The sequence below is a fragment of the Sarcophilus harrisii genome, chromosome 6 (genome assembly GCF_902635505.1).
Source record: "Sarcophilus harrisii chromosome 6, mSarHar1.11, whole genome shotgun sequence".
In the NCBI taxonomy this organism is placed as follows: Eukaryota; Metazoa; Chordata; class Mammalia; order Dasyuromorphia; family Dasyuridae; genus Sarcophilus; species Sarcophilus harrisii.
The window spans coordinates 236,191,749-236,261,522 of NC_045431.1; the positions used below are offsets into that span (position 1 = coordinate 236,191,749).

Sequence of the window (69,774 nt, forward strand, 5' to 3'; positions counted from 1 at the left end):
TGGAGCAGCCTCCCAGAGACTTATGGGAGTCCCTGAGACCCTTTCAGGGGGTGTGCAAAGTCAAAACCCATTTCCAAAAGAATACTAAAAGTTTTCATTCCTAACATGTTAAATAGCAATAGAATCTCTACAAACAAAAGCTCTCAATAATTTAGAGATAAAGATTTCCTGAGGCCCCCAAGTGTGAGAAGTGCTCATGGAGGAGAGAAAACACCGGTGGGAGAGAAATCTAAAAAGCTAAAAGCTCCACTCAGATGCTCAGATAGAGAGAGAATTGGGGCAAGTGCTGATCCTTGCGCATGCAAACCTCTTTTTTACACACCATACTTCCTCATATGCATTTGGATAAAGAAAATAAAAGGTTACCGGAATCTGTGACGGCTTGAATCCACCGGCACAAATAATTCCAGTCCTCTACAAGCCCACCCTACCAAGCTTTTCAGTGGCTGAGGTGACAGGCCTCCTGGGAGTTCCTTGCCCAGTCCGCTTCCTCCCTCCAAGCTGTGTCTCATGCCTGGAATTCTCTCCCTCCTCCCTCTCACCTCCTAAAACATCTAGTTTCCTTCCAAACTTGGCTTATGTCACTTGTTACATAAAACTTTTCGTGATTCTCACCTCTGTCATTTTGTATCGTCTGAGATATCCTACATATATTTTATACAAATGTCTACACATTGTCTCCCCCACAGAACTTAAAGCTCCTTGAGGACAAGAAGAACCCAGTGCTAGTAAATGGGGAAGCAGTTCAGACTTGTTAACCGATTGTGGGGTCCCCTCTATAAACATCCCTGACAAGTGGGCATCAATTTTTGTCTTAAAACCTCCAGAGAGTCTGAGCAGCCATCTCTTAAAGCAACTAAAAAGCGCTAATTGTCAGGGAATTTTCTCCTATCAAGTTTAAAAGTACATCATATCTGCATTGTTCTTGTTTCTGCCTGCTTGGGACCAACAGGAAAACTCTGATCCGCTTCCATGGGCCAGCCTTTCAAATACTTGGACACAGCTATTATGTCCCCAGGTCTTCTCTGTTCTTTCTAATGATCCTCATATGATATAGACACAGGATCTTTCTCCATTCTGACTGCTCCCTCTGAATCTCCTCCAGTTAATCATCGCCTCTCCTGACACGTGGCGATTTGAACTCCTGTGAAGAGGAGTCATTATAACAGTGAATGCAAATTCTAAGATGTCAGGAAGTCAGGAAGCCCAAGTACAGGCCTGCACACAAGGGGCCTGTGGTTGTAGTTGGAGGGCCGGCCTAACCAGGGGAGAAAAGCACAGGATTTAGATATTAGGAAGTCAGAAAGTCAGGATCCTGAGCACGGGCCTGCACACAAAGGACCTAGCCGGTTGTAGTTGGAGGGCCGGCCTAATTGTGAGAGAAAAGCACAGGATCCGGAGTTCTCACGGAACTTGGAGTAGAACCCTGACTCAGCCACTTACTAAATGGCTGACTTCTGCTCTCGGGGCTCCCGGGACTTTGCTATCACAGAGTATGGGACAGTAGAGGCTCATCACCAGAAGCCTGGCACCTACTGGGGACGGAGGAGCAATGGTGAGAATGACCCTTTCAAAGCACCAAAGGAGAAAAGGGAAGCGGCAGGATCCAGAGAATCTTTGAGGACTTGCTTCTGCCTTCTAGGGACCAACCAAAAAAGTCCCCTTCCACAGGACAGCCTTTTAAATACTTGGATGCAGCTTTTCTGTTCCCAAGTCTTCCCTAGGCTAAATCTCCCCTTCTTTCTAATGAGCCTCATGACCCAGACTCACGCCCAAAGGGACGTGTTGGATTTCTGACGAATAAACACAGCCCTTGCCTTTAAGGCCTCCTGGCTTTTGACCGGCGGCCTGGGCACGGACGCCCCCACCCCCACCGTGCTGAGCTATCATTTCCCTCGCTGCCCGCTCTGAAGTGTAATCGTCAACTGGAAACACAACGGAACTGCTGAAGGATTTATTCATTATGCCTGAAAAGGCAAACCTTTGTTTAGGGTCTCTCGGTGGGTCCTGCTATACAATTGTTGGCCGTTTTATTCCCATCCTAACATCTCTCAGGTCGATGACCTCAGACCACAGCCAGATTAGCCGGATAACAATCAGCATGGGAGACAGTTTTCTCAGTCGGCTGAAGCCGGCACACCGAGGGGCCCCTCGTCTGGGAGCTGCTGACCGAGCATCATGGTCTGGGAGCGCCGCCCAGGCGACGTGGGAGAGGAGAGCTGGCTCAGCTTCAGGGTCCTTGGGGCCATCAAATTTCCAGAATTCTGTGGTGGACAATGCCCGCTGGCTATCCGCACCATCTGCGCCTCCAGTCTGGGCCACCAGAGAAACGTTCAACACAACAAAAGCTTCAGGAAGTCGTCTGGATGGTGTTAGCAGGCCCAGAGGAACGGCTCCTTCACCTCGGATTACTTCAGGAAAAGCCATCGGCCTTCTCTTCCAATTTGAAGCTGCCGTTCTGGACCAGCTGCAGATACTCTTTATATAGTTTTTCCTGACTTTCAAAAAGTTTCTTCAGCTTCTTCGTCTGTCCTTTGCTGAGTTCTTTGCCTTCGACGTCATGGGTGGGAAATCCCTGCAACGTTAAGAGCATACCGCTTTCAGAACCACAATCCACAATTGGCTACCTTAATACACACTAGCCCTCTTTCTGCCCAGGTGCCTGACAAGGGGCCCATGTAAAAGGCAACGCCGTGCAGGGAGGGGAGGCCTTGGGCCAGGTCAGCTCTGACATTGGCCAACGGTCAATAAAGCCCCGCCTGGCTGTGTGTCTGTGGACCGACTTGTAATTTTATCAGTTAGGGAACTCCGGGAAGCCCCTCCTCCCCATGTGAGTCAACACTCTGTCTGCGATTTAAGAGAGTTAGCGTCGCCGACGTTACAAGCAATTCGATGGCTTGCCCGGGGTCACATGGCTCAGAGACGGGAAATGAATCCCAGCTTCTTGACTCGAGCTCTCCATCCACTGTTGCCTCATTCCTGACCTGCCTGAGCCTTTCTCCCTTCACTTATCAAAGAAAAAGGGATCATCCCACAGAGCGGCCTTTCATCTACAAAGAAAGGCGCCGGGGAGGGGGAAGGAGTTGAACACCAGTCGACTGGCTAGAAAGTTATAACCAGGGTAAGACAGCAACACGGCAGCATCTGAAGGCTGGATGTTCTTGGAAAAGAAGGCCTATTGCTAGAATCGAGATTTTGTTTGGGGAACATGGGAAATGCAGGTATCTGGGCTCCCATTGGTCGGCCCGCCATGGTCTCTAAGAAGCTTGAGAAGGAAGGGTCAGAAATTCAGGGCCAGAGGGTGGGCTTGCTACTTGTGGGAGAGGCCCTGCTGCTATGGGGACCAGGAAGTTTTCTGAGCACCGCAGCAGGGAATCGGGGACCAGGAGAAAGGTAAAATACCAATGGCCCGAGTGGCGCGTGAGCGGCCCCTCTTTGGCCCGACCAAAGCTCGGCTGGTTCTCCGAGCCTTCCCAGACTTAATGACTCTAGGCCCGGCTGTTTGGGAGAGGAAAGATTGCTTACATTCTCATCGAACTTGGAGTATTTATCACTTTCCGACAGAAACATCTTGCTGGGAGGAATCTTCATCTTGGTGAGTTTGGCCACCTGGAATGCAAGGACCCGAGTCACCGCCGAGAATAGAATCCCAGGGTTTCCATGGAGATTATGCCAACAGAACAGGCACCAGCAGCTACTCGGGTCAAAGGACCTGCAGAGCGACCCCTGGGCTGCTCCCTGGAAATGGGCCGAGCCTGGCAGTGGGAGGAGCCCGAAGGGACCACGGCAGGTGGCCTGTGCCCACCCCGGGCAGCCCTTCAGTTCCCTCGCCCCAAGGGGTCACTCCACTTGAACAACTTACTTCCTGCTCCTGCTTCTTGCGAGCAGCTTCTTCTTTCTTCCTCCTCTTCTCTTCTTCAGCCTGGGGGGGGCACAGGGAAGAGTCACGTCACTCGTCACAGTTGTCCCCGGAGCCCCTCCCTGGGAGCAGGGCAGCCCCTGCCTGTCTGGCCCGGCCCGGGCATCCTGCCGGCCCAGGCACCTCCCGACTGCCCCCCAGGGAGCAGGAAGGCGGACGCAGGGACGCGGCTGGGAGCGCTGGCACGGCTCCTGACAGTGGGCTCTGTTGTCATGAAATTCCATCTGTTGCCAACACTCGATGCTCCCTGAGCAGAAGCTTCATGAAGGGACTTAAAAGAGCATCAAAGTGACTCAAGAACAGGCCCCACTGCCAATTCCCAGCCCCGCCTGGAGCACAAGAGGAGGGAGAGAGGCCCCCTGGGAATTTCCTGCTTTGAACGCCAGGGACCCTCGGACAAGGAAGAGGAGGCTGCCCTGGGCCTCCCGGAGGCCCTACCTACCACTCGGATACAGGTCCAGGGGGAAGGGGAAGAAGGGGGCCTTCCCCAAGCCGGTCAGTCTCTGTAGGACAGGAGACTTCCAGCTGGCGCTCAGTAAGACAAGGCCAGAGCAGGCTGGGAGCTTTCCTAGCACTCCTACCCCCCAAGGAAAGGGTACCTATGAGGAGCTGGCGGCTCCCGGGAGTGAGGGGAGCCTCTTGTGCTGGGGGGAGAAAACAGCTTTGTTTAACCTTCTCTGGGCAGGGAGGAGGTGAGGAGGAAGGAAGGGACCTTCCCCTTTGATCTCAGTGAAGGAAAAGGCAGGGGGTGGGGAGGGAGGAGGGGAGGAGAGAAGCGAGGAGGGAGGAAGGGACAGGAGAATGAGAAGGGGGGAGGGGGAGGAGGGAAAGGAGAGGAGAATGAGAAGGGGAGGCAGGCCAGGAAGCGGCAGTCAGTCACATGACCTTTACGCTACAGTTAAAAGGGAACCAGGGGCCAGCCTCTGGCAGTCGGGGTCACGGGCAGGATCTGAACTCAGGCCCTTGGTCTTGGCGCTCTCTACGACCAACCCGGGGCCCCCAAGCACAGGCAGCCTGGCCAGGGATGAGGCGCCTGCGCTGGGGCGGCCATGGCAACAGGAGGAGACGGGAAGGGCTCTCAGGCCGCTCTAGAGGACGGGGAGCTGCCCAGGTCAGTGCGGCCAGGGAGCTCAGGGCCGCTCGGCAGCAGCCTCCCTTTTGGGGGGAGCCCCCTCAGAAGCTGCCTGTGGGTCCCTCCCTCCACTGAGACAATGTCCCAGGCCCCGCCCGGGCCTAGTCAAGCTGCGCCCTGTCCCCAGCCTGGGGCCGCAGCCTCGGAGAATGGGAGCATGCTGGGAGACGCTACCATGCACTGGAGTGATGCACCTGCTCGGGGGACGACGACTAAAAAGGCCAAAGACCGGCCTTCAAGGCCTCATTCTGTCCATAAAACGGCCTCCACCGCGTGACTCCCCCATTTTATGAACAAATGCAATGACCACATTCAAACTGCCCCAAAAGGGGTGGGGGTCCTGCACCTGTGCCTCAGGGCCAGAGACCCTTACCCCGCAAGCTTCCTTAGCTGGGAGGCGGCTGAGATGGAGCAGCCACGGGCCGGCCCGGGCAAGGGCGTTTCCAGCCCAAGTTACGCTCCCCAGGAATGACACGCTACCCACTGACACCTTCACTATTTGCCCTTCATTTGACCTTGGAGCCAAAGGGGGCTCGTTTTGGACAGCCCCCTCTACCCCCCCATGTCACTTTGCCCCAAAGACCGCTTCCAGGCCTCTTCTTTCCGCGGCCCCTGCTTCCTGCCCATGTCTTCCGACGGAAATCCTGCCCAGAGCCCCTCCCCTCTTCCAGGTGTCACAAACCAACCTTTTTCTTCTCTTCTCTCTCCTTTAGGAGGGTGTCTCTGTCCACCAGCTTGACCACGGTCGGGAGGCCTGCAAAGGTCACAGGTCACCGCAGCAGCCTCAGTGTTCTCCTCCCCCCTCCCAAAGGGGCTCCGAGTGAGCTGTCTGAGCGAGGAAACACCCCCCCCCCGGGGGGGAGGGGAACCCCAGAACCGCCCAAGGTAGCGGCGGGGCCGCTGTCATCTGGGGAATCTGCTACAGAGAATTCCCAGCAGCCCTTCTGCCCCAGCCTGTGTTGCTTGGATTGGCCCCAGAAGCCCCGCTCACCTTCGTGGTCTTCCAGGCGCACCCCGAGCTCGGGAAGGACATCATCACGGAGGGCGTCGCTGAGCTGCAGCACCTCGGAGACTGGGCGACAGAAAGCACAGGGTTGGGGTTGGTGCCGGGGGGGACCGAGCGACCGCCTTCGCCCTCCCGCCCTCCATCCTTCCGTGGCTGCTCAGCCACTTTCTTTGGCCCCGTGGGGCTGGCGCCAATCTCCACCCTCTGAGGAGGGACTGGAGGCTGGGGGAGACTCAGAGTCTGAAAGAGCCAGGCCTAAGGAGGGGAGACTCGTCTTGTCGCAGAGAAAACGCCCGTCACCCCTGGACGGGAACCTGAGCCAGTGCCACCGCAATCCGCCTCCTGGGCACTATCCTAGGGCTCCCCAAAGGCCGGGACAAAGGACGAGCTACCCCTCCTCTGCGGCCTAGGCCTGGCTGAGGGGATCGCGCCTCCGGAGACCTGCTGTCTCCCACCAGCCCAAAGGGCCTCCAGACCCATCTCCTGCCTGCAGAGATGTGGGCACCCCTGATGCCCCAGGCCACACCAGGCCCGGAGAAGCTCCACTGGGAGTCTGGGCTCTGCGCCTCCCATCCCGAACTGCTCTGTCCCACCAGCGCTCAGAGAGGCCTTTCTGCCCCTGCCAGCTCTGATGCCCACTCTGTGCCCCCACTGGCTCTGACCTTCCATGCCCCTGCCCAGAGGGAGCCTTCCCAGACCCCTCAGGTGCACGCACTAAGCCCCCCGACCCTTCTCTGACAGAGGCCGAGCATGGGGGCCCTCGGCCACTCGCCAGGATTCTCCATAGCAGGAAGGCGGGCACTTTGGCCAGGCTAACCTGTGGTTCTCTACCAGCCTTCCTGCCAGGAGCCTGCCCACAGAAATGAGTGCTGCCAAAGGGCCCCAGGTCCCCCAAGAGGAGCCGGGTTAGGCTCGGTGACACCACCGAGTCTAAGCCCCATTTAGGAGACAAGCAAATGGAGGCCTAGAGGAATAAAGCAGCTTGTCGTCACCCAGAAGCGTCTGATGTGGGGACTCTGGGGCCCTGGGATGTTGCAGTATCTCCAGGCACGCCAGGTAAACAGCAGGTGCTCAGTAAATGCTCAGGAACTGCCCAGCTTGGCAGACCAGCTCTGCTCCTCCCAACCCTCCAAGCTATGACTAGGAACAGGCCGAGGTTTAATCAGAACAGTTCACTCAGAAATGTCCAGGACGCACCAAGGAGAAATCCCAGCAGAGCCTCCCCCGGGCGCCCCCGGCTCTCCTCCAGCCCTCCCCGGAGCCCCCACCTTTCTTCTCGCGGGCAATCTTGCGCACTCCCTCTCTGAAGTCCGAGAGCACCTGCAGGTAGGGCATCACGGTCGCCTCAAGCTGCAGGAAACATCGTCCAAAGATGAAGGGGGAGAGTGTTTTTGAGCATCTACTATATGCCAAGCTCTGTGAGCACTTTACAAATAATCCTTATTTGACCCTCGCAACAGCCCAAGAGGTGCTATGAACCCACTTTACAGTCAGGGAAACTGAGGCAGAAGTTCAATGATTTGTTCAGGGTCATCCGGCTGGTCAGTCCGACACCAGATTTGCACTCAGGACTCCAGGCCCACCCTGACTCTACCAGTGACTCCCGGCCGCCTCATTCACACCGACTATGGGGTCCAGGCCCCTCAGTCCCGGGAGCCCCCCTGCAGTGGGCAGGACCTCAGACAGCGGCCGCTGACCTTCCTCAGTGGCCGGGCCAGCTTCAGTCACTGAGTGGTCAGCAGCCTTTGGGGGTTAGGCCTGAGAGACGCCTCTGGCCCTTCCCTGACACATGGTTCCTGCGGGTGCCCAGGCTGGGGCCAAGCCTACGGTGGGCCCCCGAGCCCCAGCCCAGCTCCCAAGGCAGCACTTGTGGTTGTAAAGACCAAGGCCGGTCCTTCTGGAGGCCCCGGGCCCCTCAGTGCTGTTCAGGAGAGGTCTCGGGAGCCCCCAGCACTGAAATGGGCATGGAATGATTCCTGCCAACAGGCCACAGACAAGGTCACCACCACAGAGACCACAGACACCCCCCAGCTCCTACTTACGTTCATGCTGGATCCACTCCCCCCGACTGGAAAGCCGAGCGTCTCCTCGCTCTCGATGACGCCGAAGACCTAGGATGGGGACGAAGGCATCGTGAGTGGCCGCGTGGAGCCTCCTATGCCCCCGGCCCCCCCCCATCCTTCGCCTCCACCCCTGGGCACAGGCCCCCTTGTCCAGTCCGGACCCTGGTGCTGCGCCCAGCCCAGAGCAGATGCAGACGGGAGGGGCGGGGCCGCTTCCTGGAGGCGGCCATGAGCGGAGCTCTTCTGCAGCCCCTCCCAGCCGTGGCCCGCCCTGCCCCCTGGAGGAGGCGGCCGGTGGGGAAGGAAGCCCACCTTCAGCATGTGGGTGAGGTAGGCGCTGATGCTGGCCAGCAGGCCGTGGTTGGGCAGCTTGCGGGCGGACTTCCGAGCCGCGATGTAGAGATTGCTCTGGCCCACCAGGGAGCGCATCTCCTCCAGGACCGTGCGCGTGTCCACATTGTCGCAGAGGGCTTCGTGAACCGCCGCCCTCTTGTTGTAAAACCTGGTGAGGAGGGAGAAGAGGCGATGGCTGCTCGGGGCCCTCAGGGACGAGGGGGCCGCCAGGGGACCCAGCCAAGAGGGCCCGAAGTGCCACCGAGATGCTCTGGCTCTGCCCCGGGCACCCTGGGACAAGCAGGGCAGGGCCCTGGCAGCTGTTTATCCCTAGGCCATCAGCCCTGTCAAAGGCTCCGGGCCCACACGGCCCCTGCACGTCCACTCTGTGACCTGGCACAAGCTGCCGCGGACGGAAAGAGGGGGTGTGGAAAAACAGGGTTGTTTGGCCCATGATGCAAAGTTGCCACAAGGGATCCAGCGAGCTGGCGAGAGAGAGCGGTGGCAGAGAGACCACCTTTGGGAGGCGGCAGAGCTGCGCCGAGGGAACCCCCCCAGAGAGCCAGAGCCCCCACAACCCCCCCTCCCCCGCAGGCTTCTCACATTCTGTTCAGCTCGAGCTCCGGCCCTTCCCACTTCTCAAACTGGCCGGCAGCATCGGTGGGGGCACGCAGGATGTCCTTCACATTCAAGAAAAACTCCTGGGGAAACAGCAGCCACGCGCCTTATAGCTCTGGCCTCCCTGCGGTCCCTGGAGGCCTCTGGATCCTGGGACCCCCGAGCCCACCGGGGACCCCAGGAGCAGCGCTCACGCGGTGACCGCTCCCTGCCTTCTCAGACCCCCTGCAGGGGCGCGGGGGCTCACTCACGTTCATGAACCGCTCGTACTGGATGGCCGACTCCATGGTGTTGCTGGAGTAATCGAGCGTGTCCTTCCAGGAGTGCATCAGGAAGGCCAGGCGCAGCTGCCGTGCTGTCACAGACACGGGCCACGGGCGGCGTTAGAGCGGGGGCGCGGAGAAAAGGGGGAAAAGCCCGGGACTGGGAGCGCTGGACAGGGGGAGGGGCCCTCTGGGCGGGGGGCTCTGGGAGCCTCTGAGCTGGGAGAGGCGACCGAGCACAAGCCAATGGACAAACACTTCGTACAGGACAGACACGAGGTCATCAGACTGCACGGGAGGGGCAGGACTGGCAGGCATTGGGCCCCGATGGGGGACAGGCAGCCCCCGGGGCGGGAAGGGTTCAGAGTTCAGAGCCTTCACTAGGGCTCCCAGCGGGTGCCGGGGATCCCAGAGTTGGGGGGGAGGCAGCCTGGTCAGACCCGTTCCTCTGATGGCTGGGCACAACTGTGTGGTCTGGGGGGGAGGGGCCATGTGGTGGGGGAGCTGTGGGACAAGGGTCAGCGGCAGGGGGGGAGGAGAGAGTGGAGCTGGGGGGTCTGTGCAGTCTGTGCACCGTCTGGTCTATGCCGCGCAATGGCGGTTGGGGGTTCATGCATGAGGAGGACAGACAGGCGCTTGTGCACGAGAGGAAGGCTCCACCCGAGGGGCCCCTACAGCAGTGCAGGGAAGGAGGGGACTGGGGGCTGTGCCAGGGCCAGAGTACCAGTGGGGGAGGAGGGCCGCCGAGGGGAGGGGGGATCAGTGAGGGGAGAGAGGTCAGCGAGGGGGGAGTCGGCGGCCCTACCTGAATGCTGCTTCAGGGCGTCCTTGATGGTGATGAAGTTCTTCAGGGACTTGGACATTTTACAGCCCGCGATGGTCAGGTGACCCGTGTGAAGGAAGTAGCGGACCCAGCAGTCGTTGTCAAAGTAGGCCTGGCCAGGAGGCAGAGGCTCAGAGGGAGGGCCCGGCTCCCGGCCTGACCGGAAACGGCAGGAGCCACGGGCCCCAGGACCCCCCCACCCCCTCCCCCCGCCCGGGCCGCTCACCTCTGACTGAGCCAACTCGTTGTCGTGGTGTGGGAACCTGAGGTCGAACCCTCCCCCGTGGATGTCCATTGAAGGCCCCAGGACGGTCCCGGCCATGGCGGAACACTCGATGTGCCAGCCCGGACGGCCCTGGGGGACCAGCACCGTGACCGGTTAAAAGGCCCCGGCCATGCCCGGCCATGCCCGCCCAAGCCCACCCCTTCTCACAGAACCTCCACGAGCCCGGCTCTCCGGGGCCAGCCCAAACCCGAGGGGGCCGACGTCAGCGTTGTGGGGGAGGCTTTCTCGGCCTGCGGTCACCCTGCTGGGAAGTGCCTGAGGCCGGACCCGGGAGCCCACCCCCTGTGGCCCCTAGAGTACTGCCCGGGCATGCACGTGCACGTGCGGGGGAGGGGGACAACTTGGAAGTCAGAATTTTTAAAAATGGATGTTAAAATCTAACGTAATTAATACGTTATTTCCAATTACGCGCTCAAAACCTTCACCTTCGTTTTCTTAAGCACGTGCCCCAGAGCACATCGGCCCTCCCCGGGGACGCAGTCTCTGAGGGTCACCCCCCCACAGGGTCCCGGGGCTGCGGCTTACCTTCCCCCAGGGACACTCCCAGGACGGCTCCCCGGGCTTGGAGGCCTTCCAGAGGGCAAAGTCATTGGGCGAGCGCTTCTCGCTTAAGCGCTCCGCGGATATGCTCAGGTCTCCTGCGAATGCAGAGGGCCACGGCTGCTTAGGGGGCCAGGCCCCGAGCTCGGGGACCCAGGGGTCCTGGGGCTGCTCCAGCGCACGGCAGGAAGGTGGCCCGAGCAGCCGCAAGCAGGCTCCGGGTAACCGAGCGGCTCCCCTGCCTTGTGAGGGGGCCAGCCCCGGACGCTCCCCTGACGGGCCTTGTTCGGGGCTGGGGAATGGCCGCGGGGACCCAAGGACTGGGGCTGGGGGGTGGGGCGGGCCCAGATCAAGGTCAGGTCGCCATAGCGATGTGATTCTTGGAGTAAATGAGGTGTGGAGGGAGGAGTGAGGGGATGAAGGGGACAGTCAGAGGGAGGGAGGACACAAGGCCCATTCAATGTCGTCCAAGGCCACAAGCAGCATCGGGCCTGCAAATAACGGCCCAGCCTCGACCCAGTCGCTCCGGGACATTTCCCAAAGGACCGAACTGAGAGCTGGACCTCAGAGCTGGGCCCGACCCCCAGGGCAGAGGCGGCCACAAGGACCAGGAGCAGCCCCCGAGAGCCCTCCTAGTGACGCCCACCCGGGCCTCCAAAGTGACAGACAAGGGGACCCTCCGAGGGCTGCGGGAAGGCCTGGTGAGCCCGGCCCAGGATCAGTGAGGAGTTCCACAGACGCCTGTGAGGAGCCCAGTGTGGCCCGAGCGCCCCAGAGGGGCCCAGGGGGAAAGGTCCCCAGCAGGCAAAAACGCCGGCCCAACGGTGCCCTCGTGTGGTGCTAAGCGGCAGCACAGCGGGTCGGGCCCAGGCTGGACGTCCTGCTGGAGGGGGGGAGGGGCCTGGCCAGGCTGAGAGTGAGTCAGGGAGGAGACTCCCCAGGCCTGGCCACGGAGGTCAAAGCCTCCCTCAGAAGGGGAGGCTGGGGAGCCGCTGCCTTAGGAAGAAATGACCCATATAAAGAACCCAAAAATAGGGGGGCTTGTGCGAGCCGAGGCAAAGGGAAGGAAGCAAGGAGAGCGGAGTCACTGACAACATGGAGGACCCCGGCCCTCGGGGGCAGCCGGGCCTGGCTCAGATGCTGAGAACAACCTGACGGGTCGGGGAGGCGGGGGGGAGAGAAGGGGGGCGGACTTTGGCCTGCTGCTGACTGCCCTGAGCACCGTGGGCCAGACCCACGTGGAGCCACTGTCCCACCCAATGCTGACTCTCCCCTCTGGTCACCCTGGAGGCCTCTGCACCACTCAGGCCAGCTGAGGCTGAAATGCCAGGCACCGAGTCTAGGCCTGAGGGGTCTTTCCCGCCATCTGCCTGTTGCAGAAGGTGTGCAACCACCCGGGGTGTCCAGGGACACCCCTCCCACCCCCGGCACACCCCACGGTCTCCCAGCACAGGGACGCCCCCCTCCCAGCACACCCCGTGGTCTCCAGGTGCAGCGACGCCCCCCCGGGAGGATGGCCTTCCCACCTTCTCCCTCCTGCAGGGCCTTCTGATCCCCGACGGCTTCCGGCACCAGCTTGGCGTAGGAGTGTCTCTCGCTCGAGTCAAACTTCACCGTATCAAAATAGACGGAGCCGTTGGACACGTACCTGGGAACCAGGGAACAAAGCACGGGTTGAGCAGTCCCACCAAAGCAGCGTGTCCCAAATGACCGTGGCCAGGCTCAGTTCCTGCTCTGTCCCTCTATGATCCTATATGTCCTGCAGCTACGGATCACCAGCATGACGCTGCTTGGGATGCAGGGAGTCCTCCCTAACCTGAACCTCGGGGCCCACATGGGGTCTGGTCTGGGGCAGGGGTGAGCACCAACTTCAGCCTCTCACCCTCTCCTCAACCATCCTCCCTGGAGGAGTCAACCAACTCCTAAAGTTATTGTCTCACAGGATAAGGTTATTTTTGCCTAGAAAAACAGGAGTCAAATCCCTCTATGTTTGTCCGCCTGCATTTTGGATTTCCTTCACAGGTTAATTGGACACTATTTCAAAGTCCATTTCTTTCTGTACAGCAAAATAACTGTTTGGACGTGTATACATATATTGTATTTAATTTATACCTCAACATATTTAACATGTATTGGTCAACCTGCCATTGGGGGGAGAGAGTGGGGGGAAGGAAGGGAAAAATTGGAACGGAAGGTTTGGCAATTGTCACTGCCGTAAAATTACCCATGCATGTTACTTGTAAATAAAAAGCTATGTTAAAAAAAAAAAAAGAAAGAAAGAAAGAAAAAAAAAAACAACGGTCAGTGACAAAATTACAAAAGAACAATTTCTTATAGAAATAGGTGGTCCTAATTCCACCTTTGTTAGGCGTGTATTCAGATCTTCACAAATAGTTTGTATGACCAAGAGTGACAAAGGACGCCAACGTCGAAGACTTTCTACATTTAGAAACGTTCATAACCAGCAGTTACGAGATAACCGAGTATTCCCGCCAAACTGCACATATAACCTAGATACACAAGTTGCAGAAATCAATGTTTTTCAATCTGATCGGAATCAGTTCTTGGAGCTTTTAAGATTTTGCCAGTTTGAGTATCTTCTGAAATGGTCGGTGAGATTTTGTGACCCAAGTGCATAAATTTTGCTGAAACCGAGAAGCAAGGTTTTCAAATAAGTCAAGGAAATTTTTGAGAGGTCCAAGTACGTGCATCTTCTCCAAGAAGGGCGCACTGTGGGCGACCTCCAGGACAGCATTGCCACACCAAGAGAGGGCAGGGGACTATTCACAACACATCATAGAACAAAAGGTGTTCTGGACTTAAAGATCTGTTTCTTTCTCTGCTTCCTTTCTGCCTTAAAATCTGGACTACATATTCTTTCTCTTCTCCTTTCTGAATTCTACCAGGCACCCCTGAGATGGTGCCAAGTCAAGCTGTTTGTTTCTTTGGGAGTTCATTTGTGGCTTGTTCATTTAAGATTATTTAAATCCCCTACATCTTGTTCTGTTAATTTTTCTGTAAATATTTGCCTATTTCATTTGATTGCCAGTTTTACCGGCATATAAGTGGGCAAAATGGTTCCTAAATAACTTCTTTTATTTATTAGTTGTAAATGCATTTTTTTTTTTTTGGCTGAGTCAATTGGGATTAAGTGACTGACTTGCCCAGAGTCACCCAGCCAGAAATAAGTGTTTATTTGAACGAGTCCTCCTGACTTCAGAGCTGATGTTCTCTCCTCCACGCCACCTAGCTGCCCACATTTCATTTTTGAAGTTGGAAATGTTTTGCGTTTTATAAAAAACAAGTTAATGGTTCATCTAAAGTTAGTGACGTTAAAAAAGGCAGCTTAGTTTTATTTCATTCCAAAAAAATGTAGCTTCCAATTTTTTGACTCTCTCCTTTGAAGTTCACACTTTCCGGTCTAGCTTGTTGGGAATCTTCAATTTGTTTTTCTGGTTTTTATTTTTCATTGATCATTTTGATTTGGTTTTTTAACTGAAGATCCCCTCCTCAGTTCTCATGGGATCTGTGACCGGGCTCCTCCCTCCGGCACAGAGGTGGAGGCTCCCCCCACCCTTGTTCTGGGGTTTCTATTTCTGGTGCAGCCTCAGTCCTTGTGCAGTTTCTGTGTGCTGGGATGCTCCAGCCCCCACCTCCGGTACCTCCCGAGCTCTCTGCCCCCCTCTCCTGAGCTATGTCTTGCGTTTTCTTGGATTTCTGGTGCCCAGGTGCGGGTGAGCTCCGTCGCACTTCCCACTAACCCAGCGTCTTGGGCCCGTGACAACTCCCTTCTCCCTGCCAAGGGTACAGCCATGAGGGCGTCATCCTTGATGCTCTCAGTCACCCACAGTCTGGCTCCGCCCTCTTTCCCTGGCTGCTAGAAAAGCCTCAGGTCGTGCTTATCCCTCCTCCCCACCACTAGAGAGCGCACACGTCCCATCAATCCTGTGGCTCCAAACCACTGAAGGTATGAGCCAGGAGCTGCTGGGCCTCAGGGCTCTTGCCCATGTGGTCCCGGGCACTCTCCACCTGTGACCTACTGGGCCCCATCTGCATTTCGAGGCCCTCCCAGCCTCCTGGGTGAGGCTCCTCCAGACTCATCTAAATCCCACCCTCTGGGGGAGGACTGCCCAGCTCCAAGGGCCTGGGAGCTTCTTGGGGTGTACCTTGTAGGTGCTGATGTACGGGGGTGCTGCACCCCCCCACCCCCGAGTGCTTCACTTCTGCCTCTGTCCCCAGAGCCTGGGATACAGCAGGAGCTTAATAAAGTACAAGGAGTGGGCCTGGGGAAGTTCTGGCCCAGAGCCTAGGATACGGCAGGAGCTTAATAAAGTACAAGGAGCGGGCCTGGGGAAGTTCTGGCCCAGAGCCTGGGATACGGCAGGAGCTTAATAAAGTACAAGGAGTGGGCCTGGGGAAGCTATGGCCCAGAGCCTGGGATACAGCAGGAGCTTAATAAAGTACAAGGAGCGGGCCTGGGGAAGTTCTGGCCCAGAGCTTAGGATACAGCAGGAGCTTAATAAAGTACAAGGAGTGGGCCTGGGGAAGTTCTGGCCCAGAGCCTGGGATACAGCAGGAGCTTAATAAAAGTTGAGGGGACAAACCCAGGGAGGAGTGGTTCTGGCCCAGCCCGTCGGCCAAGGCACCAAAGCCACGGTGTCAGTGTCCCAGGGCCCAGAGGATGCAGGGAGGACCTGGGGGTGCAAGAACGCAGTGCCCCACAAGGGGGCACCCAAGCACTGCCTGAAAAGGCCCCGCTGCTGGCCACCCCCTTCCAGGCAGTTGTTCGGGAGAGTCTGGGAGCTCCCGCAAGCCCCTCACTTAAGGCCAGGGCCCCCACCTTCACCCCCACTTTATCCCCAGAGCCAGTGAACACCCCGGAGCCCAAGGGGGGGCTGGGGCCCAAGGCTGGCCCCCCGCTGCTCACCCGTAGCCGTTGTCCACAATCTTCTGAACAAAGTGCACGATCTCGGGCACGTACTCGCTGACCCGCGTTAGGACGTCTGGGGGCAGCACCTGCAGGGGACACAGGACGGGGTTGGGGGGGCCGGAGCGCCAGAGCCAGAGCCCTTTAAGGCCAGGCCTTACATGTGTCCCCATGGCCCCACTGGCCCCGGCTGGAGCCACACAATCAAGATCCTTCTCCAGAATGTCACCCCCATACTCCCGCCATGGGCTGGTCCGGATCCAGTTTCCTCTCCCCACTGCCCCCTCCCCGGGCCGGACTTTCTCCCTTGCCCCCAGCTCTCAGCAGCCCCCTGGGGCGCAGCCCTCATCGCAGCGACCTAGAAGCAGGAGGCACCTGGAAGGTGAGGGGCTCGTGCCCTCACCCCCCCCACCCCCGCCCCACCCGGACTCACATTCAAGGCCTCCATGTCCCTGTGGAACTCGGCTTCCCAGAACTGGGGCAGCTTGGAGAAGATGGAGTTGTCGGTCACCTGGGAGCCCAGGCGGGCGTCGAGCCAGTCGGAGAGCAGGTCCTTGGCCTTGTCCAACAGGAGCTGGGGGAGCAGAGATGCCGTCACTCCGGGGTCTCCCCGGGGTCATGGTGTGGTTAGGGGGAAGGGGAGGCTGAGCCTGAATGGCCGAGGGAGCCCTGGGGCCAAGGATGGGGGATGAGAGAAGGGAGCAGTAAAGCCGGCAGGTGCCCGGCGCATAGTAGGTGCTTAATCAGTGGATGCGGGTGGACTAGGGGGAGGCGACAAAGGAGGGGGCGGAGGGCTCGGCCCACCTCGGCACAGGCGTTGATCTCGTCTCCCGGGGCGTGGCTTTGCACCGTGCGCGCCAGCGGCTCCACCGCCAGCTGCACGGCGTCCCGAATGCGTTCCAGCATCTGCTTTTTGTCGGGGTCGGTGGTCGCACTCAACTTGAGAGAGAAGGGCTGAGGGAGATGGAGGAGCAGCCAGATGCAGACACTCTGCCCCCAGAGCATAGAGACCCCCACTCCCTTTCTTGAGAAACACGAGGTGGCCCTCCGCGGGTGACTGGCCCGGACCCCAGGACGACGACGCTCCCCGCAAAAGGGGGCTACGAGGGAGTGGGGTATGGGCGTCCGGCCCCGCCCGGCAGGGAGGAAGCCTCCCCACCACCGCGCCGCACACACACCTCCAGGGCCGCCGCCACGTCCTCGAGGAGCTGGGTGGCCCGCGGCTTCTTTTCCCGGTACTGCTCGAAGAGATGGTTCTGCCGAGCTCTCTTGATGATCTGTGGGCAGGGAAGGTGAGCTGGTGACCCACAGAACCCAAAGAGCCAGTGACCCGAGGACCCGGTGACCCGAAGAGCCAACTAAGGATACTCTCCCCCCTCCCCAAGCCTTGATGCAGGTTCGTCTCTGCATACACCTGGCATACAGCAGGCATTTAAAAAAGGACCGTGGGCTCTGATGTTGGGCAAGGGCTGAGACAGGCCCCGAGCCCCCTGGAAGCAGCGAGGTGGGAGCCTGCCATTGGGACGGGGTGAAGGGCTTGGCCTCCAAGGCCCCAAGGCCTGGGGCCCCTTCCCTGCTCTGCGCCCCTTCCCAAGGCTGATGAAGCCCTCCCCCCCCACCCCACCCCCAGCCAGGTCAACCTTTCCCCCCCTCACCTTGTCATCGATATCCGTGATGTTCATGCAGTAGAAGACGTCGTATTTAAAGTAATCCCGCAGCACGCGCCTCAGGATGTCGAAGGAGATGTATGACCTGCGGGCGCCCGAGGGCCAAAGTCTGCCTCGAGCCGGGCGCTGACCGCGGCCCAGGGGCCCCAGCCCCCCTTCCCTCGCACCTCCAGGTCTGACCCCTCACTGAGGCTTAGGGTCCCATGGGGAAAGGGCTCAGGCCACAATGACCAGCCGGGGGTGACTCCTCCACCCCGGGGAGGGGCCGCTCCTCCTGCCCCGGCTGACCGGAAGCACCCTCCACTCCCTGGCTCCGGGTCACTGTTACCTCCCCCTCCCCCCACAGCCAGTGCAAGGGCCTACCGGGCATGGCCCATGTGGGAGGCATCATAAACGGTGGGGCCGCAGCAGTACCAGGTCACTCTCCTTCCTTGCTGGGGCACAAACTCGTCCTTTGTTGGGAAGGACAGCCCAGTCAGAAGGGGCTGAGCCCCCAGGGCCGGGCACAGGGGCCCACTCAGCCACCGGCCCTCCCCGCTGACCTTCCCCCCCTCCTGCCCTGTGGGGCAGGGGCCGCGTTCGCCTTTGCTGTCATCTCAGTTCCTAGGGGAGCCTCGTGGCGCAGTTTCGGATTTCAGGGATTCTCCCTGAGCCCCCAGAGAAAAGGCAGGGGAGGGGATGCCCAGGGGGGCACGGCCGGGGGCTCCTGCCATTCTCCTGCCAGGCTGCGGGGGACACAGTGGGACGGGCCCTCTGGCGGCTCACCTTGGTGCGGGTCAGGCTGTTGTAGAGGCGGAGTTTACAGGGCTCGGTTCCTGCCGGAGGTGACCACTGAGGCTGGGCGCGTCGGCCCTTACCTGGAAAGGGAACCAGAACGGTGTCAGCCCCGTCGCTCCCTCCCCGGGCACCCTCGACATTCGGGGCCCGCCTCCTTTTGGGAAGGAAATCGAATTTTCTGCGGCGGAGGATGAGGAGGCTCGTTCTGGGCAGCGGGCCGGCTCCTGGCGGGTGCCCACCTTGGGTTCTCGTCCCAGAGGAGCTGGGCCCGGCCTCGGTTCTGCAGCTCTGCTTTCAGTCCTTCCACAAGCACCATGGGAGAAAACTCATGGAAATGCGAGCCCTCTCCCACCAATTGGGAAGGAGTCTCCATCGATGGCACACCATTAAACAGGGAGTTCCTGGGCTGCCATTGGTCGCTCCCTCCAGGTAGCAACGGCTCATGTGGCCAAACTCAAATAAATTAGCATTTAACGGAATTGTCTGTTTTCATAAAGACACTTTAACCTCTTGCTTTGAGGGGTGGGGGGGACTCCTGACTGTAGAGAGCCCCCCTCAGAGCTCTGTCGGTGGCCAGGGTTCAAGGCCTTCCTCTCCAAGACCGGCCGGGACCCAAGAAACTAAGGGAAAAACCAAAGTCTAAGCTCCTCCAAGGCCAAGCTTGGAGATGGAAGTCGGGCCGGAGTCACTCAGCCGGGGCCTCACCTCCCTCCCTGCTCATAGCAGCAGAGACTGGCCTCCTGACCCAGGGTGAGGCCCGCGGCCTCTAACTTCACGGGGCGCAGGCATAGAAGGAAGCCATTTTTTAAATTGTATCTCATTTTTATCAATTTGAAGAATCACAAAATGGAACCAGAAAGAGTGAGCAGAAGGGGGGAGGGGAGCAAGCTGCTTTCATTGCTAATTCCACCAGCCTCAACCACAGCCAGCTTTGGGAACCCACTCCCTTAAAGGACCCGCCTGCTGTCCTCCTCTGGCCGGGATGGAGCACTTGCCAGGGAGGGGGGGGAGCCCTTCATTTTCATGGCGGCTGCTTCTCCTCATGCAAACTACCCCAAACGGCCACCCCGGAGAATCCCTCAGGTGGACAGCAGAGCTGATGCAGCCAAGAGAAGGCAGGACGTCGCCTGAGCTACTCCTAGTGTCCTTTGGAAGCATTAAATCAAGCTTCGATGTGGACGCAGGACCTGCAAAAAGATGGAGGGAAACAACTTCCCATCTTGAGGAAAGGTCAGTCTCACTTGGGTAAAAGGGACATGGACTGGGAAACTCATGGCACAGAAGTGAAGCTCCATAGTTCTGGCTCAGGAGGCCAGGGGTCAAGCCCCCAGACACAGTGCAAAAGGCAAATCACCAGCCTCCAAACCAGGCAACATCAGGCACAATTAGGCCACCCCTGGCCCCCAGCACAAGCTCAGGGGCAAAGCCCAACTTTAAAAGCTACAGAAACCCCAAAACAGGAGCAAAAAAGTGGGAAACTACCATGATGACAGGGAAGATCAAAACACTAGCTGAGAAGAGAAGAAAATACCCTCAAGCAAAAACTCAAAAGAAATATGGTCTGAAGCTCAAAAAGTCTCCTCCGAAGAGCTCCAAAGGGAGCTCAGATAAGAGGTACACAAAAGAGAGTCAACAGCCTGGAAAAGGAAGGACAAAAACTGACTTAAAAAAAGTGAAATTAACCAAATTGGAAAAAAAAAAATCACTGCCGAAAACAACTCCCTAAAAGGTAGAATTGGCCAAATGGAAAAGGAGGCATAAAAGCTAACTGAAGAAAAAGTATTCCTTAAAAATTACCAATGTATATGGAAATTAATGGTTTTATTCAATCAAATGAAATAAAAAAAAAATAAATATAAGTAGGGAAAAACAACTGACCTAGAAAGTAGATCCAAGAGATGTAATTTAACTATTATTGGACTAACCTGCCAACCAAGATCAAAAAAAGAGAATTATGTATATAGCATCTTTCAAGAAATCAAGAAGTGTCCTGACTTCCAAGAACCAGAGGGTAAAATAGTCATTGAAAGAATCACCTCTTGAAAGAGACCCCAAAATGAAAACTCCAAGGAATATTGTAGCCAAATTCCAGAATTATCAGGCCAAGGAGGAAATGCTGCAGGTTATCAGAAAGAAACAAGTCAAACATGGAAGAGCCAGTTAGGGATTACACTGGACTTAGCAGCTTCTACATTAAAGGACTGGAGAGCCTGGAACACGATATTCCAGAAGTCCAAGGGAGCTTGGACTATAACCAAGAATCAAATCTTGGTTGAAAAGAAAATCAATCTTCAAATACAAGACTCGAGAGAAACATAAAAAGGTTCTAATGTTATTGAAAAATTAAACTGTTTACATTTCCTCATGGGAAGATGATAGTTGTAACTCTTGATATCACGGGCCAGAAATATATTTGAGGCAAGGCTTCTTACAACAAGGTGTTAACTCAGTGGAATTGGGGGGAAAGAAAGGAATATACTTTTTTCTCCGCAGTAGAGGGCACCTACACAAAAACTGACCAAGGATTAGGGCATAAAAACCTCATGATCCAATGCAGAAAGGCAGAAATATTAAATGCATCCTTTTCAGATCATGATGCAATAAAAATTACAATATTAAAGCGACTAAAAATTGGAAATAATCTAATCCTAAAGAATGAGTGAGTCAAACAAATCATGAAAAAAACTTTTCTCTCTCTAAATGCTTAGATGAATAAAACAAAGAGAAGATCAATAAGTTGAATATATAACTAAAAAAGCTAAAAAAAAATTTTTTTTTAATCCCCAATTAAATAACAAATTAGAACTGGACACGGTGAACCTGTATCAGATGGCTTCCTATTCTGGGGGTTGGAGGAGAGGGAAAAGAATTTAGTTAGAACACAGAGATTTACAGGAATGAATGTTAAGAACTATCTTTGTATGTATTTGGAAAAATAAAATACTATTTTAAAAATTAAAGGTAAAAAATATTTATACACATATATATGTACATAATATTGTAGATATAATATGTAATAATAACATAATATGTATTATACACATATGTTATATACATACATAAAATGCATGTATATACATGTTCTATTTCTACTAATTTAGATAATTTTTGTTTTTGTAAATATGCTTCCATTTTACTTAAATTGCTAAATATATTGACGTATAATTGGATAAAATAACTCTCATAATGAATTTCATTTCATCTTCATTAGTGGTAGTTAACACTTCATTTTTAGCATTAGTGATCTGATTTCCTTTATTTTTTAGAATTAAGCTCTACATGGGTCACAAGTGGATACAGAATGACTTTGGGTGGTCTAACAGATGATCAATGAAGTTCTCAATAAGATGAATAATTGGCTAATTTGACGGGGATTGTCAGTTTGTTCTTTTTCCATCTTTAACTGCATACCTAATTCATTCGTTGTTCTTTATTTTATTGTTGCAAGTATTTAAGGACACTATATTCCTGTGATTCTTGCTGAGAGTAAGGGGAGCATAGAAACCGACTTAGAAATCTGGACCCAGCAGAGGAAGGTTTAACCCAGGGAGAGAGATCCAAGGAGCAGCCAGCAGGAGATCCGAAAGGGGCTTAGAAATTGCTTAGTGAAGTGTTCCTTCATAAGCTGGATTTCTGAAAGGCGGTTTGGTAAAAGTTGTTAATTATAACTAACAAGGTTTACATATCACTCTGACAGCTTGAAAGTGGGCAGTTCCTTACTGCGTCCACTATGTGTCCTGTCTTGTACCAATGCAGAGCATGGACACTATTTAAAAAAAATTTCATCAGAAGCCAAGAATGTGATGCTCGCATTAGCGCCCTGGATATGTTAGAATCAGCCGGAGTCAGGATCAGCAAAAGTCCTCCATCTTTATTCTTTTTGGATGTGAACGGAATGGCTATACGAAGTGAAAGGAATCTGGCCAGGAATGACTCTGGCTTTCTCACTCCAGCCCCTAAATCCTCCACCCAATCTCTTATATAACAGATCAAGCTTGCACAGAGAGTGGGCAGGGCCATTCTTTCTCCAAGCATATATTAATAGAGTATTATCCAATTGGTAATTAACCTTAAGTGCTCCGGCCTCTGCTCATTTTCAGCCCATTACACAAAAAAGATTCACTCAAGGAATCCCTGCCCATGTTCTGAGGTGGGCACATAAAGTTCTCCAGTCCATCAGACCCAGGGAGAAGCAGCCTCCCCAAGCCTCTGAATGATCTGTCACAAGACTGTGCTCCCCCATTGTAGCTAGAATATAGATGCGATTGGTTTTCCCATTTTGGACATTAGGATCAGAAAGGCTTAAAGAAGCTTCATTAACTGACTAGAGTCACACATTTAGTAAGAGGCAGAAACTGAACCCAGATTTTCCTGATTCCGAGTTCAGGAATCTACCTATTAACCCAGTCCCTCAATAATCCAAGGGAACACTGGTATTGAGGCAGGTGTAGGCAGAACAAGTTTGTACTAAAATGCCACGATTTTGTTTCTGGATCTAAGAAACTGTTTTGTTAGGAGTTTAGGCATTTTAATTGTCACTCAGTCTACACATCGTCCACACCTCCTTGCTAGTAAAATGACCCAAAACTTGTACCAAAGCCTGTACCACTTTTCTGGGTAATAGTTCCTTTGCTGATGAAGAAGATTTCCTTGCTCACAGTCAGGTCGACTCCTTGGACTTTGGACCTCAGGAAATCAGGAGGAAATATTTGCCTCATATCTGGACACATTTGCTGGAATGTTGGTGTTCGGCCACTGCATCAGAGGAGGCGAAGCAGAAGAGGCTGTCAGAGTAGCTGGTACAAAGATGTCCAACCAAAGCTACTTTCCACATGGGAATAGCAGCAGGACAGGAGCAAAGAACACATGTCCCTTACTATGGGAAATCTGGAGAGAGAGTAGGCGATTTGTCTCAAAGGGCAGTTGAATCAGCAAATCTAAATCTAAGACAGAAGTTCTTTTCCTCTCCTTAGATGTCTATGGAGTATCAAAGTCTCTCCATCTACACCCAGGGACAATGGCTTCATTTCAAAGCATCTGATTGCTTAGCACTGAGTCACTCCCTGAATGGAAGCAGCCTGGTTCCTCCTCTGAATGAGCCATGCCATAGAGAAGGTAGGAAGGGAGGACCAAGGCAAACTTGGTCCAAGGAATGACTAAGCAGGAGGGCACAGAAATGCGATCCCTCTCTTCACTCTGACCAGTCCCAGCTGCATCCTCCCTCCAAGAAAAGGCAGCTTCTCCCCATAGTCCTGGCAGTCAGGGTCTCCTCTGTTGGGACTGAAGCATCCCTGAGGCTGCAGAGAGAAGAGCTTGCCTGGGAGGGGTGGTGTGGGCCTCAAGTGTGGTTGGCCCTAGGAGGAAAACAGCAGATGGCTGCTCGCCCTGACCTAAGAAGGAAAGCAGAAGGAATGGCCTCCTTTGAAGCCCTGTACCATTCTTGGCCAATCTCTGCATGGACATGTTGCCCTCAGGGCCCCTACCCACCCCCCCCCCTGGTTCTGCAGTGTCTGCTGCCCTAACTCCCCACATCACTCCCCTCTCCTCCATCACAGGCAATGGTGAAGCTTGGTGCCCTCTCTCCCTTTCTGTTTTTACTCTGCCTGACCTAGTTCTAGATCTGCCCACTGTTCTATGTGATTCAGATGTGGGACAAGTTACCTTATTGCTGTCAAAAAAGGAACTAATCACCTTTCTCATGTCTCACCGAGGTGAACAGTTTCTCTGTCTGTCTCCCTCCCTCACTCCTCTCTACCTCACTTCCTCCTTTGTCTCTGTCTCTGTCTCTGCTCTGTCTCTCTCTCTCCCTTTCTCTCTTTTTCTCTGCCCCCACTCCAGTTTTAGATATGAGACAATAATATCTACAGAAGGTCAGTGACTTGCCCAGAGGTGACTAGATAGTGTCATATGCAAGTATGCTCAATCCCAGGCCAGCATTCCACTCATCTCTCTCAAATCTGTCGAGATATTTCTAATAAACTCCATCATGTCAGGTACTGGGCTGTCTCATTTGGGCTTAAATGCCTCATGGGAAGAATCTGAGGTGGAACTAAGGAACACATGAAAAAGATGTGGATCAGAGTCAGCTGACACAAAGGAAGTCAGTTTGGGAGGAAACATGATATTGATATGAGATCAATCCCACATAAATCCCCAAAGGGAAAATTGGCCAGATGTTTAGCAGAAAACTTAATTGCTCAATTTGAAACTCAAAGGGAGACTGATAAAATATCACTGACTATTGCCTCACAGGTGGATTTTTTCCTCTAGCTTGGGAGATTCTAGCTGGATACCCCATTCAAAGTCAATTACTTAAGAAGTTTCCAAATTCACACAAGCCAGGAAAGGGTCAAGTGGTGGATTCTACCTGAAGAATGACTGCCTTTTCACCTGAGGTTATCACCAGCACAGGCCCACAAACCTGACTCTTCCAAATACCAATACAAACTTCTTATTGCCCTTTTGTTCCTATCAATTGCTTTTACAAGCAACCATTCTTGTCCTTTGTTTTTAAAAACTTTCTATAAAACTTTATAAACTCTGCCTCATATACTTTATTGAAGGGAGAAAGCAAGAGATTCTGAATATAGGTAATATCTAAATATCTAAATATCTAAATAACTTTGGATCCAATTTTACAGAATTTGTACCACATGTCCAGCAGAGCATAGCTCTTACAATTCTTACAAATTCTCCAATATATAATTTAGAAAGCAACATCGCATAATGGGGACAAACTAGAAACATTCCCAATAAGATCAGGGGTGAAACAAGGTTACCCACTATGACCATTACTATTCAATATTGTATTGGAAATGTTGGCTTTGGGAATGAGAAAAGAAAAAGAGATTAAAGGAATTAGAGTCGGTCATTAGGAAATCAGATTATTACTCTTGGAAGATGATAAGATCGTATACTTAGAGAACCCTAGAGAATCAACTAAACAACTAGTAGAAACAATTCACAATTTTAGCAAAGTTGCAAGGTACAAAGTAAATCCACATAAATCATCAGCATTCTTATACATCACTTACAAAATCCAATAGCAAAAGATATAAAGAGAAATTCCATTTAAAATAACTGTCGATAGTATAAAATATTTGGGAATCTATCTGCCAAGGAAAGTCAGGAATTATATGAACAAAACTACAAAACACTTTCCATACAAATAAAATCAAATCTAAGCAACTGGAAAAATATTAAGTGCTCTTGGATAGGCTGAGCAAATATAATAAAGATGACAATACTACATAAACGAATCTATTTATCTAGTGTTATACCAATCAGACTCCCAAGAAACTATTTTACTGACCTAGAAAAAAATAACAAAATTCATCTGGAAGAACAAAAGGTTAAGAATTCCAAAGGAATTAATGAAGAGAAAAGCAAAAGAAGGAGGCCTGGCTGTACCAGAGCTAAAACTATATCATGAAGCAGCAGTCACCAAAACCATTTGGTGTTGGCTAAGAAATAGACTAGTTGATCAGTAGAATAGGTTTGGTTCACAGGATGAAAGTCAATGACTATTGTAATCTAGTGTTTGACAAACCCAAAGACCCCAACTTTTGGGATAAAAATTCACTATTTGACAAAAACTTCTGGGAAAACTGGAAATTAGTATGGCAGAAATTAGGCATGGACCTATACCTAAGGTCGAAATGGGTTCATGATTTAGACATAATGATATTATAAGCAAATTAGGAGAACATAGGACAGTTTATTGTGGGGAGCCGGCACTAATCTACAGCCACATAAGGCCAACCTTGAATAGGCTGGAATCTCCTAATCACATCCTAACTTTGAATAGGCAGATATCTAGGCATCCCCTAATGGCATCATAAAGCTTCCTGCCACCAGAAACATCTAAGCAGCTCATCCTTGGGCGGGATGCCAACCCTTTGTCATGGACCCCCACCCTGTACGGTGTTTGAACAACCCTGCCTTCTTTTCTACTGCTATATATATCTGTACTATTGCACCCATTAAAATGAGGCTTCATCAGAATGATTTGACTTGCCTCCATTTTGTGTGTCCCCTCTCTCTTGCCCTTATCTCTTTTCTTCCAGGGTCCACACACTCTGCCTTGCGGGCCGAGGCAGTTTATCACTCAGCTCTCTGGAGAAGGAAGGAATTTGTGACCAAAGAACTGGAATTCATTACTAAACACCAAATAGATAATTTTGATTATATTGAGTTAAAAAAGTTTTTGAAAAAACAAATGCAGATAAGATTAGAAGGGAAGCAATAAACTGAAAAAACATTTTTACATTTAAGGGTCCTGATAAAGGCCTCATTTCTAAAACAGAAAAATGACTCAAATTTGTAAGAATTCAAGCCATTCTCTAATTGATAAATGGTCAAAGGATATGAACAGACAATTTTCAGATAAAAAAATTGAAACCATTTCTTGTCATATGAAAAGGTGTTCTAAATCACTATTGATCAGGAAAATGCAAATTAAGATAACTGAGGTACCACTACACAGCTCTCACATTGCCTAAAATGCCAGGAAAAGATAATGACAAATGTTGGAGGGGATATAGGAAAACTAGGACACCGATACACTGTTGATGGAATCCAATGGATCCAGCCATTCTGGAGAGCAATTTGGAATTATGCCCAAAGGCATAGTTGATGGCCAAAGGGCCATCAAACTGCGTATACCCTTTGATCTAGCAGTGTCTCTTCTGAGATTATATCCCAAAGAGATCTTAAAGGAGGGAAAGGGACCCACATGTGCAAAAATCTTTGTAGCAGCCCTCTTTGTAGCGGCAAGAAACTGGAAAATGAATGCATGCCCATCAAGTGGAGAATGGTCGAATAAGTGACGGTATATGAATGTTATGGAATATTATTGTTCTGTAAGAAATGACCAGCAGGATGACTACAGAGAGGCTTGGTGAGACTGACATGAACTGATGCCGAGTGAAATGAGCAGGACCAGGAGATCATTATATACTTCATCAACAATACTATATGATGATCAATTCTGATGGACATGACTCTTCTCAACAATAAGACAATTCAGGTCAGTTTCAATGATCTTGTGATGAAGAGACCCATCTACACCCAGAGACTGTGGAAACTGAATGTGGATCACTACATAACATTTCCACTCTTTTTGTTGTTTGCTTGAATTTTATTTTCTTTCTAAATTTTTTTCTTTTTGATCTGATCTTAATTATAAAAATATGTATGCCCATATTGGATTTACATTTTTAAAATAAATAAAAGCGCATTGGTTGGGAAAAAAACAAAACTACACACATATTTTATGAGAAACAGTTTAGTATAGGGGGAAACCTTTCCAACCATTTTCTGAATTGTACTTCTGCTTAAAAACTTTGTAACCCTGTCCAAGTTACTTAACTTCTCTGAGGCTCAATTTCATATACTAGAATAATTACAGTCACACTACTTACTGACCATGATGTTGGGATTCACATAATTTCAGGCACCATATTCATATGAGTTTCTATTATAGTTCTTAGAATCTCAGATCAATTTATGGAGTTCATACTGATATCAGATATAATTTACAGATTAGCAACACTATCTACCACACTAAGTTTTGCCTTGAGCTTAAGTTCCTGTGCCTGGAACGTTCTTCTTCCTTATAGTCCCAATAAAAATGGTTTTATTGGAAGCCTCTTCTCAATTTAATGACTTCCTTATCTTCTCCATTTATCTTTGCTTGAATGAGTTTGTTCAAATTTGTTTGCTTCTCTCTTCTCCCCTGTTATATTATGAGCTAATGGGCAGACAGGGATTATCTTCTGCCCAGAATTAAGTGCTTATTAAATGTTTATTGACTATTTGACTGATTGCAGAGTCCTTAAAGTACATTTCTCATTTAATCTTCCTTTTGATCTTGTAACACTGAGAATATAATTGCCCCCTAAATGCAGATGAGCACACTGAGATTCAACAATGTCAAACAACATGCCTTCACTGGCAGAACTACAAAGTGTCAGATGTAGGATCATGGGTAATAGATGTGAAAGTAGAAGAGGTTTAACACACACGGATAAAAATGCGAGGGACCTTCCAGGTGGTTCCAGGTTGTCTTATGATTATGGAATATTACTGTGCTAAAAGAAATGATGGGCTCATGGATTTTAGAAGAAAAAAAATGGATAGACGTGCTCAAAATAATGAAGAGTAAAATGAGCACAACCAAGAGAACACTGTATACAGTAATACAATATTGTTTTGAGAACAACTGAGCAATTAAGTCATTTTGACTATTATAAATACTCAAATTAATTACAAAGGACCTATGAAAGAAGATGTCATTTGTATCCAGAGAACTGAAAAATAGAAGAATAGAATAATTTTACTATATATAAATATATGATAAATAATATATACATTATATATGCCATATATAAAGCATAGTATATGTGTTTATGTGTGTGTGTATGTAATAGTAATCATGGTAGCCACTTATTATATAGATTTGTGGTTTCTTGTACAAGCATCTTTAAAAAAAAAATCCTCCTATGTTATTTATTTCATAAATTTAAAACAAAATTAAAAAAAATACTAACAGAAATCACATGATTATTTTAATAGAAGCAGAAAAAGTTTTTGACAAATTACAGCATTCATTCTTCCTAAAAAACACTAGAAAGCGTGGGTTTTTCCTTAAAATGAGTAGTATCTCAAACCATCAGGAAGCATATGTAAGTAGGGATCCCAATAAGACCAGGGAGGAAACAAGGATGCCCCTTTTTACCACTATTACCCAATATTGTACTAGAAATGTTAGTTTTAGCAATAAGAGAATAATTAAGAGTAGGCAATGAAGAAATCAAACAATCTCTCTTTGCAGATAAGATGTGTACTAAGAGAATCCTAGAGAATCCACTAAAAAAACCACTTAAAATAATTAACAACTTCAACAAAACCATAGGATAAGAAACAAACCTACATAAATCATCTGCACATTTCTAGATATTTCCAACAAAGCCAGCAGCAAGAGATAGAAAAAGAAATTTCACTTAAAATAACTTCAGACAACATAAAATATTTGGGAGTCCACCTGCCAAGCCAAACCCGGGAAACACAATTACAAAACACTTTTCTAACACACACACAGTAAATCAAATCTAAACAACTGGGAAAATATCAATTTCTCATGGGTAGGCTGAACTAATATAATAAACATGACAATTCTACCTAAATGAATTTACTTATTAAGTGCCACACTGATCAAACTACCAAAAAATATTTTATAGAGCTAGGAAAAAAAAAAAAAAAAACGAAAACAAAACAATTCACCTGGAAGAACAAAAAAAATCAAGAATATCAAGGGAATTAATAAAAAAAAAAGTGCAAAGGTGGTCTAGCTGTACTGGTTTAAAACTATATTATAAAGTGGCAATTATCAAAACCAGTTGGTGCTGGCTAAGAAATAGGTTAGTGGGTCAGTAAACAGGTTAGGGACACAAAACATAGTCAATGATTATAGTAATTTACTGTTTTATAAACTCAAAGACTGAAGCTTATGGGATAAGAACTCACTATTTGACTGCTGGGAAACTGGAAAAAGTATGACAGAAACCAGACATTGACCAACACCTTAATAAGGATGTGACTTAAATATAAGGGTGATACCGTAAGCAAATTAGTAGATCAAAATGTACTAATCAATCAGATCTTTGAAGAGGGCAAGAATTTATGTCCAAAGATAGAGAACATTATGAAGTGCAAAATGGGTAATTTTGGTTACGTTAAATTAAAAAGTTTTTTGCACAAAATTAGAAAAAAAGCAAAAAGCAGAGGAACAATTTTTCCTGAGAAATATAGTTTGTGATAAAGGCTTCATTTCTCAAATACAGAAAGAAGTGAGTCAAGTTTACAAGAATACAAGTCACTCCCCAGCTGATGAAGGTGAAAGGACATGAACAGACAATTTTCAGATGAAGAAATTAAAGCCATCTATGGTCACATGAAAAAAGTTCTAAATCACTATCGGTAAGAAAAATGCACATTAAAACAACTCTGAGTCCCACCTCACTCCTCTCAGCTTGGATAACCTGAGAGAAAAAGATCATGATAAATGTTGAAGGAGATGTGGGAAAACTGGCACATGGTGGGTGGAATTGTGGATGGATCCAACCATTCTGGAGAACAATTTGGAATTATGCCCGAAGGGTAAAAAACCGCATGCCTTTTGACACAGAAACATGACTCCAAGACTCTCTGTAGCCCAGAGAGATCATAACCAAGGGAAAAGAACCAACATTTAAAGCAGTTCTTCGCAGTGGCAAAGGAAGGGATGCTCATCAATTGGCTGAACAAGCCGTAGGATATGAAGAGAACGTAACCTATATTATCGCGTTGAAGAAATGAGGAGCTGGCGGATCTCACAAAAACCTGCAAAGACTTCCATGGCCCGATGCCAAGCAAAGGGAGCAGAGCCAGAAGAACGGAGCCCACAGCACCAAGGGCTGGGTTCTTGAGGATTTCGAAAACTCTAGAGGACTTGTGATGGAAACTACCATCCAGGGAACCATGGAGTCCGCACGTGCACTGGACTCCAGACACGTTGGGGTTCTTTCTCTCTCGTGGTTCTTCCCTTTCCTCCTGAGTCCTCTGTCACACACGACTAATATGGAAATAGGTCTGATATGATCCTACACGGTTCCCTTACATCAGATTCCTCCCTGTCTTGGGGAGCACGGAGGGAAGCAAAGGAAATCTGGAACTCCAAATCTCAGAAAAGGGCATGTTGAAAACTAAAAGAAAAAAATCCCTCGGCTGGGGCAGAAGGCAGTTGGGGGCAGGCCTGGCCACTTAGGACCTAGTCAGGACCCCTGTTCCTCTCTGCAGGGGAAAATGGCTCCAACAGCTAGCTCCCTGTATGGAGAGGTGAGGGACACCCTAACAACGATGGGGTTCCCAGTTTTTTGTGAAAGAATTCCAACCTCCAAGCAAGGTTTTGGCAAAATGGGTTTATTCATGGAGAAACTCTTTCTCTCAGTGGCCGCTTCCCGATTAGGAAGATGGCAAAGGTGACGACCGCCTCAGTCCTTCCTCTCTGGAGGGGGTCAGCGGGGCAGCGTCTATACGGCCAGACCAGGACGGATTATGCTGGAGGGGACGCAGAGACAAATGGCACCAACTGAAGCAAATCCCTGTAGAAGCTCAGTCAGGAGGGGAAGCTGGCCCCGGAGGCCGGCCCCACAGAGCCTCTTTCCCCCAACGTGACGGTGCCCCAGGCCTATGAGGGCCATCGCTTAATAAGTGAAATGCTCTATAATTAGTGGTTTTCACCGAGCCCCAACGCCATCGCTTTCTCCCTGGGAGGATGCAACGCGCAGGGTCTCTGAACTCCTGAGATGAAAGGTGCCTCTGGCCAGGCCTGTGATGTTCCTTGTTACCTGCCGTGCTGGGGTGACAGACCTGCCCCACCCTCACCTGCCGTACTGGGGTGACAGACCTGCCCCACCTGCCGTGTTGGGGTGACAAACCTGCCCCACCCCCACCTGCCCCACCCATCACCTGCCATGCTGGGGTGACAGACCTGCCCCACCCCCACCTACCGTGCTGGGGTGAGAGGCCCGCTCCACCCCCACTGCTTTGGGCTGTGGGACTCCTAGGGGATGGGGCCTAGGAGCCGAGCCTGGGTCCCAAGCCCCCATCTGCTCAAGGGTCATGAGGAAGGTGTAGATGCTACAGAGCCAGTAACCGCGATGAAAAGAAACGGATCGCTGTCATCATGGAGGCGTATGGGGGGATGGCCTCCATCCAACATGCTGGGACGCCTCCAGACGCCCGCCCTCAATGAGCTCCCTCCTCTCAGTGCCCCACTCCTGGAGGCTTTCCGACACGAGTCCCCACAATCAGAACCAGATCCCACCGTCCCCAGACTGTGCGGGGCAGGAAGTCCCCCGGCCACTCCCCCAGATGCCATCAGAAGTCGATTATCGGTTATGGATGGGGGGGCCCTTCCACAGGCTCGAATGCTGTCTCCTGCAGGACCCAGGGCTAGGCAGCGGGAAGGGGGTCGCCGCGCCCCTGCTCTCCCCAGCTGGGCCCTTCTACCAATGAGAGGGAGATGAGCCAGGCAGACACAGTGGGGGATTTCGGACCGGGCCAGCGCCGAAAGTGGCCCCCGGCCCGTCTGTGCTCCTCCCGGCAGCTTCTCTGAGTCCACTCCCAGGGGGCTCTGTCTCCAGGCACTGCCTCTGAGGGGCACAGAGGGGGCGCTCCCGCCTCGGCCCCCCCGCCTCACATTGCTACTCACTTGCTTGGAGTCGGGGGGGCTCCTGCACGCCACGGCTCCCGCCAGACAGGGCCTGTATGTGCCTGAACCACCGAGCCACGTGGAAGTGCCGGTCCCCGGGCGGGCCCGTCAGCTGCCCGAGGACCTCCAGGTCGGCCTGGGAGAAGGTGTGGCCCTGCAGGTAGCTACGGGTGCTGAGGTGCTCATTCAGAGCCTCCAGCCTGGCCTCCTCTTCACTAATGCTCAGAATATGGTTGAGGCCGGGAGCTGTGGAAACAGAGGGACAAGCCATCAGTCAGCGATGGGGGCGGGGGGCCGCCTTGGGCCTCCTCCCAAGGCTGAGAGCAAGGCCGGCCTCCTGAGCGGGTTCTCCTGGCTGGTTCAGCCTCCTGGGCCCCACCTGTATCCTCCCTCACTCTCGGGGGGTACTTTAAGGTGGGCCCAGCTCCTTCTGTCTGAGCCCCCTCGCAGTGAGAAGCAGCTGGAGGGCAGGGGGAGGCCAGAGCACTCCATGTGGACAGAAGGAGTCTGTGCTGGGGTCCCTGGGGGGGCGGCTTCTAAGCCCCTCCCTCCTCTCCAAGAAAGCCCAAAAAAGTTTAGCAAACGCTGACTTACACAGGGCCCCCAAAAGCCGCGTTCCCCCCCTGGGATCTGTGTGACTGGTGAGCATGAGCACAGCAGTTTCCACGAGGGGAGCATGGGGGTTTCCACAAAGGGAGCAGGAGCCTTTCACTCCAGGGGCGGTGGATTCCAAGCCCACCTCAGGCAGGGGTCTCCAGAAGCCTCCCCTTTTCGTCCAATCAGAACGCCAAGCTATGCCATCAGCCCCCCCGGGTTAAAGATCTGCATACAGGGTGGGTTCCTTGCTCAACTTCTCTGCAGATTTACCTGCCCCCCTCAGGGCAGCTCCCCTTGAAGGACACTTCCCCCCCCCGGGGGGGGGGCTTGTCTTTCCCCTCAGTAATGGCCGGGACCCCTTTTCCTTGCCCAAGGTTGTTAAGTGTTAGCCCTCCCTTAGCAGCTTTATAAAACCTTTGCCCCTCGATTTGAGGGTCTACACCTGCAGATCCTGGGACACCAGCCCCCGACTCCAATGCCCTTTGGGGTGTCACTCATACCCCATCGTTCTGGTGGCTTGGTGCAGGAGGAGTCTGACTGCCCCCAGAACCTTTCCTCCTCTCTGTCTCCCACTCCCTGCTTGTATTTGTTGAGAGCTCATTAAGTATACAGCAGGAGCCAAGCTCTGTGGGCCACAGCCCCGACTGCGTCTCCCTGGGGGAGGCCTGCGCAGGGGTGAGTCCCTATTTCGGCGGATCCTCCTCTGGAGCACTCACGATGCCTTCTGTGCCACTAACAATCCTCCGGAGCCTCCGGCAGCCGCCCCCGGGGAGCCCAGAGCTAAGAGGGCCCATGGCCGGCTCCTCTGGGACAGGGCCTAAGATGTCACTGACTCCCATCAGAAAGCTCCCAAGCCAAATGAGTGTAAACTGTTTGCATTTTTGTTTTTCCTCCCGGGTTATTTCTACCTTCTGAATCCGATTCTCCCTGAGCAACAAGAAAACTGTTCGGTTCTGCACACACAGATTGTATCCAAGATCTACTGTAACCTATTTAACATGTATAGGACTGCTTGCCATGTGGGGGAGGGGGTGGAGGGAGGCAGGGAGGGAGGGGAAAAATTGGAACAGAAGTGAGTGCAAGGGATAATGTTGTAAAAAACTACTCTGGCAGGGGTTCTGGCAATAAAAACTTATTATAAAAAATAAAAAAAATAAAACAAAAATAAATCACGGGGGAAAAAAAAAAAAAAGAAAGCTCCCAAGCCCAAAGGGGCTGAGAGCCTGGGGCACAGGACAGGGCCGGGGGGAATCTGCGGCCCAGGGCACAGGACAGAGGGCTGGGGGGGGTCTCCGGCCCAGGCCCCCCAGGCCAGAAGGACCTCCTCACCACCACAGAATTCGCTTTCTCTCTACTTGTCATTGAGACACATCCAAGCTGAGCCACCTGCCGTGGCTCAGACAAGCCAGAAACAATTGGGTCTCGTTTCAGGGTCAAGGAGGCCGTTCTCCTGGGGTCAAAGGGACGGGCCAGCTCACCCTGAGGATGGGGCTGTGCCCAGGCTGCCCTCGCCCGACTGGCACCGGCACCTGCTGCCGGCGGCCCGGGCGGAGAGAACTGCGGCAGCCCAGCAAAGAACGGGAGAACGAGGGGAAGCCCGTGATCCGGGGCATGGCCGGGCGAGCCGTGATCCATGAAGGGGACGGAAAATTATTGTAAAAAATGAGGAACAAGCCGGCGATAGAAAGGCCTGGAGAGACTGAAACAAATGGACGCAGAGAGAAACGAGAAGAACCAGGAGTTCGGCGTACACGGCGACAGCAAGAACGGCGATGGTCAACTGGGGAAGACCCGGCTCTTCTCAGCGGGTCCGTGCTCCGGAGCGATCCCCAGAGACTCTCGCAGAGCAGGCCCCGCACCCAGAAAAATGAATGAACAGCAAAAACTCCGGCACCACAATTCTCGTGACGCTCACCAGCAATCTCCACGGCAGCGGCTGAGGGAGCTTTTTGCCAAGAACCAGGCCCAGGACCAGGACTCTGCCTGAGGGGGGGACTAGGTCGCCCAAGAGAAGGAAACATGGGGGGCAGCACCCCAGGTCTGGGGGAAGAGCCACGGCTAGCATGGTCAGCACGTGAGATCCACGGATAAGAGAAACAGGAAGGGGGTCACGGCTCTTCTCCTGGGCGGTGATGCTCTCAGAGCAGCGACTAGCGACAGGGATGGGGCGTGGGGAGAGGGTGATGGCCAGAGACCCCCCAGCACCGAGGCGGAGAGGAGCAGGTCTCAAGGAGACTACTGTGAGTGGACTGGCTCCGGGTGCTGGCCACCAGCTGGAAGCAGGCCACTAGTCAAGCCTGACTCAGGGCGTGGGCAAACTGAGCGGCCGGTGGCCTGGTGGGCAGCGCCACCCTGACAGACCGCGGGCCCCAGCAAGCCCCGCCAAGCAGCCCGGCCCAGCCCGGCCTGTTGGCTCCCAAAGAACCCGCACTTGCCACAAGCCTTGGGGTGCTTTTGTCCTCTGGTAAAATGCACAGCCCTGACTCACCCCAACCCCAAAGGCAAGTCTGTGGGAGGGAGGCCGACTAATCCGGGAAGGCTGTCCTGGCCCGATCCTTAGCAGTGCCCACGGAACCGGCCTAAAACAAGCTTTCCGGGCCCCTGGGAAGGCAAGGGGCTCCCACTTCCAGGACTGCCCAGAGGCTCGGGAGGGAGGGAGGAAGGGGAGGAAGGAAGAAAGGAAGGAAGGAAGGAAGGAGGGAAGGAGGGAGGGAGGGAGGGGAGGAAGGAGGAGGAAGGAGGGGAGGAAGGAGGGAGGAAGGAGGGGAAGGGAGGGAGGAAGGAAGGAAGGAAGGAAGGAAGGACGGAGGGAGGGAGGAGGGAAGGAAGGAAAGGGAAGGAAGGAAAGGGAGGGAAGGAAAGGGAAGGAAAGGGAGGGAAGGAAAGGGAGGGAAGGAAAGGGAAGGAAAGAAGGAAGAAAGGAAGGAAGGAAGGAAGGAAGGAAGGAGGAGGGAGGGGAGGAGGGGGAAGGAAAGGAGGGGGGGAAAGGGAGGGAAGGAAAGGGGAAGGGAAAGAAGGGAAGGAAGGAAGGAAGGAAGGAAGGAAGGAAGGAAGGAAGGAAGGAAGGAAGGGAAGGAAGGAAGGAGGGAGGGAGGAAGGGGAGGAAGGAAGAAAGGAAGAAAGGAAGGAAGGAAGGAAGGAAGGAAGGAAGGAAGGAAGGGAGGGAGGAAGGAAGGAAGAAAGGGAGGAAGGGAGGGAGGGAGGGAGGGAGGGAGGGAGGGAGTGGATCTCTCAGTTCACTTAATGGCACCGGCCTCAGAAAGTCTCCTCTCCTCCCCGGAGGCCGGGCAGCTGCACCTGGGAGCAAAGGCCTCTGGGAGGGCCCGGCAGGCTCCTGGCTACATCCAAACGAAGAGGAAATGCAAACACTTGGAATCTGATGCTTAAGAAAGAAATGTGGCCCGGAAGCCCCAAGGTGTCCTGGGAGGGGTCGGAGGTGCTTTTAAGAGCGTCTGTAGGAAGGGAAGAGGCCCCAGCTCGGGCCGGTTTTACTCGCTGGCTGCGCGGCGGCCTCCGGATAAAGCAGCCCCAGGACGCCCCCCACCCCCCGGACCCGGAAGCTCTGGCCGCGTCAGTCTCAGGGCATCACCCCCTGAAAGCGGCCGAGGCGGCTCCGGGAGGGGGCGGGAGCCCGGATGGAAGCCCTCGTAACGCGGCCCAAGGGAGCTTTTCCGGGCTCCCGAGCTGCCCCCAGGGCCCCAGCTGAGTCCGGGCGGGGCACCCCCACAATTCCTGCTCCCCGTGGCGTGGCCGCCGCCTCCGGGAAGCCCGCCCTGACCCCCCCCAGCTGGCAGCTCCTGGGGGGGGGTATTGTGGGCGCTCTGGGAGGCGCGGGCCCGCTCTCGGAGGCAGCGCGGAGTCTCCCTCTGGGGACGGGCGCCCCCCACCCCCAGCACATGCTCCTGCCCTCCCACCGCCATCCCCGGCCCTGCTCATTGCCCGCAGCCCCCCGCCCGCTCCCCGTGCTCAGCAGGGCCCGGCACCTGATGGGGGCCCCAGGGGAGGGGCTCATGGCGGTGGGGGTTCGGGGGCGGCCCCCGCGGGGAGGGCTGCACGGGCGCCCGGGTCTCCGAGAGCCCCGACCCCTCGGGAGCAGCCGGCCGCGTCCTCCCCCGCCCCCCGGCGTGACCCCGGGCTGCCCTCTGCCCTATGACCCCCGGACTGACGGGGGCGGCTCAGCCCGGGCCCTCCCACTGTGACCCCCACGCTGACGAAGGGCTCGCCCTCCCTCCCCACTGTGACGCTCCCCCTGCCCGCTCTCCCCTAGCCCCCCATCCCCAGCCCCGCGCACCTGGCTCGCTCCCCGCCATGGCCCGGGCTCGTCTCCCGCTCCGCTCGCGGCTCCACGTCCGGATCTCGTCCGATTCCTCAACCCCCGAGCCTTCCAAGCTGATGCAACCCACGGCTCCGGCCCCGGAAGTCCCGCCCTGCTCCGCCAGCACCGCTTCCGGGACAGCCTGCGTTGCTAAGCGTCCGCCCGACGCCCAGCAAGAACAAGAGGATGGAGTGGGCGGAGAGTGCCCCGGCGCGAGGCATGCCGGGAAATGTAGTCTTGCCCCAGAGGATGCCGCCAACCCAGCTCGCCCCACCCGGGGACCCTCTGGGGAAACTTAAGGAAACTGAGCTCCGCCGCAGCTTACTTTGTGGGGAGGGGAGAGGGGGCTCTCTGTCCCGGGGTCCTGGCTTGCCCTTCACCCTTCGAAAATTTGGGGAAAAAAAGGAAAAAAACCAACAATCCTCCAAAGGAGAGCATTAAACCGTGTATCGATCAACACTTATTGAGCACCTACTGTGTTCTTTGCGCCGCGCTCAACGCTAGCACGGAAAAGGAGCCCGCAGGCCACTGGGGAGCGGGGCTGGGGGCGGGGAGATGGAGGGTCTGCATCGGAAAAGGGGGGGCCCTGAACCTGGGCCCCGGGGGAGGAGGGAAGGACGCCCTGGCCGGGGGAAGGCCGGCCTGGCTGGAGGGGGACCGGGGAACCCAAAGAACCCCTCCCCCCCCCGCCACCCCTCCCCCCGCCACCCCTCCCCCCCAGTCACTGCAGCATTTGTCCTGAGGGGACGCCCGTGGGAAGGGGGGATTAATTAGTGGGTAACCCAATGGGCAAGATTAAAAGAGGTTCCAGCCGGGTCCTCAGATGATGAGGTCGGCGCAGGGCAGGGACCTGTGGGAGCCCCTTGGCACGAGCGGGGCAGGGACCTGTGGGAGCCCCTTGGCACGGGCGGGGCAGGGACCTGTGGGAGCCCCTTGGCACAAGCGGGGCAGGGACCTGTGGGAGCCCCTTGGCGGGCAAGGGACCTGTGGGAGCCCCTTGGCACGAGCGGGGCAGGGACCTGTGGGAGCCCCTTGGCACGGGCGGGGCAGGGACCTGTGGGAGCCCCTTGGCACGGGCGGGGCAGGGACCTGTGGGAGCCCCTTGGCACGGGCGGGGCAGGGACCTGTGGGAGCCCCTTGGTCGGCGCAGAGGTCCTTCGTAAAGGAATTTACAAACCCGGAAAGCTAGGCTGGTAAAAGAAGTTTACTTCGGGCACTGGCGTCAGCCTCTGCTCTGCAGGAACAGAAAGGCTGAATTCCTGGGTGGCAAGGTCCTGGCAGAGAGGTAAAGTTTTTAGAAGGAAAATCCTATCCTGGCAGAGAAAGTGAAGGAGATCTTGTTAGGGAAATAGAGAGAACGAGGGAGTAACGCTGAAGGAGAGTCTCATTTCAGCGGGCAGAGGGTGGCAGCTTCTGCCAGGGAGAGAGGTTCCTTGGCATGGCATGTTAGGGCCTCTGCAAAGAAATGAGTTTAAAATTTTTTAATAAATATATAAATATTTGATACTTAAATATTGTATTTATATGTATTATATATAAATATTTGTGTATGCTATATATAAATATAATATTTTTATATTACATATAAATATGAATATAAATTTTTATAAGGAAATCTTGAAACTGAAGTTTTAAGGGAGTTAGATTCCCTCAGTGCTGTCACCGTCCCCAGGCCTAGATGAGACCACTTACTGAGAGGGGTCCTGAGCCAGTCTTCAGTGCAATAAGGGTCCATAGAAATCTAGATCTGCAGCTAAATGAGATTACTTAAATTTGAGCTAAGTAGGGAGTGGTCCCTGACTCAACTGGTCCCACCAAGATAACAGAATGAAACCACTTTGTCTTGGTCCCCTGGGACAGGCCTTTCCCAGAGGCAGAATCGTGCTCTACCCCATGGCTCCCTCCCAGAGTCAGAGAGAGAAAGAGTTTTGGGGTTTCCCTCAGAGCGACTGAGGGGAGACTTCAAGCTGACACTGGGGAAACGGCCTTCAGTGACAGGGAGGGGGGAAGGGTTTGGGGGGGAGGCCGTGAAGGCTGTTCAGATGGCTCCTGGACAGTTCAGTCTCCAAATTGGCTGAAAGGTGGTGAAGATGCTAGAGCCAAGGTGAGTTTAGGGAAGAACCAGCAATCATCAGCTTAGAGACAGTTGGGAAATGGGCTGGAGCTAACTCTTATGTTGCTGTCTGGCCTCCTGATGAGGTGTCCTGGGTCACTGGGTGGGGGGCGGGCAGAGAAAGCCCAGGTATGGAGAAGAGTTAGGGAAGGAGAAAGGCACTGATGGGGATCACTTCAACTTCCCAGTCTCACCCCTGTGGGGGTCGTGGGGAAGCCCACCTTACTGTGTCCACTCAGAAATCCAAGTCATGTCAATCCTTGAGCTTAAATGGCCGCTACCTTCTTGGCTGAATCCCTTTGGGGGTGAGCTCACCTCAGTCTTTGGCTCCTCCCCCCACCCCATATCCCCTACTCCCCCCCCCCATCATGTCTCCTTTCTCCCTAAGTGTAAGACAGAAGATCAGGCCACGAACTCCACCCACTGACTGATGAATTCAGGAACAATTTCCTTTACATTTCCTGGGCAGCATCTTATTTCTAATCTTGCAGCTGTGATGCTAGAGAAACTGAGGCAAGACAGAGATTAGGGATTCTAATATTTCAATAGGGCGAATTTGGACTAGCTGAAGCCAGCCAGCCCGGTGGGACTCTGGTCTCAAAGCATCCAGCCCCAAGCACTTAATTCCAGAGACTTTTATAGGAATCCAGCTACCAGGGAAACAAAGGCAAGGTGAGTGGAAATTCCAGGAAATGGCCCTAACTTTTTGATTCTGACCGTTTGGGGGTCAGGAAGCTCGGGAACAGGAGACGGGCGTCTGGGGGAGGAGATACCCCGACATTTGAGCCATCTGGAGTTTTATGACTTTGGAATGTGAGTGGCCAGAGCTCCGAGGCCCCAATTCCCTTGGTCCCACTCGGGCAAGGAAGGGGGAGGTGGTCACAAGAATTCCACTCAGGGTGTAACAATTCAGGGAAACTGAGGTAGAATTCCACACTCTCTCTCGTGGGTATTCAAACCATGGAATCATCCTCCCAGACACCTGGAGGGTCTCAGCACCATGATTTTGACTGACCCTACCCAGAGCAGGGAAGTTAAAATAAAATTAGAAAAGGTGCGAGGACCCACAGCGAGGGCGAGCATCTCCCTGATAACCCCAGAGCTGTAACAGCAATCCTGATCAGGGCGGCACAGAGGCCTTCCCGTTGCAAGAAGAGCACGTGCGATCCTCTGCAGCTCCAGAGCCCCATCGCAGCCAGGGAGTCCAGTTTGAGATGGACAGTTCATTGTGAGTTAGGACTGCAGTCATTTGTGTGCTTAACCCAGCATCTGCTTGTAGGGGGCACTGCACAGCGGCCAGAGACTCTAAGAGGGTAAGGATGGGCCCCACTCGTCCCCACCCGGGAGGACGGGAACACTGTGACAGAAAGGAGGAGTGGGAGTGGGAGGATGCACACTTAGACCATCAAGGCAGGCAAACCGTGAGCTCCCAGAGGCCCGAAGGCAAACTGCCACGTCCTTAGAGGATGCTGAAATACGAGTTAAGGAGCTGGAGGCCTGATCAGAGAGACTTTCGGTCACAAACCGGGTCCTGTGCCTTGGAGATTTCCAAGGGCGATTTCTGGCGGTTCCCGAGAACAGGCCATCCCAAAACACTTCCAGACCCCGAGTCGGCCAGGCTGATTCCAACCGAACAAGGGTTCAAAGTTAACTATTGCCAAGTCCGCTTCCCACCCCCACCCCCCGGCTGCTGTCCCTGCCATCTAATCCCTGGGTGAGCTGTTTGATGAAGGCATTTTCCCATCTTTCCTGTGCTTTGGGGAAACATCCACCAGCTTCCCTGGTCCTTTATTTCTTCTCCTCCCCTTTTGTTTTATCTCAGGAATCATCCAAGGGGAAGTAAATAGGGCCCCAGTTGTCAAGCAGGCAGCTCACACTAGAACAGGAGGGGTTTTCTATGCTGGGACTTATGCAAAGACTCCTCAAATAATTATACGTTCTGAAGGGAACATTGTATCCAATGAGATAATGCAGATACAAACCACAAGCACCGTTACAGCAACAGTTACCCAATTTTGACCCAACCTTTTCCATCCTATTCCTAAATGCACAGAGAAAGGGGGCCCAGCCAGCATTCGCAGTCATTCTCCGTTCCTCCCAAATCAATGGGGCTCAAAGTCCATTAGGGGCGACGGTCTCCTCTCTGAAACTGCTTCCTGCTGAGGATGGGCACAGCGCTGAACATTCCGGGGAGGGGGCGGCGGCTGGGAGCATCCAGTGGCCTGATCCAGGTCCCAGAGGCAGGTCAGTAGGACTCATTCTATAGCGTGTGTTTACACACAGAGGCCCTACAAGGCCCCTTCCTTGGGCTGACAGATGTCCCAGGACCCAGGATTGAAGACAGTTCAGGGCCAGCCTTGGCCACGTGCCTTCACTTCCCCTAACACTCCTTATAGGGATGACCTCGGCGATGATTCAGCCATGGGAAGTGAGGGGGACGGCTCGTGAGCCCCCAGTCTCTGAATGGGGAGAACAGCGGTCCTGCTCAGCACCTGCACCCGGGGCCGGCCGAGCGCGCCACTCACACCGGCATCCGGGCCGCAGCCCGTGGCGAGCGGGGGGCTGTGGTGGGAACGTCACCGCTTCCGAGGCGTCGCCGGCACCCCCACGGCTGCCGGGCTCGGCAAGCAACAAGTGCGGAAATAATGAGCGCAAGCAGAAGGGACAGGGAGGGAGGCCATAGGGCGTGCACACAGGGCCGGGAACACACAGTGACTCATTTTGAAATAAAAAATGATTGGAAAGCAATTCACATGAAAACACTGACGCTCAGATATATTTAATTGCACAAATAACCCAATGAATACTATAACACATTTAATTGCACACTATTGCTCTTTGGGCATTTTAAAGTAAGATCCTTCAGAAGCAAAAACAAACAAACAAAAAAAGATCCTTCAGAAGCACCTGCTTAAAGCTGGAGGGAAAAGGTAACATGGGGTAAAGGGGAGACCTGGGTCCCAGCCCCAACATACCAGCAGCTCACTGAGGTCCCAATAGAAACGCCCGGCCCCACTGGAACTTGTAGTAGACTTGGGGAGGAGCAGCAGGAGCCCCTTGGCACAGCTGGCAGAGTATGGGCAGTTCTTGTAAACATTCATGGCGGCACAAGAAAAATCAAAGCAAAATGGATAGAGAAAAGGAAGGCGAAAGTGCTACCCTGTGACCCCAATTCAGTCCTCGGGCCTCCTCGCTCTGCAGCTCTCCTTCAGGAGCCAGGGGAACGGCCCAGAACACCCTGGAGCTGTTGCAATACCTGGGAGCCATCAGGCAGTGGCTGCTGGAGGTCTAACCCAGAATGGATCCCCCCTTGTGAGGGGCTGAGACAAGGAGACTGGGAGGCCGTTGCTGTTCTCTGACCTCCCTCCTCTTCTCTCTGTCTACAATTTATCTCATTCTCAATCTCCAACATCTGAGTCAGCAAAGGCTGCCCTGTGGCTCCTTCAGATGCTGTGGAGGGTCTGGGAGAATTGACCTGCCCCTCAACAGTTACTGCCCAGGATGGCCTTGATCTTGAAGACTTCCACTTCCGGACGTCCCAAATGATGAAACCGACCATGGCCACAATCGGCAGAATCAGAAGCAGAAGCCAAAGCCATGAGTTGTTGGGGCCTCCTACAAGAAGAAGGCAGAGAATGAGCCCATGAGGGGAAGCATGGAGCCCATCCCAAGGCGACCTCTCACCTCCCCCCCACCTCTGACAGTGATACCGGGCAGGGCGACAAAGAACGGTCACTGGGGCCAGGAAAGAGCCTTGAACTATAGTCCAGAGACCTGGATTCAAATCTTGCTTCTCTTCTAATAGGACCTTGGGGGGGCTTGGGGTGGCCCTATCACTGGGTCATCTCCTAATGGGACCAGACACCCAAGCCCAGGGAGAAGAGGCCCCAGATGGCCTGGCCACACCCGCTGGGACTTGGACAGCTCCCTCAGAGGCGCAGGTGGGGGGTGTTAACTGGCCAAGTGCCCTGGAAAGAGGGTCTCCCTCTAGGGGCAGAGGAGTCAATGCCAAGTCCCGCCTCTGACACCGGGAACCTGGGCGTGGAGCTTTGGCTCTTGGGGAAACCTCTGGCCTGGATGACTCAGGGGCTTCCTCCAGCTCCAGGGCCTTCCAGGGCACTTGCGGGGGGCTTCCCCCTCATTCAGGTGTAGGGTTAGCTGGGCGCCCTGAGGGCCTTCTTGCTCTGAGGAATTCTTGGACTCAGGGGGTGGCCAAATAGACGGAGGCGGGGGGCTCTGCCCAGCCCAGGGGAGCCCTGAGGCCAGACACACTCCGGACCTCTGCCCGACCGCCCCCAGGGCCCCACGGGGACACCGGGCCCCTTCTGACAGGAGTGTGCTGCTCCCCGCCCCCCCTCACCTGTTGTAGGGATCCCACACACTATGTCACTTGTGTTGGTGCATCCTTGGAGAAGCTCTTCTCCCTCTGGGCACCTGGAACCAGAAAAGAGGGAGGCTCAGGACCCTGGGGGATTGTGGCAGGACAGGACCGGGGGGACCTGCCCCTCCCTCTGCCCTCCCCCCTCAGCGGGGTCTCGGGGGGGGGGGGGAAGGGTTCGGGCAGAGCAGCACGTGACCACTCGGGGAGGGCAGAGGGGGTGGGGGAGGGAGACAAGAGTGGGAACCCAGAGTCCCATAAAGGGCGGGCTGGAAACTCTCTGAGGGAAAGTAAAGGAGCGCTGTCCCCTCCCCCCCTGCCCTCGTCCTCTCTGGGGCTCCCCTCCCCCCTTGCGTCCTCCCCGCTCCCAGACAGTGCTCTCCAGGTGTCATCCCAGCCTGATATCAGCGAGAAGCCCCGCCCCCAGGTTCTCCAAGCCACCCAATCAGAGCAGTCTCTGGTCCATCGATCCGATTGGTTGCGCCTATCAGAAGTCTCCATCCCCATCCCACAGCCCCGCCCCTCTCCGGCCCCCAGAAGCCCCCGGGTCTTCTGTCCCGGCCCCACCTTGTCCTGCAGGGCCGGCAGGTGGTACAGTTCTGCCCCTCACAATAGTCTCGGGCTTTACACCGGCACCGGGTGTCGCTCTCCCTGTGACATGGAATCACCATCTCTTGCTCTGTCAGAGAGGGAGAGTCTGGGGTCAATATAACACGGGGGCGGCCGCTCCAGGGGAGCCTCCCCCAACCGCCAAAGGCCCCGGGGGGCGCGTGGGTCACGTGGCCACCGATACGGGGGGAGGGGGCCCCGGCTGCTCCCAGGGCCTCTGACCCCGGGTGACCCCGAGCCCCCTGCGGCCGCTGGGAGTGAGGGGGGGCGGGGAGGCTTCCCCCGTCAGTGGGGATGTCACCCCCCCCCCAGCTGGTCCCCGGCCTCCTGGGCAGAGCCGCCCCCGCGAGGCCCCCGCTGAGCCAGCTTCGCTTCCAAGGGTCCCCTTCTGTCCCCGAGGGCGTGGAAACCCGTCATACAAAACGGGGGCTCTTAAAGGCCTTCCCCCCCGAACCCGGGGAGGGGCCCCGGGTTTCCCAAAACCTCTTTTTGCCCCCCCCTCGGCCGTGGGGGGAAGGGGCGGGGGCCTTCCCTCAGTGGGGGAAACCCCAAAGTGGGCCCGGGGTCCCCAAAAACGGGGAATTTTAGGGAAAAGGGACCCCTTTTCCCCTTCTTCCCCTTTCAGGCCCCTTTCCCCCGCCCTCCCCCAAACTCTGGGCATCCCAATTTTTCCAGAAACCCCCCGTTTTCCCCCCTTTTGGGATTTCTGGTCCTTTGGTTGGGAAAAAGGGCTCAACCCACCCAAGGCCCGCCCTTTCCGCCCCCAAAAGCCCCTTTTTTCCCCCTTTTAACCCCAAGGAGGGGCCCGCCCCTAAACCAGGTTTCCCGGACCTTTCGTTTCTTTTGGGCCCCTCCGGGGGGTTTAAAAACGGGGCAAAGGGGTTTTTAAACCCCAAAGGGCCCCGTGGGAGGGCCCCAAGGGGGGGGTCTAGGGCCCCCCGGGAAAGGCCTGGGTGTGGGGAATTCCAGGGGTTTGCCCCCTCCCCCATTTTAGTTGGGGCTACCGCTGAGGCCCCTTTGGGGCCCACTGCCGGGGTTTTAAAAGGCTTTTGGGGGCCCTTTTCCCGGTTTTTGGAAGGTTGGATCCCCCGCCCTTGGAAGGGGTTTTTGGGGGGGCCAAGGGGAAGTTTTTTCCTTTTTCCAGGGCATTAAACCTCCCAAGGTTTAAAGGAGGGGCCCCCGGGGTGCCTTTGGGAAAGACAAAAAAGGTTAAACCTTTCCGGGCTTTTTTTTTTGGGGGGGCCCATTCCCTCCCGCACGCCCCAAAACCTCCCCCCAAACCCCCGGGGAGGCAGGGCCTGGGTTTTTCCCCTTGGGTTTGTACCCAGCCCTTTTGCAAGGTCCTCGAAATTTTGTTTTTTAAAACACAGGGCCCCGGTTAGGGTTTTCCCCATCCCGGAAAACAGCAAGGTTAAATTTAGAAAATTTCCCCCCACCCTTCCCAAACCCCAAAGAAATGAAAAAAACCCCCCCCCAAACCTTCCTTTTTCCCCCACCTTTCCAAATACCCAAATTCCAAAATTTTTTTTCCCAACCACTACAAAATTTCCCCCCCCCCTTCCCTCACACTCAACCCCCAATTCTTCTAAAAACCCCCCCAAACCTGAACAAAAACACTTCCAACAAAAATAACTTAAACAATTCAACTCCCCAAAATAAACTCCCTCACAATTCCCCAAAATTTCTTTTCCCAATTTCCAACCCCACAATCACCCAATTTCCCACTACCAACACATTAAATCCCAAACAACATCCCACCGAAAGGGCGGGGATCAATGGCTGAAATCCCAACTCCCATGGAAAAGGGGCAACTTTGAAAATTCCCAGAGGGCAAATTAGGTTTTCCCTCAATTTTCATGGGAGGGGGTGGGGGTGGGCTAAAAATCCCAGGGTGGGGTCCCAAATGCCAAGTTGGGGACCCCTTTCCAGGGGGAAAGGGAAAACAATGGTCCCAGCTTCTTGGGTCAAAAGCCCCCTTCAAGGTCCCTTTGTTTAGGGTTGTCCACCAATTTATTTGAAAACAAAATTTTAAAATTTGTTTCCTTTTCTTGTTAGAATTTCAAGGGTTTCCATTTTTCCCCTCCCATTTCAAGGAATCATCCGGAGTTAACCTTTGGTTTTAAGCCTTAGGTTCATGTAAATTTAACTTGGAACCTAATTGGCCTTATAACTCCTTAAAAATATAGTTTGTAACCTCAAAATTTTTTATCCGTCGCTTAGTTTAAATTCCCTTCCCCTTTTTTATTTGAACTGGTTCCTATTGTTAAAGTAAAAACCCCGGGGCCCATTTATGCTAAAAAAAGAAAGCCTTTAAAAAAGGGTCGCCCTCCCGACATTTAAAAATAAAAAACAAAAAATGGGAAATCCCTAATTAAAAGTTTCTGATCCCCTTGCAAAGGTCTAAAATATTATTCCCATAATTACTAAAAATAATCCTTTAACCGGCTGTGATGTTAGAAATAAAGGCATAAATGGGTTTATAATTCCAAATCTAAAATGGTAAAAAATTCTTATAAACTCGTCCAGAATTCAATAATCCGAAGCTTGGGCCCTGCTATCTATCCTTTTTCTCTCAAAGGCATCATACCTTATACCCTATTATCTTGGTGGGGGAAACATCCGCTTTAAAGGTTGCCGTTTTCCCGGCATTTGCCAAATGAGTTTAAAGCCTTTAGGTTTAAAAGTTCCATACCTTCCCGTGTAAAGGTTTTGGTTTCAAAGCTCCCGACCAGGTTTCAATGTGGGGGGTTTGGCCCTTTTTTTTCCCTATTGGACCCTCTTTTGGTTTCCTTTTCTAGTCCGGGATTCCGGGAGTTTGCACGGGAAAGCCCTCCGGGATAAGAGTCTTTCTCCGTTCCCTTTGGGGGTTGGCTTTCCAGGGGTCCCCGGTCCCCCATACCACCGGGGAAAAAACAAACCAAACCCAAAAGCCCGGAAACCAGTGGAAATAAAAACTAACCATTTTTTCTGACCCTTTGCTGCAAGTTGTTCTGTTTATCCCGGAAGGATCCCTCTTGGCCCAAAGGAGGGGAAAAGAAGGGGTACCTCCCCAGGAAATTGGGAAAAAGGGGCAAAACTGCCCTGGATATTTTGAAATTTCAAGAAACCCCGACCAACCAAACGGTCCCAAATCCCAAAAAAAAGAATTTTAGAACCCCGGCCCCAACAAGGAAGGAAATCCCTTCAGGGGCTAACCGGCATTTCTCCCTTTCCTTCCCCCCCCATTTTAGGGGCCAGAGGCACCTACGTCCTCCACTCCCGGGCGGGGGCAAAGGGAGGAAGGTCCCTTCCCCTGGGAATCCCTTTTGTTCCCGAGTCCCACGGGGGGGGCCAAAACCCTGGCGCCCCAACACCCCAAAACCCACAACCCACCAACACAACCACCCACACCAACAACACAACCCACAGGCCACAAAGGGGGGAAACCTGGGTTTTCCCAACCGTTAAGACCCCACACCAAGGGTAAAAACCCCCCACAAAACCCCCAACCTTTGAAACCAAATTTTAAGGGGGCCCTTAAAAGAAAAGGATCCAAAAATGAAAGGGAGCCCCAAAACAAAAACGAAAATATCCCCAAAATCCCTCAACCTCCCAAAAAAAACAAACCCCGTAGAACCCCCAAACCTTTGACCCAAACAGCCGCCAAAGCCCCCCTCCAGTTTAATAAACTCCACTTTTGGGACACTAGCCCAGGGCTAACCTTCCCTATTTGGGGCCGTTAAATCCCCCTACCCCCCTAGCCAATTTCCCTTTTCAAACCCGGAAGTCAAAACCGGGAAAAGGGGACCAAAACAGACAAAACGCCCGCCCCCGCCCTAAAAGGGGAAAACCCCCCCAAAAAAACGGGACAGAACAAAACCCGGGGGCCCAAACAAAACCCCCAAAAGAAACCTCGGAGGGCAGGAAAAAAACCAGGGTTTCACTTATAAAATTTCTCGCAAACCCCTTAATCGGAACAGGGGGGAAAACCCCTAATGCCAAGCCCACCCTTCCCAAACCCCCTTTTCAGAGGGGTTTTTGGGGCCCCGAAACCCCCCAAAAATTTAAAACCCCCTTTCCCCATTTTCCCCCCCCACTAAGAAATTTCCATCCCCCCCCCTTTTGAAACCGGGGTCAAACCCCTCCCCAAACCCCAAAACCCCCCCCAAAATAACTCCAGCCCAAGCTTTCCCAAAATTCCCCGGGGGGCAACCTCCCCATCCCTTTTTAAAAACCTTCTGGTCAAACCCTTTTTTTTTTTTTTTTAATTTTTATTTTTTTAACCTTTTTATTTCAAATTTTTTTAGAAAATTTGCTTAACAATTCCCCTTTGTTAATTTTTATTTTTGTAAATGCCAGTGATGTTTAAATATTTTAAATATTTGATCCAAATAAATCATAAAATTTTTTCTGGGAAAAATCGGCTCTAAAATTTTAAAATTTAAAAAATAAAATAAGGGCATAAATTTTTTTGTTCTTTTTTTTCTTAATTTTTTTCTCTGGGAATTAATTCGTTCATTTCCCTTTAAATTTTTGCTCCCGTGGCAGGATGGCCCTGGTATAATTATAATTAGATTTTTAAGTATATAAAAATTTTCCTGTCAATCAGCTCAATTTTGTAATCTTAGGTAAATCATTTCCCAAAGGATTTTTAAGAAATAATATTCCAATAATTTTTTAATACCCAATTTTATTCGCCATTTAAAATTTGGTATTCGTTTCGTTTTACCACAAAAAGGGGCTCCAAAAATTTTTAATAAGGTCCCTTTCCCTTCTTTATGATCTTTTGGGTTAATCCAGGCCTCTGAAAAATCATGGTTTTACGGAATATTCCAAATTCTTCCACAATGGCTGGGTTTTCCAAACTTGGGCATTATCATTTTCCCTTTTTCCCAAACCCCCCAACATTCTGCATTACTTTCCCTTCTTCTTACCTTGATAAATTTAAAGTGGTACTCGGTTTGGGTATGCATTTTTAAATTTTAATAAGTTAAATCTTTTCAAATGGTTGAAAGTTTCAATTTCCACAACAATTGTCTTTTTCCCAATCCTACCATTTATCATTTAAATCTTGATTTTTAAAATTGAGTTAATTCTTAAAATTTTGGAAAAGCCCTTTTCGAATTTGACTGAAAATGTTTTAGTTTATTTCTTCCCTTCTAATTTTGTCTGTTATTTTTTTGACAAAATTTTCATTGAAAATCGAAATTTTTATTTTGTGATTTATTATTTTTTTTGGCTTTAAACCTTTTAATTGAAGGGTCCCTATCCTGTGTTTTTTTATTTAAACTTTTCTTTTTTTTAACCCATTTTGATTCTCTTGGTTTTTTAAGTGGGATAAATCCTGTTTCTCCAATTTATTTAATTTTTCATTTTTTGCAAACAGAACTTTCCAAATGGGGGCTTTGGGTTTGTCAAAACTAGGTTGCATATTGTTCTTTTTTCCCCAATTTACACAATAATTTTCCTTACCAAGCAAATTTTGGTTAATTGGTTAAATTTAATTTTTGACTTTTTCCTGGCCCCTTCATTTGATTTTTTTTCTTAATTCCGAAATTTTGACCTTTTGTTTTATATAATTTTGTTGTTACAGGTCAAAAATTTTTGGGGTTATTTATTTAAAAAATAATTGTTTTAAATATTGACTTTTTGTATTTTCGCCCATAAAAAGTTTTATTTTAGTTAGTTGATAGCTTAATTTTTGGAAAGTTTGTAATTTTGCCCATTTTTATTTTCCCTTGGCAAAAGGGGATTTAAATTTTTTAATTTGTAGTTATTTTGGAAATTTCTTTTTGCTCTATTTGGATTTTTTTGGAAATTTAAAATTATATTATGTGGGTTTATTTAAATGGAACTTTGTAAATTGTGTTATTTTTTTTAATAGAATCTCTGGGGTTTTAATAACCACATTCTAAAGGTATAATTTTTTTCCTTTTGCCATTCTTTTTCCTTTAATTTTTCTCAGTTCTTAGCAAATGGCTTTCCTAATCTATTTTGTCTTTAACCTTTTTCCTCCCGTCTTTTGGAAGGTTTGGGTTTTCCCCATTAATATATGTATGTGGAAATGTCTCGATTATTTTAAGAAAAAGTTTTTATTCCTATCTCTAAGGTTTTTTAATAGGAATGGATTCTTTTAAAAGCTTTTTCTCCCATTAATTTAAATGGTTTTTGAATTTTTATTAATTGGCCAATTAATTATAGTTTTTTTAATTTGAAACCTTGTTTGGTATAAATCCTAATTGACAAGTTGTTTCCTGGGGATATTTTTTCTGTGTTTTTTGAATATTTTTTGTTTTGCTAATTTAATTAAGAATTGCTAATTTTCTTTTGTTTTCAATTATTTTTTGGTTCAAATACCGTTGTTATAAAAGGGAATTTGGAGGATTTTTCCCTTTTTATCAAATTTTATAAATTAAATTTTTTAAAATGTTTTAAAGAATTCACATTAAATCCATCTGGTCCTGGGGTTTTTTCTTAGGGAGTGTTAATATGTTCTTTCTTTTTCTGAAATGGGACTTTCAAACAATTTACTTCCTCCTCTTTATCTAGAAGTCTATATTTTTTAGGTATCATTCATTTCATGGGTTATCAAATTTATTGCTAAAGTTGGGCAAAATAACTCCTTATTATTTTTAATTTCCTCTTCTTGGTGGAAATTCTTTTCATTTTAAGACTACTAATTTCATTTCCTCCCTCCTTTTTCTAATCAGATTTACCAAGGCATCTTTTTATTGGCTTTTCATAGAAAATCTTAGTTTTTTAATTAGTTCAATGGTTTTTACTTTCAATATTTTTAATTTCTTTTTTTAATTTTAAATTTCAAATTTAGTATTTGTGGGGGTTTAATTTGGTTTTTTTATTTTTTAAAGAATTCATTAATCTTTTCTTTCTCTGTTTTTATTCAAGTAAGCCTCTAAGGGTATAAAATTCCTCTTATTACCCTTTGGCTCTCCCACAATTTTGGTTGCGTTCATCGTTGTCATTATCTTGGGAAATTATTAATTGTATCTATAATTTGCTTTTCACCCAATCATTCTTTAAGATAAGTTGTTTAGTTTCCCATTACTTTTTGGTCTATTTACCCTAACTTTTTTGTTGAATGTAGTTTTTATTGCATCGTGATCTGAAAAAAACATTTATATTTCCCTTCTGGTATTTAATTTTAGGTCTTTTGGCCTAATAGATGTCAATTTTTGAATGGTTCCATGAACTGCTGAGGAAGAAAAATTTCCTTTCTGTCTCCATTCAATGTTCTCCAAGATCTAACATACCTAATTTTTCTAATATTCTATTTACCTCTTTAATTTCTTTCTTATTTGTTTTGTGTTTTGTTTGTCTAATTCTAAATGCAAAGGTTGGGATTCCACTATTACAGTTAGTTGTTGTCTATTTCTTCTTGCAACTCTCTTAACTTCTCCTTTAGGAAGTGGGTGCCATACCATTGGTGCATATTTTTAATATTGATATTTTTTGTTTATTCTACCCCTTTGGGGATTGTTTCCTTCCTTTCTCTTTTAATTAGATCAATTTTTTGCTTTTGTTGATCGAGATAAGGATGGCTCCTCTTTTGCTTCACCTGAAGCATAATAGATTTTGCTCCAGCCTTTTTACCTTTCTCTATATGTATCCCCCTCTTTTTGTTTCTTTAAAAAATATTGAGGGTTCTGTTTGATCGTTGCTCTCTGCCTTACATTTACACTTAAATTACTAAATCGGTTTCCCTGCCATCCTAATATCCCCAGATTTGTGTACTTTTTCTTGCCCCCAACCCTCTTTCCCCTTTTTAAATTTTGCCTCACTTGTTCCACGATGCTCCTCTCTTTAAGTCCCTCCTTCCCCCCTTTGAATCTTCCCTTTCTTCCTTATTACTCTTTTTCTTTTTTTTTTCCTCTCCCCTTTTAATGAGGGGAAAATTTTCTCTAAAACAAATGTCAATTATTTTTTCTCTTTGAACCAACTCTGATGGGAGTAAGATTCACAATTTCCTCCCCTCCAAATTCCCTCAGATATAAATTTCCTTTGCCTCTTTTGTGGGATGTGGTTTCCCTCTTTTTCCCTCCTTTTCCACCTTTCGTCCATCATCCCTTTTCCTATCTCTTCTCTTTTTTGTATTATTCACTAAAAATCAAATTATACATGTAGTCTTTTTGTATATCCACAAAAATACAATTTCAAAGGTTCTTTTTACCTTTTTATCTCTTGGTCTTGTTGGAATCCAAATTTTTTTTTAGTTCTGGTTTTTCCTTAGAAACAAATGGAATTCCTTGTTTCTTAAATTATCTTCTTCCCTGGAAGAAAATGCTCACAGCTGGGTAGTTTATTCTTGGCTGCCATTCAAGTTCTTTTTGCCTTCCAATATCAGTTCCAGGCCCCGATCCTTTTGGGGGCGGATCTTGGTATCCTTATTGTGACACCACGGTATTTAAATTGTTTTTTTTTTTTTTTTTCTGGCTGCTTGTAAAATTTTTTCCTTAATCTGATCGTTTTGAAATTTGGCCACAATATTCCTTGGGGTTTTTCTTTTAGGGTCTTTTTCAGAAGGTGTTTGATGAATTCTTTCAATGCCCATTTTACCTTCTGATTCTATTACATCTGGGCAGTTCTCTTTGATGATTTCTTGTAAAATAGTATCTAGGCTCTTTTTCATTAATTTTCAAAAGTCAATAATCCTCAGATTATCTCCTAGATCTATTTTTCCAAGTCTGTCGTTTTTTGCAATAGATAATTCATGTTTTTTTCAGTTTGTCATTTTTTTGGTTTTGCTTGACTGATTCTTGCTGTCTCTGAATCATTGTTTCTATTTGTTCAGTTCTGATTTTTAATGAATTATTTTCTTCATTCTTTTACTTTTTCTTATTTCAATTAGTTTTAAATGTTTTTTGCTCTTAATTTTCCCATTTCACTGTTTTTTTTTTTTTTAGTGAATCATTTCCTTTTTCCAATTCATAGATACTACTTTCTTGCGAGTTCTTTGTCTTTTCCAATTCACAAATCCTACTTTCTAGTAAATTCTTTATTTTTTCCAATTCACCAATCTTACTTTTCTGAGATTTTTTTTACTTTTTCCAATTCACAAATTTTGTTTCCCTGCACTTCCTGGGAATTTTTTTATCTTTTCCAATTCATATTTCAGGAAGTTGTTGCCATCTTGTAAAGCTTCTCTTTCCTTTCCCCATTTCTTCTAACTCTCTTTTGGGACTTTTAATGGTTCTTCTTGAGGCATCATGTAAAAGTGGACAGGTGACATTTCCCTTTGGGGTATTGTCTGGTGCCTGTTTGCTATTAGTCTCTTCAGGTTTGCTGACCTGCTCTTTTTCTGCATAGAAGCTGTCAATCATTCTTTTCATTTTTTTATTCATGTTTTAAAGCCTTTAGGGTATGCTTTCTAGGCAAGGGGGTTACCAGCTTCCTCTGCAGAGCAGGGAGAGATGTAAACTGGCTTCCGGCTCCAACGTATGAGAGTGCTCTGAGTGAGAGTTTTCCCTTCCCCCAACCGGAGGTGGATTCAGCACTGGCCGAGCTATGGAAGTGCCCAGTTAGGCTGTGTGGGTTAGCGACTGCCTTAGGCTAGAGACTAAGCGGTGAAAGTGTCACTTGGTCTCAAATCTTTAAAGGAGACAAGAAAGAGCAAGAAGAAAGGGCAGGGGGGTGGAGAGAGACAGAGACACAGAGAGAGACAGAGACAGAGACACACAGAGACAGACAGAGAGACAGACTCTCTCTGTGAAGAGATCGAGAAAAATGAAAGGAGGGAAAGGGGAAAGAACAAAGGACAGGAGGCTGAAAGGGAGATTGGGAAGGACCCTGTGGTCCACTCCCTCCCCAAGGCTGGGTCCACCTCTGTGTGTGTGTGTGTGAATGAGTGTGTTACTCAGGAACCAAACTCCTCCATGAGGGCGCACATACTGTGGTCCTGGCATGACCCCTCCCTCCCCGGCCCCCCCCCAGGGTGAGGAGGTGGCTGATGGCAGGTGCTGGGCAGGGGACAGAAGGGGACCCTCAGGGACCAGCAAAGCTGGCTCAGTGTGGGCCTCGTTGGGGCGTTTCTGCCCAGACAGACGGGAGGTGGGGTGGGGGGGTGGGAGCGGGGGCAGCTGGGGGGGGTGACATCCCTACTGAGGGAGGGAAGCCCCCCAACTCACTCGCAGCTGCTACACAGGGCTTGGGGTCACTGGCCGTGTGAGCAGCCAGTACCCCCTCTGGGCAGTCGCCCCTTCTGCCGCTCTGGGCATTCGCTGCCCTCTTAGCAGAGGGTTCTGCTGGGCCGGGAAGGGCGGCCATGGAGGTTCCCAGGTGCTGCCGCTGGCCCAGAGCTCCACGTGGCCCCCAGTGTGGGGCCGACAGTGGGTGGGGAGCCCAGGGGAGCTGGTGCCGGGCAGTCCGTCTGCGTTCTAGGTGGCTCGGGCCTGGCTCCCCGCTCTGGGTGTTCAGGTTTCCGCAGCCAGGACGCTTCCTCTGGCTGTCCCCATCCCAAGGTGCCTATGCTTTATCTGCACATCTGGTGTTGGGGGGGTGGGAGGCAGCTGCTGGGAGGCCCTGCTGACTCCTGGGGCCCCTGGCCCACCCTGGCAGGGTTTGGGGCCCAGAGGCTCCTGCCCCTCCCTCCCAAGATCCTCCCTGGGGCTCTAAGTCCCCCTGAGGGGCCCGGCCACCACCAAGAGCAGCCTCCGCCTTCTCCCCCTGTGGCCTTATGCCTCAGGCTCCCACCGGGATACTTCTGGAAGGAGGGGGGGCTCTCACTTCAGAGGGCCCGAGGAGGGGCCTGTGTCAGCCGGCAGTTGCTTTGGAAGGGCCTAGGGCAATGGACAGCTCCCGGGGGGTCCCCAGCGCCCTCCATTTTCAGGAGGGCGGGTCTGGAGCTCTGGGACTGGGCGGTTCCTCGCTTTTTAGGGAGAAACCCAACCCTGGCTCTGTAATGGGCTGAAGTTTGAGTTGATGCACTTAGTTCCCAAGTACATGAGGCTAAATAGTAATTGGACTATACTCTATTAATATACATGACTGGATAAAGAATGGTCCCCGCCCACTCTCCATGCAAGTCCTGATGTGTTGTATAGGAAATGACGATTTTGGTGGGTGGAGGCAGAGAGAGGGACAGGAAGAGAAGCCGGGAGAGTGGGCCTGGCTTCCTACTCCTGGCTGCTGGTCATGTGGCTGCTGGTCTAGCCAGCTTCTTGACTCAGCTGCACACATTGCTATCGCCGATTCTCTTCCACCTCCGATCCTTCTTCACTGAGAATAAAGACGGACGATTTTCCCCTAACCTGAATTCCGGACTCCTGCTGATTTAAAAATACATGGTCTTCACATGGTTCCTTTTCCCGGCTGTGAGGCTGTCCCTCTGCCATAACAATGCTGCATCTCTGCTCGTCATCCTGGCATTCCGGGCCCCCAGGCCCACCTCCCCCTCCCCCGCCAGGCCCCAGGCCAGCCCAACCCCCACGCCTCTGCCCATCCCACTGCCCTCCCCCCTTCTCCACCTGCCTGCCCAGCACCCCTGGGCTTTTGGCCCTCTCTGGGCACGGTTCTCGTTCTGCTCTCATTGGCAGACAAGCACCCCCTGCCCACCCGCCATGTTGGAATTTAGGCCGTCACCGTCTCCCACCATGTTATTTTTAGACCCAGGATTCCTCACGTGCCTCAGGAGGAACACCGGGGACATCTCCCCGGGATCACACGCCCTGGGTGGGCATCTAGCCCTGCAGCCTGTGCCCCTGCCTAGGCTGCCATCCACCCTGGTCAGAGTCAGGGATGTTGAGTTAGGAAGCCAGGAAGGGGGGCTGGGCTGTGATTGGGGGAGCTGGTAATGGCCCCTGAGCTGCCATTGGCCCCTGAACGGGTGAGCTGACATTTTCCCTGGGCTCATGAGCCTGCACTCCGGACTCTGGGGGGAGACAGAGACAGAAGAGCTAAGGTCCGGCCGGCCCCACCCACACCCCTCCCCCTCAGCCCGCCCTCTCCCAAAAGTCCTGCACTGACAATGACCTAGGACCCAGAGCGTTGCTTTTACTGAACAAGATTCCCCCAAGCCCCCAGCCCAAGTCATCTGTCCGATGGGATCTGCAAGGGTGACCCCAATCAACCGAGAGGAAACTGGGGCTCAGCGGGCAAAGGACCCAGCAACTGCTGAGGGTGGAATTTGAACTGGAGGCTGCAGCCTCGGCTTTGTACGGATGGACTGGGAAGGGCAGGGGTCATTTACCGGGGAAGGGCAGAGGTCATCTACCTGGGAAGGGCAGGGGTCATCTACACAGGCGAACGAACGGCCTAAGAGTCATCTGCTGGGAAGGCAGGGTCATCTATTTAGTTGAGGCCAGAACTCAAAGTCCAGGATCCTTATAAGATCTTGAACTCAGTGGTAGTGGATGAAGACAAGATGGTATCCTCTTTAATGGATTTATTGCTCGGTGACCAATAATAGTTCTCTAGTTCAGTGTGACTCAATCTTTGAACTTCTTGGGTAACTTGCTGGATTCCAAACAACTATAAGTAACTGGATACTAATCACACCTTTGCTTTTACATGGAATTTATTTGCATAAAGGTAGCCAGTATAATCCTTGCATCATTTTTTCTTTTTTCCCTTTCTCTCTCTTTCCCATGAATCTATAACTTTAATTATTGATAGAACCCTGCCAGGATAATTTTTACACCATTATCCTGTTGCACTAACTTCATTTCGAGTAAAATTTTCCGAAACAAAACTATTCTCCCTCACCCCGTTCCTTAGATGGTCAAGCAGTCCTATACATATTAAATATGTTGTAGTATATCCTAGATACAAGATCATTCGTCAGAACCGACCAACAGTTGTTCTCTTGTTCAAAGCACAGAAAAGGTGGATTCAGAAGTGTAAAATAACCGGATAGAATGCAACAAAATGCAAACAGTTTACCTCAGCTTTCCCCAGTGCTCTTGCAGTTTGTGCTGCTCCTGTCCTCCTTGATCACCATTAACAACTGGAGTTAGATTCTTCTCATTGTGTCAAAAAATCCACTTCCATGCAGAATCCATCCTCATACACTGTGGTGTATCTTTTCCAAAAAACAGCTCCAGGTGATAGAAAGTCTCTAGATACTCTACTTTATGTCCTTCAATAGCCAAGGTTTGCCCAGAGGCCCTATCTCTCCCAAGAGCTCTTGCAGCTTTGTCCTTGGGCTTCTGCCTCTGCTTTCTTCAGCCTCCAGCCAGCACCAAGTTGGAAGATGCAATGAATCTCTTGCCTCGAAGATAGGGCTTGGAGGCTTTCTTGCAGAATGCTCCTCTCTGACCCCTGGGAATGATCCCAAGTTAAAACTCTCCCGAGCTCCCAAGAAAACTCTCTCAAGTAACTCTCTTGAGTAACTCTTTCCAATAACCAATCCCAAGCTCTAAGAGCTTCCTGTTATATATCATCTCCCAAAGGTTAACTCTGCCTTCTAGAGAGAGAGGGATTCTGGGTTATCTCCCAAAGAGCTCTCTGGTCCTAAGGGAGGTGTGAATTCAGTTCTCATTCTAAACCCTGAATTCTCCCAAACCTGTGAACTCCATTGAGTACTTAGATACTTATGAGCTCTCTAAAGGTGTGAACACAAGCATTGTTTCTATCAGTTCCACTTAGTACCTTGTTTCAAGTTCTGGCCCAAAATATCTCCTTCTAAGATCAAGTCAATCATATTGAACCATGCTAAATTAGATAATTATTGTCTCTATCAACTCCAGTGGCTTAACACTTTGTAAAGATTCCAACATCTCCCCTTTTCTTTTAATTCAGAACATAGATGGTCATGACCTCCCTGACTTCTTAAGGAGGTGAGAACTCCAAAAAGGTGATCACGCCTTCCCTGACATCTCAGGAAGGGAGATGAAAATACCAAAGAAAATAGAAAATCGAATCAGATTAGCGGGTTTCTAGAGGGGCTCACTCGAACCAAGGTGTACATAAATCCATCAATATGGGAGGCATTACACATACTTACATAAGCACATAGCAATATAACAGTCTAGTAGTAATATAACAAACAACACGAATTAACATGAGAATTTACACACTTACACATTGTCCATTAGTTCATGTGCCAGGAATCCAATGATTCCTGTAAGCTTTGAGGTAAACAATTTTTCATATACAACATTATACATGTCCATAAGTCCTAAAAAGAGTCCAAAAGGAACCCATTGTCCATCAATATAACACAGTCTAGTAGCAATGTAGCAAATAACATGAATCAACATGAGAATTTGTAAAGTCCTAGAAATAGTCCAAAAGGAATCCATTGTCTATTAGTTAATGTGCCAAGAATCCAATAATAGATTTTAAAGTTATTTTAACAGTCTCATTATTATTTCAGTAGCAGCATTATCTCCAATGGTTCTGATCACAGCTGTTTGCAAACGTCCCACAAAATCTGCAAAAGGTTCATCGGGACCTTGCTCTATTTTTGTGAAAGCTTTATTTCCATCTTTCTGTCCAGGGAGAGAATTCCAAGCTTTTATTGCAGCAGCCTTAGAAATCTGCTCATACACTGTTATGGGATAATCAATCTGTTCTGAATTCTCTGCATACTGACCTTCACCAGCTAGTTGGTCAAAAGTGATTTGTCCAATAGTTCCTGTTTGCCTATTGCGTTGGGCTTGAATCCTACATAATTCATGAAACTCCGAAAGCCACAACAAATTTTGTCCCGATTCTAAGCATGTTCTCTCTATGGATTTCCAATCATTCAGGGTTCAGATTTCATAAGACAAATTATCTAGCAACATCTTCACATAAGATGATGTAGCCCCATAAAGAGTGCAACCCTTTTTCAAATGTTTAATTTTTTTCCAAATTAAGAGGAGTGTATTGTCTCTCTTTTTGACCTGAAGAGTCAATCTTTTCCATCACAGGATATGCATGTATAAAATCAGATAGATCTTCTCCTTTATTTTTTGCTTTAATTAATGCTTCTTCTAATCTTGTCATATTCTGCTTCCCAGGAGAAGCTGACTGTGTTTCTGCCTCTCTCTCTTCCTCTTCTTCCTGAGATGAGAAATGATCTAATTCCTCCTGTTGTGAAGTATCACACTCAGGATTGTACTTAACTCCATTATCTGAATTTTCCTGCTTATCACCTAGTTTAGTTGGCACTTTCTTCTTTTTCATTTTAACACTTAAATAACTTCTTATAGCCAGTTGTATTAAATTATATGTATTAAATATGTCTTTAGAAATTGAGTTAGGGCCATTTTTATTACAGAATTGACAAAGATCCTCTCCTACTAAGTCTCATTCATCTAGATCCAATTCTTTCTCCAGAGAGAAACACGGACATATGTTCTTAACAGTGTGTAAAAGTTCAGTGATCTGCTCCATAATTGTAATCAAATCTTGGCTTTCCATCACTTTGACAATGCTCTCTAAACATTTTCCTTGTACAGAAACAGAAGGCTGTTTTTCTAAACTCTTCCCATCTTAGCTGAAATTCTCTTTTCTCTTTTAAAAAAGTTCTTTGTTTACTACTCTAATTTCTGGGTTGAGGGAGACTTTCCACTGATCGGGGTCACAGGCTTTTCCAGAAATCAGGATAGAGGCTTTTTCCACAAATCAGGATTTTTGTCCCACGTTTCAGGGCACAAAATGTGTGTTCTTTTTCCAAAACACAGCCAGGTGATAAAGTTGATCTTTTATTGTGTCCTTCAATATAGCCCGTTGCAGAGGGCCTATCTCTCCCAAAACTCTTGAGCTTTGTCCTTGGCTTCTGCCTCTGCTTTCTTCAGCCTCCAGCCAGCACCAAGTTGGAAGATGCAATGAACTTTGCCTGAAGATAGGGTCCCAAAAAACTGTGGCGAGAGGCCCTAATTACAGCCAATAAGGCCAACCTTGAATAGGTTGAATCTCCCTAATCACATTATACCAAAGACTTCCTGAATAGGAATCTCTAATCACATCCTAATTTAATAGGCAAATATCTAGGCATCCCTAATCACATCTGGGCTTCCTGCCACCTGAAACATCTGAGCAGATCATCCTTGGGCGGATACAACCCGTCATGGACCCCACCCTGTACTGTGTTTGAATAACCCTGCCTTCTTTTTCACTCTTATATCTGCTATTACCCATTAAAATGAGGCTTGATCAGAATGATTTGACTTGCCTCCATTTTGCGCGTCCCCTCTCTCTTGCCCTTATCTCTTTTCTTCCAGGGTCCACACACTCTGCCTCGCGGGCTGAGGCAGAAAACTCTCTCAAGTAACTCTCTTGAGTAACTCTTTCAAATAACCAACCCCAAGCTCTAAGAGTTTCTTGTTATATATGATCTCCCAAAGGTTAACTCTGCCTTCTGGAGAGAGAGGGATTCTGGCTTGTCTCCCAGAGTGCTCTCTGGCCGTAAGGGAGATGTGAATTCAGTTCTCATTCTAAACCCTGAATTCTCCCAAACCTGTGAACTCCATTGGGTACTTAGATTACTTATGAGCTCTCTAAAGGTGTGAATACAAGCATTGTTTCTATCAGTTCCACTTAGTACCTTGTTTCAAGTTCTGCCCAAAATATCTCCTTCTAAGATCAAATCAATCATATTGAACCATGCTAAATAAGACAATTATTGTCTCTATGAACTCCAATGTCTTAACACTTTGTAAAGATTCCAACAATACAGTATCGTTGTTGAGGTATATAATGCTCTCCTGGTTCTGCTCATTTCACTCAGCATCTGTCCATGTCTTCTCCAATTGATGGACATCCCTTCAGTTTCCAGTTTCTTGCCACTACAAAAAGGTCTACCATAAACATTTTTGCACATACAGCTCTCTTTCCCTTCTTTAAGATCTCTTTGGGGTATGAGCCCAGTAGTAACACTGCTGGGTCAAAGGGTAGGCACAGTTTGATAACGTTTTGACGATAGTTCCAAGTCGCTCTCCAGAATGGTTGGATCCATTCACAGCTCTACCAACAATGCACCAGTGATGGACACTGCTTCTTGCCATGGTTTTTGCTGAAAAGTTAGCTGTAGTCAAGATTCTAAATTGTGGACATGATTCCCTAACTATATTAATGGTTGTTTCACTAAGTTTAATTCTTGTCTTAACTCATAATCTATATTAATTTGTTCTAATGCGCTTCTGATATACTTTTAGCTGATTCATCTGTGAACTGAGCAGTCTGAACAGTTTTGTATGAGCTGTAGCTGAAAAAGCAAATGGTGTAACAGTTGATAGATCTGCTAGAATTCCATCAGCGAGTAATCCCACAAATCTCTTCTACTATTCTTTTCTAATTTGCTTTGATGTTGTCTCAAACCTGTTCACCTGCTGATTTATACCAATTGTGATTAATCTTATTAGACATTATCACATGGGGGGATGTTTCACAAGCCATACCAAGCCAATGAAGCAACAATAGTACCAATACCTGGGAGGGAATATGTAATGTATTAAATATAGCATGATATTGATTAGAATCAAAGCAGTAAGTGGAGGCAAAAAGCTTTGCAGCAAGTTTCTCTGATAAAAGTCTCATTTCTAAGGTAATAGGGATGTGGGTCAAACTGATAAGAATAAGGGGCATTTCTCAATTGATAAAATGATTAATGCCAAATTTGGCTCTTTTTATAATAGAAGCCTTGGCTACAAGCTGGGGTTTGCTCTTGATGGGGGCTGGGTGGGCTTGAGCTGGAATTGAACGAGTGTCTCTAGGTTTGATCTTTAATTCAAGGGGAACCTTAATCAGCAGTGAGTGTTATCAGTGGGGGTGGTGCAGTCTCTCAGAATACCAGAATGAAGCTGTTTATCCTGTTTTCATCCGGCGGGGTCTTTTACAGAGGCAGGATTCAGGGAGAATCTGTCCTTCAAGGAGTTTTAGAGAGTTTTGGGGTCCCCCCTCATCAGTTTCCTTTTCGCTTAAAATAAAAATACATGAATCCCTGACCATTTTGTTCATCCTTCCTTCTCCAAGAGAACCTTGAGTTCAGGGAGGGGATGCCCTGACATGCAAAGGAACTGGCTTGAAGTGAGGGAGGGCTGGGCAAGGTCACGTGCCTCTCTTTCCCCTCCTGAGCCCTCTGGGGCCAGCAGCCAGGTAGAGGAAGTTAAGGACCCTGGGACTTGAGTGTCAAACCAACTTTATCTAACAGTGACACCTGGCAGTCAGGACATGAGCAAACAGGCTGGGAGCTTTGCTTGCTAGAATCCCTCAGTGAGTAAACGACTGGGCTTGAATCCAGGTCCCCTTCCCACCCCCCCCCCCCCCAAGGCTTTCCCCGCTGCCTCCCGTTCTGTTCTCCCCTCTCCTCTGCCCCGTGTCACTGGGGCCCCGGTACTGGAGAGGTGGCCTATGTTCCCGGGCCGGAGGATTCTCTCCCAGTCTTCTCTGAAGGGGCCACGATGGACTCACAGAATCCAAGTCCTGGCCCAAGCGGGCAAAGGCACAAGGTCCTTCCCTGAAACGGGGAAGACCCGGCAAAAACTCGGCCCCATCTCTGGGAAAAGGGGGCGGGTGCTGTGTGGCTGGAGGAGGAGGAGAGATGTGGGCTGGCTGTGCAGCTGAGGGGCTGTCTGCTGAGGGAGAATCAGAGACCCCTCTGGAGAGAGGACAGAGGGCAAAGGGGGGGACCCAGGATGGGCCTCGGAGCCCGTGGGACAGGGCCCACGGCAGGAGGGAGCTGCGAGGCAGTAGTCTGCCCCAATCTAGCTTTGATCCGGGGTGGGGGGGACACTTATTGTCAAGTTCTTTTGTCTTGAACGTTTTTATACTTTTTTATACATTACCCACAAAGTCCAGCAGCAAGAACAGGAAGGGACGTTTCCTTTAAGACAACTATAGCTATTGCAAAATACTGGGGAGCCGGCACTCTATGAGCCCAGCTACAGAGCACCGTCCACACAGAGCAGTCAGAGCTAAGCGGCAGGAGAAAAAGTGCTTGTGGGGGCCGAGCCAATATAATCCCAGAGACACCGCAGTCCACATCCCTCTGCCCGCTTAGTGCCTGACCGCAAACTCCTAAGAAGTTCTCTTAGGGAGCTAGAAAAATAACAACAGAGTTTGTCCAGAGGGATAAAAAGTCAAGAAGTTTAAGGGAATTAGTGAAAAAACGGCCAGTGAAGGCACCTCCCTGGGCCAGACCTAAAACTCTATTATAAAGCGGCGGTGTCAGAACGATTTGTACTGGCTGAGAAACAGAGCAGTCGTTGAGTGGGACAGGGCAGGTTCCCAGGACAAAGCGGTCAAGGATCATAGGAACCTAGTGTCTGACAAACCCAGAGACCTCAGCTTTGGGGTAAGAGCTCAGTATTTGGCAAAAACTGCAGGGAAAACTGGAAACTCGTATGGGAGAAGCCGGGCACTGACCCTCACCCCACCCCCTGTACCAAGTGGAAATGGGTTCATCATTTAGACATAAAGAGTTTTTGAAGTCCTGCAAAAGTCTTTTCATGCGTTAGGGAATCCAATGATCCCCACAAATTTCTGAAGTCTTGCAACAATCTTATCATGTCTCAGAGAATCCATTGATTCCTGAGGGTTTTGAAGTCCAACAATTTTTGATGTCCATGAGGCAAACGCCGTAACTGCCAGGCTCTTTCAGTGTGGGCACAATCGGCAACAGAACCATCCAACGTTTCTTGGGTCTTCTTTGTTTCAAGGGTCTGCTCCATCTCTCTCCGATGGACAAGGAGAATACAGCTTGTTGGTCCCCATCTCATTCCTTCTCCACCGGTGAAGATACAAGCAAACCCTCTCCCCCAAGTAGTAAACCTTTCTGGTCCCTTCCATTCACCCCTTTCTGGGTCTCTCCATATCACCTGGTGACAAATTACCCAATGTTTCAGAAGCAAACCAAATAATTTTTCAAAGTTTTTCTTCCTTCTGCCCTAGTGTTTCTTTTTCTTTTTTTTTTTTTTTTTTAACATTAAGCAAACTGAATTTATTTATTTATTTAAATAATTACCTATCTATCTATCTATCTATCTATTGACAGAGCCCATGCCTAGGTAATTTTTTACAACATGATCCCTTGCACTCACTTCTGTTCTGATTTTTCCCCTCCCTCCCTCCACCCCTTCCGTCAGCTGGCAAGCAGTCCTATACATGTTAAATATATTATAGTATAGCCTAGGTACAACATATGTGTACAGAACCGAACAGTTCTCTTGTTGCACAGGAAGAACTGGATTCAGAAAGTAAAAGTAACCCAGGAAGAAAATCCAGAATGCATTGCCCGAGTGTTTCAAGGCCACTAGCAGGAACTTCTTTTTCCCAGGTGGCATTAAGTAAGTAAGGTTTTATTGCCATTACTCCTCTCTAGCAGGCTTTGAAAACCTTTTTCAAGAAAACTTCCCCACCAGTTAAAATAGTGAAGTTTTCTGTTCTTTTACTTACAAATTAGTACAACAGATTAAAAAGTTTAAAATCACACACAAAAAATTTTATGCTAAGCACAGTTGCAACATGGAAATAACCAACCGCCTAATTTCTTAACCATTGTTCTTAAAACTTACCAGAGCTCTTTAAATCCACACAACAGACAGACAAGTCACAAACATAGAACAAATATCACACAGACATGGGGGCACAATCACAACATTAAACAAAACATTGAGCATATACAGACTAGGGGCTATTCAGAAACTTTAGAACAGCCCTGAGGGAAGTTGTTGCAGCTGGAGAGTCTCCGTCCCAGAATCCAAACGGAGCTTTTTAGGCTTCCGAGCCTCGGTTTGGTGCATTTCTCTGCCTTCACAGACACTGCCCAGAGAACCAGATAGTGCCACGGGCATAGAAAGAAGACACAAGTCCCTAAACAAAAGAACGGAGACAAAAGTTCCAAACCACAGACAACAACCTCCGACAGGCCCAGTTTGGGCGGTGGGTTACTATTTTGGTTTCAGTATTCCTAGGCCACCCTTCAACTTTCCCAGAATAAGGAAAGGGTCCTTTCGCCTCCCCTCCCGGCCCAATGACAGGTCGAGGGAAGGGGCCGGCCCCCCCAAACCCGTAACCCCTTGGGCCCTCCAAAAGGGGGCTGGCCGGGGACCAAAGGCCAGGGGGGACCTCCCAACGAAGTCCCAAAAAAAAAGGGCCCAAAAAACATGAAAATTTAGATTTATTGTTTTGGCATTAAAACACAAATGGAAGGAGCAGAGGGCCAGGGCCAATATTTATAGAAAGGAAACATAAATTTCAATAATTTTCAAATAAAAAGGGGCTTTTCTAAAAGGAAATTTCCCACCAGGAAGCCCTTCCCAGAGGCAAACAAAAGTTTACTTTCCAAAATACCGCATTAGGGGATAAAACTTAAAAAATTGAACTACAAGCCCGGTCCCTTTTTCACGGTATCTGGGCCCTTTTATTCCCCCAGTTTAAGGGGAAAGGGCCTTAGCACCTACCCGGGGGAAAACAACTAAAAGGGCCCCAGGGGCGGGGGTGTTGGAATACCTTTCGAAGCCCCGGGAAGGGCCTAAAGCTTACAAATAATAGCAAAAAAAGGGACAGAGGAAATAAATAACAACAAAACAATATTAATTTTTAAAAAGGTTTGTATTTTCCAAAACAAAAACATGGAAAATTCTTTAGCATTAAAAAAACCTGGGAATACCCCTAAACCCTTCCCAAGATCAGTCCATTTAGCATGAAAAAAAAATTAATTTCATTTAATTATTTCTTTTACCAGAAAAAATTTTTGATATACCATATATCAGTATAAATAATTTAATTAAATCACCTGGCCTTTTAGGGAAGGGGGGTAAGGTAAAGGAAAAAGGGGAAAGAAAGGGGGGGGTTCCTTTAAATTCCAAAGGCTATAAGGAAAAGTCTCTCCAGGCCCTCTAAATCCTCCCTTTCATTTCTTACAGAAAATAATATTCCATAATATTCATAGACCACAATTTTTCATTCCCCAGTGATGGCATCCCCCATCCCAGTTTCTGGCCACATAAAAGATTCCAAAACATTTGTTCGGCAGTTCCTGCAAATGTTCATGGCGGCACAAGAAAAATCAAAGCAAAATGGATAGAGAAAGGAAGTGCACCCCGACCCCAATTCAGTCCTGGCCTCCTCCTCTGCAGCCTCCCCTTTTCAGGAGCCAAAACGGCCCAGAACACCCTGGGCTGTTGCAATACCTGGGAGCCATCAGGCAGTGGCTGGAGGTCAACCCAGAATGGACCCCCTTTGGGGGGGCTGAGACAGGAGACTGGGAGGCTGTGTTCTCTGACCTCCCTCCTCTTCTTTTTCAATTTATCTCATTTCAACTCCAACATCTAGCGCAAAGGCCCCCTTTGGTCCTTCGATGCTTGGGAGGTCTGGGAGAATTACCTGCCCCTCAACAGTTACTGCCCAGGATGGTTGATCTTGAAGGCCCTTCCCCTTCCGGACGCCCCAAATGATGAAACCACCATAAACAATGGGAATCAGAAGCAGAAGCCAAAGCCATGAGTTGTTGGGGCCTTTCCCAAAAGAAGAAGGCAGAGAATGAGCCCAGAGGGGAAGATGGGCCCATCCCGATTCACCCCCCACCTCTGAAGTGATACCGGGCAGGGGAAAAGAACTCATGGGGCCCAGAAAGGTTGAACCATAGTCCAAACCTGGGTTAAATTGCTTCTTTCTAATAGGACCTGGGGGCGGGTTCTATCACTGGGTCATCTCCCCAATACCAGAACCCGCCCAGGAAAGAGGGCCCCAGATGGTCACACCCGCTGGGACTTGGAGCCCCTCAGAGGCGAGGTGGGGGTGTTAACGGGGTGCCCGGAAAGGTCTCCCTCAGGGGCAGAGGAGCAATGCCAAGTCCGCCTCGACACGGGAACCCTGGAGCTTTTTTGGGAAACCTCTGGCCTGGATGACCAGGGTTCCTCCAGCCCAGGGTCCAGGGCATTGGGGGCTTCATTCGGTGGGGTTGCTGGGCCCTGAGGGCCCTTGCCTGAGGGAAATTCTTGACCGGGCCAAAGACGGAGGCGGGGCTCTGCCCGGCCAGGACCCTGAGGCCAGAGGCTTGGCAATAGGGACCTGGGGGGCCCAAAAACCCGAGGTGGGGTTTGCCGCCCAGGGGGAGCCCTGAGGCCAGACACACTCCGGACCTCTGCCCGACCGCCCCCAGGGCCCCACGGGGGAACCGGCCCTTCTGACAGGGAGGGTTGCCCCCCCCCCCCTCACCTGTTGTGGGACCCCCCACACCATGTCATTGTGTTGGTGCATCCTTGGAGAAGCTCTTCTCCCTCTGGGCCCGGAACCAGAAAAGAGGGGGGGCTCAGGGACCCTGGGGATTGTGGCAGGACAGGACCGGGGACCCCCCCCTCTGCCCTCCCCCTCAGCGGGCCCCTGGGGGAAGGGTTCGGGCAGAGCAGCACGGACCATGGGGAGGGCAGAGGGGTGGGGAGGGAGACAAGGGGGAACCCAGAGTCCCAAAGGGGGCTGGAAACCTCTGAGGGAAAGTAAGGGCTGTCCCCTCCCCCTGCCCCCCCTTCCTGGGCTCCCTCCCCTTCGCCCCTCCCGCCCCCAGACAGTGTTTCCAGGTGTCATCCCGCCTGACAGGAAAGCCCGCCCCCAGGTTCTCCGCCACCCAATCAAGGTCTCGGTCCACATCCGATTGGTTGCGCCTATCAAAGCCCATCCCCATCCCACAGCCCCGCCCCTCTCCGGCCCCCAGAAGCCCCCGGGTCTTCTGTCCCGGCCCCACCTTGTCCTGCAGGGCCGGCAGGTGGTACAGTTCTGCCCTCAAAGGGTCCGGCTTTCACCGGCACCGGGTGTCGCCTCCCGGACATGGAATCACCATCCTTTGCTCTGTCAGAGGAGAGTCTGGGGTTTCACGGGGGCTTCCAGGGAGCCTCCCCCCGCCAAAGGCCCCGGGGCCCGGGGGTCCGTGGCCACCGAACGGGGGGGGCCCGGCCTCCAGGGCCTTGACCCGGTGACCCCGAGCCTCGGCGTGGGAGGGGGGGCGGGAGGTTCCCCCGTGGGGATTCACCCTCCCCCACTGGTCCCCGCCTCCTGGGCAGACCGCCCCGAAAGGCCCCCCGCTAGCCCGCTTTCCCAAGGGTCCCCTGCCCGCCCCCCACCACCCCATGCCCAGGAAGCCTAGAGGCAAATCGGAAGGCTGGGCTCACCACGGGCCTTCCCTCCTCGGGCCCCCCCTTTTTCCTCCCGGGTTCCGGAAAACAAACCTGGGTCTACCCTAAAATCTTCCCCACCTCCCTTTTCCCCCACTCTACCCCAGGGGAGGCCCCCCTCCCGGGCCCCCTCCGGGAAATCACTCTTCTTCCCCCGCCCACACTTAAGGCACCTATTTCCCCTATACCAACAGAAACCCCCCTACTGAAGGGAACATCCCATCCCCACCTCGGGCTGCAACACTATTCCGGGAAATTACCCGGCCCTCCCTCCCTCCCCACTTCCCCCCGCCTGGGGACCCCCAAAGGGTGGGCGGGTCCCACCCCCCCTCTGGTGGGGGGGGGCCTTCTGCCCCCCGGGCCCGGGGCCCCTCCCCATTGCCTTTCCCTCAGGGAGGGTTGAATTTCTGGATATTTTCCAAGCGGCTTTTCCCCGACCCCAAAGTCCCTGAGAAGGAAGGGTTACGACCCGTGCCGGGCAAGGAGACACAAGGTTGAAAGGCCCCGAACTGGGGAAAAAGTGGCTCCCCCAGGGGCAGGTTCCCATCCCCGCACAGGCAGTGCCCAGCCCCCCCTCCCCCCAAAGGAGGGCCTGCTTCTCCCTTTTTGTGTCGCCCAGCGCCTTAACCCAGAAGTCCCTCCCACCTTTTTCTTCCACCCACTGAGCAAAGCCCTCCCCCTCCTGGCCCCTTCCCTCACTCCCTTATTTTCCCCGTTTATGGGGCTTTAGTTCTTCAAATCACACACACACCCCAACACCTCAGACACAGAAAACAACTTACACACACCCTACAAAATCAATTTACCACAAAATCACACCCTCACAATCCACATTCCAAAACATTTCTTCTCCACACCACCCAAACACAATTCACCCACAAATCCACCTCACACCCACACCCACAAACATTCACCCACACAGACCAACCAACACACTAATCACACACACCACACACCCCCAACCATAACACATCCTAATCACCCAGACCACTCCCAAAAAAACACTTAAATTGCCCAAAACCACCTGTCAGGCTTACCCAAATGGCACCCAAAAATTCACACACAACCCTGGGCCCAAGAGTGGGGGTGGGGCGGGAATGGCCAAGCTGTGGGAGGAGCTCCTCA

At 50.8% G+C, this 69,774-nt stretch overlaps 2 protein-coding genes across 4 annotated transcripts; both read right to left on the reverse strand.

The window, feature by feature from the left end:
• Positions 1–608: 608 nt before the first annotated feature.
• CARS1 (cysteinyl-tRNA synthetase 1) lies at positions 609–37,996 on the reverse strand. 3 transcript variants are annotated; one of them, XM_031942515.1, is made up of 23 exons: positions 37,497–37,996; positions 32,609–32,854; positions 18,343–18,434; positions 17,941–18,029; positions 17,566–17,662; positions 17,089–17,187; positions 16,715–16,864; positions 16,344–16,484; positions 15,911–15,999; positions 12,510–12,631; positions 10,969–11,081; positions 10,384–10,512; positions 10,140–10,269; positions 9,323–9,426; positions 9,057–9,154; positions 8,433–8,622; positions 8,100–8,168; positions 7,326–7,407; positions 6,043–6,123; positions 5,738–5,805; positions 3,863–3,922; positions 3,526–3,609; positions 609–2,575 (listed from the first exon to the last, which is right to left on the reverse strand). In XM_031942515.1, the coding sequence occupies exons 1-23, from the start codon at positions 37,513–37,515 to the stop codon at positions 2,414–2,416; spliced, it is 2,514 nt and encodes an 837-aa protein (XP_031798375.1). In that variant the 5' UTR covers positions 37,516–37,996; the 3' UTR covers positions 609–2,413. The 3 variants fall into 3 exon arrangements, with proteins under 3 accessions (XP_031798375.1, XP_031798376.1, XP_031798377.1); XM_031942516.1 differs by lacking the exon at positions 32,609–32,854; XM_031942517.1 differs by lacking the exons at positions 32,609–32,854; positions 37,497–37,996 and adding an exon at positions 37,189–37,354.
• Positions 37,997–42,381: 4,385 nt separating this feature from the next.
• Positions 42,382–44,856, reverse strand: LOC100930298 (tumor necrosis factor receptor superfamily member 6). Its single transcript, XM_031942572.1, has 3 exons — positions 44,579–44,856; positions 43,994–44,067; positions 42,382–43,248 (listed from the first exon to the last, which is right to left on the reverse strand). The coding sequence occupies exons 1-3, from the start codon at positions 44,680–44,682 to the stop codon at positions 42,842–42,844; spliced, it is 585 nt and encodes a 194-aa protein (XP_031798432.1). The 5' UTR covers positions 44,683–44,856; the 3' UTR covers positions 42,382–42,841.
• Positions 44,857–69,774: the final 24,918 nt, after the last annotated feature.

Coding starts and splice junctions, on each gene's coding strand:
- CARS1 (XM_031942515.1), bottom strand. Junction 18,030..18,342: donor ACAGCCTGACCCGCACCAAG/GTGAGCCGCCAG, acceptor TTCCCAACAAAG/GACGAGTTTGTGCCCCAGCA. Junction 10,270..10,383: donor ACGAGTTGGCTCAGTCAGAG/GTGAGCGGCCCG, acceptor CCTCCTGGCCAG/GCCTACTTTGACAACGACTG.
- LOC100930298 (XM_031942572.1), bottom strand. CDS start 44,682: ATGGTGATTCCATGTCACAGGGAGAGCGACACCCGGTGCCGGTGTAAA. Junction 44,068..44,578: donor TGCCGGCCCTGCAGGACAAG/GTGGGGCCGGGA, acceptor TTCTGGTTCCAG/GTGCCCAGAGGGAGAAGAGC. Junction 43,249..43,993: donor GTGTGGGATCCCTACAACAG/GTGAGGGGGGGC, acceptor TTCTTCTTGTAG/GAGGCCCCAACAACTCATGG.